The 70,022-nt window shown below is 50.6% G+C and overlaps 2 protein-coding genes across 10 annotated transcripts in view; both read right to left on the bottom strand.

Annotated features, from left to right (window-relative positions):
* Positions 1-11,083: 11,083 nt before the first annotated feature.
* On the bottom strand, positions 11,084-52,573 carry RPS6KA1 (ribosomal protein S6 kinase A1). 9 transcript variants are annotated; one of them, XM_055704701.1, is made up of 23 exons: positions 52,437-52,573; positions 46,352-46,396; positions 29,409-29,462; positions 24,571-24,687; positions 23,396-23,477; positions 23,020-23,100; positions 22,130-22,209; positions 21,406-21,512; positions 20,788-20,825; positions 20,519-20,661; positions 19,944-20,014; positions 19,604-19,692; positions 19,324-19,388; positions 18,217-18,319; positions 17,787-17,914; positions 17,175-17,300; positions 16,624-16,713; positions 16,223-16,381; positions 15,841-16,002; positions 15,132-15,208; positions 14,844-14,961; positions 14,284-14,421; positions 11,084-13,948 (listed from the first exon to the last, which is right to left on the bottom strand). In XM_055704701.1, the coding sequence occupies exons 1-23, from the start codon at positions 52,497-52,499 to the stop codon at positions 13,826-13,828; spliced, it is 2,259 nt and encodes a 752-aa protein (XP_055560676.1). In that variant the 5' UTR covers positions 52,500-52,573; the 3' UTR covers positions 11,084-13,825. The 9 variants fall into 9 exon arrangements, 8 of the variants coding, with proteins under 8 accessions (XP_055560676.1, XP_055560677.1, XP_055560682.1 ...); XR_008731335.1 differs by lacking the exons at positions 29,409-29,462; positions 46,352-46,396; positions 52,437-52,573 and adding an exon at positions 27,380-27,680 and having other exon boundaries at positions 11,084-12,460; positions 13,274-13,948; XM_055704702.1 differs by lacking the exon at positions 46,352-46,396 and having other exon boundaries at positions 52,437-52,514.
* A 16,758-nt stretch (positions 52,574-69,331) lies between these two features.
* HMGN2 (high mobility group nucleosomal binding domain 2) overlaps positions 69,332-70,022 on the bottom strand; it is a 3,649-nt gene continuing 2,958 nt past the window's right edge. Inside the window, exon 6 of the mRNA XM_055704712.1 lies at positions 69,332-70,022. This exon is cut by the window's right edge and continues 208 nt beyond it. The gene's annotated coding sequence lies outside the window, so the exon portion shown is untranslated.

Genomic DNA, 70,022 nt, shown 5'->3' on the forward strand with positions numbered 1-70,022 from the left:
ACACAAGACCCCCTTCCTCTGCTGAATCCACGAGTTTCGAGGGATGATGGGACTACTCAGGAAAAGCAGGCAACATGTAATGAAATTATGTGGAAGAGAAAGATCCATTATAGCAAGTAGATACCCGTAAATCCTGTTAGCAACCAAGAATTTCCATAGAAATTTCCTGATTCTAGATGCCCAGCACTTTTCATATGCTTCCACTTCCTTAACACCATTCCTAAATCTCCGCGTGCCTTCATTTACAAACCTAAAATCCAAATGTAAATTGAGGGTGAAGGTTGGCCTTGGCCTCCTGATCTCTTTGAAGTTGCTGTCTCGTTCATCAGTTTTAGCTCTAAATTATGTAGTTCAGGGTCTACTGGAAAGAGCAGCCTCCAGCTCTTGAGGACTAAGAGCGAAATGTCTCTCAGCTTTACACTTCTCCAGCACCGGTCAATTAAAGATGATCTGTTTTGTGGTTTAGGCGTCAGCTCCCTTTTAATATCTTTTAATTAGTTGCTTTCTTTGTTGCACTTTTATTATTTTGGTCTCTGTACTCCAATAGGTACAGAATGTCTTGTAAATATATGTATTTATTCTGTCAGCCTTGCGCCACTTCCCTTTTACCATCAAAATATTAAAACACAAAAGCTCATCAATTACTCATCAGCAGATCTGTGAATTTACACACAGACAGCTTTCTTGGGAGCAAGTCAGCAAATTAAAAACAACTCCTTCTAAAAACTTTGGCTGAGAATGGATTGTTTCCAGATCCTTTTTTTTTTTTTTCCCCTCAATAAAAAAGGCAGGTCCTGGGGAAAGCTAATAAACAGCCGCTATTGAAAAGCCGATAGCACACCACATTCTGATGCTAGTTGTTTCGGAGTAATTGCAATCTTGTGTTTAGATAGCAGGAGATAGGAAAATGTCACTTTGTCTACATGTCCCGTAAGAATAAATCATCCTGGATACTTCAAGGGGATAAAGTGTCTACCAAGAGCTGATTCAATAGTCGCACTGAGAAGCTTTACATTGCCTGGTAGGTAGTTTAAATTATCATGGGAGGATTATCAAAAGCCTAAAAAAAAAACCCCAATCCCAACACATTAAAATGAAGAACTCAAATTCTTCTTGTCCAATTGCAGGAAATTCGAGTGTTGAAGAGAAAAAGAAAAGCAGCCCACTGCTCTCCCTGATTTCACAAACTTTTAATTGAGGAAAAGTGGTTTATTCCTAAATGTCCTTTTAGTGTGCTCTTGTCTGAGCAAGTTATTGTTTGTGCTCTTGTTTTTATGGCAACCACTCCAGTATTGACCACTTTAATATTAACCACTTGAGTGTTTTTAGTGATTCCTGAGAACTGTGTGAGTGATAACGTGCCTCCCACACCCGCAGCCCGACGCAGGGATCCTCAGCACGACTGTCAAAGATACACCTTGAAAGGTTTCAGGTTCTGTGATTAAGTATAAATCAATTATTCTGGCTGAATTTTGTTCAATTAATGATGTTAATTGCCTGGCTGGCAGACAAGTTAGAATCTGAAACCGTTTCATAACTGATACTTAAAGATTTTGCAGTTGGAAGTGATTTAACAGTATTGTTGATAACAGATCCGATACAAATCCCTCTCCTGCTGTTTTGTTAGCTCTCCAGCTCCAGGTAGAAGGGCAGTCCTGCTTGGTTAGGGGAAAAAAAAAAAAAAGAAGGATAATCTGGTTGAGAATTGTGCTTTGTTTTAAATAATTACCAGATCTGGTGTAGTATTTTCACCTGTATTTTTAATGTTCCAGCTGACAATGTGGTATTTTGGTGGGGTTTTTTTGAAGTTACTCAAGTGAGCAGTGATCACTCTGAACCCAGACTAGCAGAATCTAGTAAAAAAGGTGTTACTTTTCTATTGCTGCTGTTCAAGTGCTAAGTGCATATTAAACAGGGAAAGCTGTGGTTATCAGACCGGAGTACTTGATACTCAGTACTCCCACATGGTATGTCTGAAGTGATGTTACTGAAATATACTGCAAGAGACTCTGCTCTTCATCTCCTGAGCCTCCCGCTAGGCCTCTGGCGGAGGATGAGGGAAGTTTACAGGAACTTCCCAAATGGGAAAGGGGGGAAAAAAGTCAGTTAAATTATGTATTTGTGAATCAGCAGCTGAAGAAACATTGTCATGTGAAGGGAATCCCACTACTAATGAAAGAAACGTTTCCACGCCTGCCTGCTTAAGTGAAAGCCTGTGCGACGCTGCAGTCCAGCCACAGCTCCCAAACCACGCGGACCCACGTCGTGTCCGTGCTCTGAGCGCAGGCAGCAGAAGCACGGGGGAGCACAGAGTGGGTGGCATTGGGGGAGCACAGAGTGGGTGGCATTGTCCCAGCGAGCCATGGTCCAGGGTCCCCGTGTTCACCTTCCCCACCTTCCCACCAGAGCCTGCGCTGCAGGTTGCAGGACCTGTACCTGTAGCCACGAGAGTGAAGAGAGGTGGAGATCATGGAGCCAAAGCAAACACGTTAGAGAAGTCAGGCAAGTACTTTTGGAGGAGGAAGCTCTGAGCACGCTTTTCAACCCATTGCACGACCTGTTTGGGATCTGGCAAGGCTGTGTTAGTCCTAAGGCCAAAGAAGTAAAATGCAGGTAGAAGACACCAGTGTCTCGTCTCTGTGGCTGCTAAGGAGAGGTAGTGAGAAGACAGCACAAGACAGAACAAAAATTGCCACGACAGCATGCTCATTTTTGAGAAAACACCCATTAGTCAAATTGTTTTCTTTGCTCAAATTTGACAGATCAGTTCAAGCCCACACACATCCTGCAGGATACACACACTCGTGTATCTAGCCTTATTTCCCAAACGGCTCCATCACCACACTAGCAATCACCTACCAAAGGCACCTCATTGCAAGCTGTAGGCCCTCAAGATGAAATAATTCGATATACTTACACCCTTTTTTTTAAATGAATGGAAGATGCTCTTATGTATAGGCTGAAGACACAGTAAGCAGCAGCAGAAGTGGCTAGACTTGTTTTACACTTTCTGGTGATGTCGAGTTGCCCTCTTACAAATCTTTTTGCTGTTCTTCTGGCCTCGACACATTCGGAATGATATTTCAAAGACCACTGATCATACCGTTCAGTAGCTGGAAAGAGAAAGCAGCCATGAATGGAGGTAGGAAGAGAGATAAAAGCAGTCTGTGCCCCAGCCCCAACATTTTCACAGTGCACATGGGCTGGTCGTGCAAACTAGATGCAGAGAGCTACAGAGCTGTTACGATGCAGTCCCACAACCCTAAATCCTGCACATTTAAGGTTGTATCTGATTATGCATTTCTGTATTTTCTGAGTATGTAATTATCTAGCACAGTACGTGCAGGTTACGGAGTAAACCCAGTTGGGAGTGGTGCACCAAGGAGGGGAGGAAAGGTCTGCATGTGGGGGGGTGGGTTTGTCTGTGTTGGGGATTGCAACAGTCGGCGAGTGCAGTGTGGAGGAAAGTCTTACCTGGGAAGAAAGTGAGATAAAATCGTGGCTTTGTGCTGCAAGGGGGTTATTGCCTCCTTGTAGACTACGAGGATCCAGAGCACCTGCTCAGGCATAGTTCCAAGCAGGTTACAGCTGAGGAAACAAAAGTTTCAGGCTTCTCCAAGTTGAGGAGTTAAAGAAATCTAAGTGTCCTTGCTGTAAATGCAAGGTAAATTATTCATTCTCTCCCTCCATCCCCCCCCTTCCCTCCCCCTAGTTCAGTTTTTCTTTTCATGCTTTAATCGTTTTGACACCAAGCTGTACAAAAGTAATTTAAAATTAACATGACTGACACTTGGTAGATAGCAGGACCTAGCGCAGGGCTCCACCTTCTACTGAGGACTGCGGAGAGGGGCTCTGGATTGGCTGCAGGTCCTCAGGCAGCTGATGGGGACCAAGGAAAAACACGGCAAACAATTAATTTGCTAATTTAGTTTTCTGTTTAATTTGAAACCAGAAAATTGTCAAGGCACTCATCAGCCCACGAGCAAGGCTGAGTGGACTTAGGGCAGTGCTGCACTCTTGACAGCAAAGAGGGGACACATTTGATTAGCCAGCAAAGCAATTTCTTCTGCCGGTACCAATGGCACTTAATAGGTTTGATGGAGTGTTTTAGCACTAAAGTTCTGCGGCACTGGGTTTTGTGTCACCTCTCCTCAATCCAGTACATTTTATGCATGTGATAACAGCCTCATGCACCGGGAAAGAGGTAACGAGCACACGGGCATCACAAAACAGCTGTGGAAAGTTGCCACCTTAAGCGCAGAATGTGCCGTAGCCCATCATTAACCCAGTACTGCCAAAGGATGCCTCAGTCAACCGGGATTCTTACAGGGGTAACGCCTGCGTGTGATAAATGATGGAGGGGCATAACAAGCCTGTATCGGGACTAGTATCCTTTGATGGAGAAATAAATACTCTAATTTGATTTCCTCCCTTCAGCTATGAAGGAGAGTATGTAATTTCAGATCTGTGAAGAGCAGGCCCTTTACACTCTGTTTTGGGCCTATTTTTGATGTAGTAAATTGAATTGTATCTATTTATTTCATGCACCCAATTCAGGATTTCACTAGTGGCTCACCAGAGCGAAAAGGTGCGAGTTTATGAGGACTGAGAAATCACCACAGCCCCGAACTTCATCTCAGGCATTTGCAAGGATTTGCTGTCGTGCGTGCGAGTGGGTGTACGAGAAGTTGTGAACACATTAAATCAATTAGTTTGTTACCAGCAGAGGGAGCGTGGGTCAGGGCTGGGTTCAGCGGGGAGTCAGTAGGCTAAAAATGGGACTGTCTCCCAAGGAAGCGTGACAGCACAGCTCTCTAAAAGAACGACTGTTGCAGCATCAGCACAATTTGTTTCCTAAATCCAAATGAACCGAGGGATAGGATCTCCTTTGCAAATCTGGGACCTTGCTTGGCCTTCTTAATTCACAGATTTCCTCTTCCCCTTCTAAATGATGCTCTCTGTAAGTCAAAGTCACTAGATGGTACTGTTGCTGTTTAATATTGACGCCTCTGTGGGCCAGCTATTTGGGAAACTCACATTTCTGCTGAGAGCTGAAGAAGGGCTGTGTAATTTGTCAGGGAGACGCAAGTGGGGAGCCAGGGAGAAGAAGTAGGTCAGATCTGGTTCCTGGGATTCAGCTGTCGGAGGGGAAGCGGAGGGTTGGCAAAGATTTCATCTGAGCAGGTTTGCTTCCAGGTTTGCTGCCCAAAGGGAGAACGGGGTCAGGCCCTCCCGTAAACACTGTGAAACCCAGCTCTTGGTCAGCCTTGCTTGCAGGCAGGTGCTGCTGGAGGTGGCTTGGGCTCAAGAGGAAGGACAAGCCCTCTGCAGCTGCCGTAGGTGGAAGTTGTGCTGCTTACTGACCTCCGTGCACGTGGAGCCAGCCTCCTGGCAGGAGGAAACTACAAGCCAACCTGAGGTAAGCAACTGGTTGCACAAATGCCTTAACTGCTCAGAAATACCCCCAAGCTTTCAAATGACATCATTGCCTGGGTGCCATCCCCGCTAGGAGGTCACCAGCCTCTCCATTGCGGATGGTAACAAACAGGTTATTGTGCTCTGCTCCACAAACAAGCCCCAGCCCTCCCAACCGCCAAAGAGACTCCTTCCCCGGTCAGGCAGCCCACGGAGAGCTGCCTGCCCTGCCTTCACTCGGGTTTCTATTAGAGGGGAAAGTCAGGCCAATTAAATCAGGCAGCATTGAATCTCTAATTGACATAAATGAGACAGACAGACAGCTGGGAAGGCTGGGGGGGGGGGGGGAGGGAGGGAGGGGGGGGGGGAGGGAGGGAGGGAGGGAGGGAGGGAGGGAGGGAGGGAGGGAGGGAGGGGGGGGGGGGAGGGAGGGGGGGAGGGAGTGAAGGGGGAGCAGGTGCCCTGGATGAGAAAGAGATGGAAATGCAACCTAATAGTACTGCAGCTTTTCTTATTCTGTATGTTTATATTAGCTAGCAACATCTTGAAAAGTGTCTGAGCTCCTGCTGGAGATAAATCAGTGAAATAAATACAAGTTACAACCATTGTGTAGCTGATCAGGATGTTCCCCAAAACCTCCAAACAAACCCAAAGCAAAAAACAACCCTCAAAAGGACTTATTTGTGTAGTTAAAAAAAAAAAATAATCTGTTTTTTCCCCATGCAGTTTGAACACAAGGCCTCACAGCTGAACAATTACAAAATAATTTTAAATCATATTTGTTTAGTTTTCTACATCTGAGAAACACTTGCCTAGGTGTTTCCCCCTCTCTTTTTCCTTGAACAGACCCTTCAAATAGCAACTTACACAGAAATAAGTTATTTAAATTCATACATTTCAGAAGAATGAGGTAGGAAGGGGAATAACTTACCAAAGTGCCATACGGCCGCAGTGGCACTGCGGATGGAACCAGAATTACCAGCCCTTCAGTGGGCGTCCGCCCTGGGAGAGCGTGCTGCCTCACCCAGGGTGGTGTCCTTACGGAAACACAAACTGTTGGCCATTTTCTTGAAACACACTTCTCATGTGGTACAGGGGAACAGAGGGAACCTTGCAGGGTACAAAAGCAAGGGCAAAAAATCCATCCTGAGTGGATGTAGGTAACAAGGAAGGGGGAAAATTCAGTTTTGTTGTGCTGGTAAATCCCCCAGCAGCACAAGAAGTCAGAAACTCTGGATTAGCTCTTGCAAACCAGAATGAAAACAACCTGTATCTTAGTTTTAAAATAATGAAGATTTGCATACTGGGGTGCAAGAACACCAGAAATGTTTTTCACTTACATTTCCAGAAACTTTTGTTTCTCTTCCTGAATATTTCAATGCATTTTCCTTCACCATTTTCCCAGCTGGGATAATTTTTGCCAGTACAGACAATTCTTCATGGTATCCATGGGAATTGCCTCCATAATTAGATGTGCACCCAGTACACAGATCAGAGCGTTCAAACCCAGCAGCTGGAACTAGGAGGCGGGTCTGATTAAATCTGCTCTGCCACAAGGAGAAAAGCCAGCTTTAATGAAACATCAGAAGAGCTCCCTACCCCTTCTTTAAACAGAACAGGAAAAGGGACTCCTGTTTTACTTCGTGAGTCGCTGCTCATCATATGCTCACAACTCACTGAACAGAGGGGGTGTGTAGCAGCAAGTGATCTGGGGCCTTGAAATTGGGGATCTGTCTCATTAAAAAGCATCTAATTGCCACCAATGGCATTTATTGCAGCAGGCTCACAGTATGCCTTCAGAATTACAGTAAAGACTGGAAACATTAGCAGTTGCAGACCGTGGTTTTTTTCCTGGATAGTTTAGAATAACCCTTCCTCAAGCCAGTGAGATCAGGGTCAACTCATACGTGCCTCGTAGAGGAAAAACTTCTCCTCTGGGCTTCCTGCCCTGACCAGAAGCGATCATTTGCGTGCATCCACGAAAACACGCGCACAGCCAGCCAGCAACTCTTTCTTTGTTTTCATGGAAAGTAAATTATCTCTGTTACTGCACACTCAGTCTGCATTTAACAGCCTGCTGTACAGAAAAGGGAGCTGGTGAAAGAAGCAGGTGGGTGGACAGAAATTATTAATCCGATATAAGCTTTTTTACCTTTAATTGTTTTTTCCACTTGGCGTCACAAACCCCATGATGACCGGGGGCTTCCCCGCAGGCTGAGGCACTGAGCTGGCCAAGGAAGGCAGGCGGTGGGTATGTCGATGGCACAGCAGAAAAATCATGCTGTAGGCCTGCAGTTCTCTACCTTTTTAAAAAGAAAAAAACGAGCTGGGAGTTGGGGTGGAGAAGACATGTTCAAATTACAAGTAGTTTGGTGGGTGGGAAAAAAAGCGACTTTTAACAAATAATGATTTTCCTACTGCTTATGGCAGCAGAGGACACCGTGGGGATGGGGGATCAAACACGGCTCTAGTCTAGACACAGCTGCAATCCCGCCTGCCTTAGAAGTTCATACAGCACAGGCAGAGGAGAATTTAGCATATCGTTTCCCTAACATGATTAAAATGCAGCTCCCTGTCCTGGGGTACTGACAAATCCTCAAATCTATAGGCATTCAAAAACACGTTACCGTTTCCACTGCCGAAGAAGTAATTCACTTTGCAAATGTGGCAGTGGAGACAAGCGATGCTCACAGATCCCGACTGATGGAGGTTTCTTTAACTGAAGTTTGAACTCAGCCCTCCTTGTAATTCTGTAATTTGAATATCATTTTCACAAACCTTGCAAGAAGCAGATGAATGAGAGGTTCCTGGCTTCGAGTCAAATGCTGCAGTAATTAAATGTTTATAAAACACTTTAAGCATGCAAAGTGCTATTATCATAGACAAGAAACCAATAGACTATGGCAGATTGGAGCCGGATTTTGAGGCGCACCAGCAAACACAGCTCATTTCTCCCACTACATCTCGCTTTTAGAGTTGCTAACAGAGGATTATGGAGACCATTACCAGGTTCCTTTTATTATAACCAGAATTGCTTTCTTTCATATGAACACGGGTGATTCAAAAGTTTTTCCTTCTGTAATAACTATCCCAGTAGAGGGCCAGCTTACTGTTTATCTTGTGAAGAAACTACCCCTAGGGAAATGAGAAATTGCTGCGATTTCTGCTATCTCGCATAAAACTGAAGAGGATCCACCTGTTACAGGTTTCTAACACCATCTGCTGTTTAAAAATAAGACAGCATTTGAGCTACGCAGCACACAGGAGTTTATACTCGTTTGATAAACCAGAAGTGACACCAGCTAATCTAGAAGGTTTCTGTAATTGGCACATTTCACTTCTGTTCTTTCAAGCCCTGAACATATTTCGACTTGATCTTAATTATAAAGTGAATTACTTCTTCCCTAGAAGACCCAGAAACCTCACGAGCAGCAGGTGAAAACCCAGTCCGCACCATAAAACTTAAAACTTGATCCACAGTCACAGGATCCCATATTTTGAGTATTGAAGCAGGTTTTGAATCAGTGTCATTCCCCTCCAAAGCCTGGCCCAAAGAACCTACGTAACACACAGAAACTGAAACACAAGAAATTTCATCTGAATATGAGGAAAAACATTTTCTTAGGAGACAGCCATAGCCCCCATAGGGTATGAGGAACTCCAAGAAAATCATTCTATTAAAAATAAAAATATTTACCTTTTGCTGTCTCACGCTGCTGCCTGTATGACAGAATAAATACTCTAACCGAGGATTCTTTTACTCCTTCCTATTGAAAGTGATGCAAACTTTTGTCCCAGGAAAAATAATAGAGCCCTGGAGTTCACTGCACATCTAAACCGAAGGCTCAGCACCGATGCTCCTAGGTTTTTTTGCATGTGTTACAAAGCAAGGAGTTAATCATAACAGCAACACGTTTTCTAAAAAAAGATTTTCTCCAGATGGGTCCCTAAGGAGCTCAGCCATTCACTCCGAGACAATGCAGAAGTTTTATCACTGCAAGTTTAGACAAAAATCACCCCAAATTGTAAAGTCTTAACAGCAAAGAGAGGATGCAGCTATGCAACCCTTCTCTAGTCGTATCACGTCAGCCCATTTACAGCATCACCCTCCATATTTAACATTTATAACCCCCTCCACACACATCATTTGAAGAGTCGGTGGCTCCTTTTGTAAGCGATCAGCTTCTTACCCCAGCACTTTACATGCACTTCTTGACAAAAGAGACCTTTTACATGTCAATTTATTTTCAGACAAGCATATCTGAAAGGGAGTTTCTCTCCAGAGTAGAATTAGTATTAATGGCAGGTGTTCCAATGTAACACAAAAGGAGGAAGGCAGCAAGTTAGCTGAGCTTAAGTAGTAAGACAGCTTGATGTTTTAATAACCAGAGGCAAGAAAATGGAGCAGCAGCGGACCTCCAGCTTTCATAGCATGAATGAAGGTTTTATTCAGAGCCCCCTATGTACTTGCCAAAGAAGACCTTGAAATATTTCAAATGTTTTCTTTGCGGTAAAAGAGGGATTAAATTGTTGAATATTACATGAAAGCGCAGTGTCTGCCCCACATACCGTCAAACACACTTGTAGTCACCGAGTACTTCCGAAGCCTCCCACGTTCTTGGGAAGGCAGCAGGGGCTACCACGAGGAGGTGGTAGCACCCAGGAGGCCACCAGCTGCGCAATTCACTGTCCACAAATGCCTAAAGACGCAGGAGAAAGAATTACATGAACTAATTCGAAGGTGGGGACTTGAAGAGGGTATTTGCATTAACTGGATAGAAAGTTAAAAAACAGATTGGTTGCTCAGTGAAGTTTCACTAAGGGGAAAAAAAAAAAAAAAAAGACCATTGCTGAGGAAATTACTGGCCTTTAGTTTTAAAGGCAGCCTAAAGAATCATGATGGGAATATTTATCAGGCCAAAATACATTTATTTATGCTCCAGTTAATTTGACAGAGGTCAGTACCACATCATTAAGAGGAAGGCACGACTACTTTACACAGTGGGAAGATGGAAAACAGCCTCTCAGCTGGGTCAACCTCTTTTACAACAGAAGAGTTACTTATTTATACCCTCAAATAGGAAAGTTTAACCTTTCCGATACAGAAGCTGTATTATTATAGAGCTGTTCAATATTATTTTCAGGCTCCTTGTCTATGGATTAACATGCTATTTCCGCACAGGTTAATTCTAGGTAGACTCAGCTATTTGAGGCTGGATTCCGGGATTTCTGCTCTCTTGAGCTTTCATACAGACACACAGGACAAAATCTTAAAGGTCAAGTTGACTATTAAACACCTGAAGTACCACAAGTAGTTTTCCTTGTAAAGATTTCCTTATGTATGAAAGTCAGATGCAGTTTTGTCCCTTTTCAAATCAAGACAAAGCTGTACATCCTCTTTGTCCCAAGTTAAAGCTGAACGACCTCAAACTCTTATGAGAGCAGACTGTTTGGTCTTCTCTAAGACACCAGCTCCCCCCAACAGGCATGAGAGACCCAGCCTGCCACAGGCCCAAGTCTCACCTCAAATAATGCAATTTCAGTTAAGATGACAGCAGCTGGTCCCAGCTGTATTTTGGCAAAGGTTTAATACTGCCAGGACAAAATCAGAAAGTGACCAAGAAGGCCCACCCGACCCATTAACAAACACCTACGGTTCTCATACACAGAAAGATCAACAAGTCCATGTTTATTGAGCACTAGAATTAAAAAAGTAACAGCACTTTGTTGATTTGGAACTAAAAATCAAGACTTATTTTTACTTTTGGAAGGATCACTCAAAACAACTTGGTTAAAAGCACCCCAGAAAGCAAGGTGTAGCCCTTCTTGTTCACCATGTTCTCCAAAGTGATGGAGGTCCCAGAGCCTACAGCTGCACTAAACACAAAGTTCCTCTGACTGAAGACCCCAGCAAGGTGGAGGGGTTTGACACCCCAGGTACTGGGGTTTGATGCTCTGGCTATCATCTCCTGGCCAAGCAGAGCCTGTAGCAACTGTGGGCTGCTTGCCCTGTGCCCACAGCGCCTTGCACCTGCTTGTCCTACGCGTCTTGGAGTGGTCACCAGTTGGCCTCACACCAGCACCGTTACAGGGAGGATTGTTTTTCCTGACTGCTATTGGAAAACATTTACAATTTCATACGAACAAGCTAGCTACCATCCAAGCAGGGCAAATGTTTGGTTTAAGACCCATCCTGACAGTCTGTACTGTTGAGAGGTTCACAGTGAGTGGTGATCACCGCCAGCACGTCCAACCCAATCCACTTGTTTGAGGTTTCAGACCTCACCCTTGAAGTGCACCATAGGAAATATTCTGAAAAATTGTTGAGGTGTCTGCTTCAATCCCAACAGCACCCAAAGGGACTGACTCCAGCTCCAGAAAGAAGCTGTTTAAAATTACTGTATTTGTTTCAGGTACCTAAACCTTGCAAACCTTTTCGCTGGCAGGAGAGTTAACTGCGCAGTTGTAGGAAACATAAGTCAGGTTCATCGACACCAACGCAAACACTGTGCCAGAGAAAGCAAAAATTTTTAAGGGAGGTATTTTGCGTGGTGGAGCGTCCCCCTCCCCAGCTATCAGCAAAACATTAAATCCAGCTCTGCTGGGGGTTGGTGGCAATACCAGTGAGAAGACCCAGTGTGCACTGGTGCTGGCCACCTCCTCTCAGCGGCACTGGACACCAGGACAGCACTTGGAATAAATACAGGGAAAAAAAATGTGACTATTTCAGCTTCTCACCGGCTGCTCCAGGGATTGAAACAGGACCTGCCTGGATAAGGGTAGAGGAAGAGAGAGCTGTACATCTCAGAGAAAGTTTTTTATGGAATTCTCCATTTTAGAGTCAACTGGGACTAAGGAAAAGGGAAAAGCAAAAAAGGAGGTCTCCCTTCTCGTTATACGATCAGCCCAAGGTAGCAGAAATTCACATGAGAACCTTTGCTGACTTCAGTTGCGTCCTTGAGCACGTCAGCATTTGCAGTCCTTGTAGCTCTCCTGCTCCTCCCAAGAAACAGCCACCAGTGAACGAGGGAGCTCCAGCAATGCCCTGCAAGTCAGAATAGGTCAGGAATTTATTTCTAGCAGTTTGCCTCCAAGGGTTGGTTTCTATTTGCACTAAAATGTCCTGAGAGTAAGAAATTCCCCTCTGCAGCCCACGTCTTGCCACCTTTCCTGTTGATTACTGCCTTATTCTATAACTGGTTCTAATTACTTCCCACTGCAAGGTGAGGTATTGCACCTGAGAGAAGGTGGCATAATATGCAGCCCTACTCCACTACTGCTGGTTTTCCCATCGCAGGGCCAGATGAAAAAGCTTTGCAGATCTCCCAAAAGGCAGGCAAGAATCATTATCCCCATGTGATGTCGGGAAATGACTGGGGTTGCTTATTCTGCAGCTCAAAGTCAGTCAGTAAAATAACGTCAACTGAATGACACGTTTATTGTACAATCCAGAAAGAAACCCTGAGTTACCAGCTGTAGAACAAAGTTAAATAATTAAAAAAAAAAAAAAGGGATGGTTTGTTTCATAGGTTCCTGCTGAAGGAAATGAAAACCAAGAATGGTAAAAGCAGCAGCCAGAGCCAGCCTAAAGCCTCAGCTTTGCCAAGGAGAACATTCCTTTGCCATCGCCACCTGCACAGGTGACACTGCCCAGGGAGCGACAGGGAGGACATGACGATGGGAGGGCAGAGGGGAGGAATGAGCCAAGCCTAGCAGGTACGCTGGACAGCTGATCACCTAAGGGAGTGTTTGGAAAAGCCGTGGTTTATTTTGTTCAGAAAACTGCCGGCCGGGCTGGGGAGCGTAGGAGAGAGGAAGAAACGGGGTCTGAAGAATCACCCTGACGCTCTGCACACACCCGCACAAGAAGTGAAAGGAAGGGCTGGGACGTCCTTGATAAACACGAGCGCTGCTGGCTAGGAGTCTGCAGGGCTGCCTTCGTGCAGGGCATCCAGCGGTTCAAGGGAGGAAAAACCCCAAAGCCTAAACCCCAAACGTGATGCAGTCTTCCAGCTGCAGTGGTGTTGGAGAGGATTGATTCCAAGCAATGATGTAGCTGCAACAAATGTCTGGCCCTACACGGGAAAGGGTGAATCAGAGCTGCTTTTTAGTGCCACTTGACATCAGCTATACATTCTAGTTCTCATATACACAGATGGATGTCTTTAAAAATCGACAGTTTACACTTCAAAAAAAGTGTTACAGTGAAGTTCTCTCAGCAAAGATCAGTCCACACGATGAGGAGACAGTCTTTCAGAAACAGGGAGGCACGTGGCCTTTTGGGAACAAGTCCTCGAAGGAGCTCCTGTGCCAGCGCTGCCCGCCCGCTCTCCCGCTCCTCGCCTTCTGCAGGCGTGCAAAGCCCGGTGTGTGCTCGCCCCGTGCCGCACGGCTGCCAACCACCCCAGCCTCACAGCGTGGTGGAAGGAAGCTTCTTCACCCGCCTCTGCGCCAGAATGGAGGATTCAATGGGCTTCAGCTGGGGGCTCGGCTTGGAGCTGTGCAGTGCAGAGTATGTGGCAGCCATCGCCCCCTTGGAAAGAAGGTAGGAGAGAAGTTATTTAGGTGTAGAAGAGGTATTTCAGACTCATGGCTTTACAAGATGAGGGGCCAGAGTAGCCAGACCCACAAACAAAGCCAGAAGCATCTTTCTTTTTTTGTTCAATCTCCCTCCCGTTCTGTTAAAGAACCTCCCTAGGTTTTCCTGCCAAAAAAACCCCCAACTTGTCTAGTATTGCCTCCCCTGGCCCACACCTCTCCAACGTGCCACACTGCTTTGCCCACACCACATCACCCACCCGACCGCTGCTTTCCGAAGAGCCCAAGGTACGTGAGGAACCAGCTGAAGGCTCAGCTCAGACTCTGTACCTTTACAAGCTGAACGTCCTGGTGATTCAGCTGGCTCTGGGGTAAGCTGTCCTTCTGGGTTATCCATGGGTGCTGCAGGACCTGCTTGGCTGTTAGACGCTGGTGAGGATCTACATGAAGCATCTTTGATACCAGATCCTAAGAGCATCATTTGGAAAATGAGCCTTTAGAAGATTTCATACTTTAAATGCAAAAATACCACCTTTCCGCCCCCAAATCAGGATTTAAATTCAGAAGCCAAGTTTAAAGATTTATAGAGATTTATACAATCTCCTTTTGTATTAAATATGCTTTCAGCTGGGGAGGTATAACACAACAGCAAACCTCTCATGGGTCAAGCATGAGGTTGGTGTTCCATGCAAATATTCACAGCCAGAGCTAAAATGAAGTGGGGAGAGGCACACTCTGCAGGAGATATGCACGGAGTAGAAACTACACTGCTGGTTTTCTCCTTTCTCTTCTGTCCTCCCTCCCCAAGCTGCTTTAAACTTGCCTCACAGCAACTGGCCCGTGCTCGATCCCAACCCTTTATTGTAACGCAAAAGACTATCAAACTGTACCTTGGCCATGTCAGAAATAGTGTCCCAGTTGCCTCCACTGATGGAGAACTTGCCGCCACCTATCCGGGTCAGGATCTCTTCTGGAGTGTCGCTGGGACCGTTTGCAAAGGGAGTGCAGCTACGGAGAGAAGAAAGAGCATTTGATGGACTGTCCTGTGACCCAGCCAGAGAGCATGCCCAGGCAGCAGCGACTGAGGTGATGGCCAACTGCCACCGCAGAGCATGTCTCAGAGCAAGGTGGTCATAGCCCTCCTGGCTGTTGCCTTCCAGTGAGACAGAGGTGCTTACCCAGCGAGCATCGTATACAGGAGAACTCCCAGGCTCCAGATGTCGCAACCCTCATCATAGCCTTGGCGTTTTAGTACCTGAAGAGAATAAGCAAAGGAAAAAAAATATAGTGTGTTTGGTTCTCACTTCAGCTTGTGAGGAGCAGCCTGACACCTGCGTGCAGTCCATATGCAAAGCTTCTACAGCCCTACTGAACAGCATGGCTTGGACTAAAAGATCAGGATTCAAATCAGATTTGGGTTTTGTGGAACAGAGGAACCCCTCAGGCACATCAAAACAACAAGTGAGAAAGGAGCCATGTTCCAGCGTGGTGACTCTGCATGCATGCTCTGTGGCGTGCTGGCTCTTTTTCTTTCTTCTGCACCAAGGTAACTGAGTGGAAAATCATCCCACCTCACCTCTTGTAACAGGTGAGTTAATTGTGAAGGGAAGCAGTCTAGAAAATCACTGGGCTTGTAAAGCCTCACTACCCTAAGCAGACCCCCTCATAAGGACAGCGCAAGTTGAAGGACTGCATTGTAACTGCACTTGAGATCCCCTATTTATTCGTTACTATGAGCAGTATTTCTGTTGTTATCTCCTCCAGGACCGAGTACGCCAGAGCAGGCTGGAGTCAGGAAGGGGACAGACCCCCTGTGCTGAGTGAGAGCACAGGCTAGGGCAGGGACCTAAGAGCTACCGAAGGGTCTCAGGTCAGTAAGGTGCTTACCTCGGGTGCCACGAAGTTTGCCGTGTAACAAGGAGTCATGAGAAGGCCATTCTCAGCCCTCAGCTGCTTGGCAAAGCCAAAGTCGCAAATGCGAATGCTTTCGGGGTTTCCCGACTCGTCCACGTAAAGGATATTGCTGGGTTTCAAGTCCCTGTGAACCACCTGTGGAGCAAAGAAAGTGCCGGTCTCACCCCCCAGGAAGATAAAGGTCTGAAACTGCATCGGGACACTCAGCCCCTGCCCTGCCCCCACATCTGGCTTGCCCACACAGCAACACCAGCAAGAAATAATAATCCTGACAGGCAAAGTGACTCCCCAAAGGAGAGGGAGCATCGTGCCATGCCAGACAGCTTCCCAGGAAAACAGACGCAGCCATACTCACCCCTTGGGAATGCAGATACTCCACTGTTTTACAGATCGTGTGCAGGACCGAACTGGCTTCCCTCTCTGAGAAAAATTTCTGTCTGAGGATTTTATCCAGCAGCTCCCCTCCCCTCATCAGCTCGGTCACCAGGTACACATACTTCCCATCATCATACACCTGCCAAAGCAAACACAGGGGGTTAACCAAACGGTGTTTCCAGAGCTTTCCTTCTCTGCTCCTGCCACCAAGAAGCAGACAGAAATCAGCAGTGCAGGGTCTGGGGATGCTTCCCCGCCGCAGAGCGATACCTTCGGCAGGGCCATTGGGCTGCCTGTGCTGGAGCTACCTTCTGCCCCCCCCCCCGACCAGCCTGCCCTTCCTAAACCAAAATACCGGGATGTGATTCAAGTCACACTCACATCTTTCAAGGTGATGATGTTTGGGTGCTGCCCGTATCGCAGGAGGATTTCTATTTCCTCAGAAGGGTCTCGCTTGCTCTTGTCAATAACCTGCAAGAGTGTGGATGAGCATTAGCCATGACGGGGTGGGCAAGGGGCCAGGACCAAGCACACAAGCTGCATGTTTGGAGCCCCGCAGGTCCTGTACTGTATCCATTCCCTGTCCCCTGCTCTCTTTAGCCAACAAGCTCTAGAAATCTCCTTGTTGCTTCATCAGTCCTGTGTCCCCAAACACCAAAGTTTTATGTCTGGCTTGTTTGTTAAGGCCTGACGTAGCCACAGCAAGCCTTGCACAGGTAGGTGAGACACTGTCCTCCTGCAGAGAGGAGAACGCTGCTTCCCCACCATTCCCAGGTAAGGAAGCTTGTGCAGGTAGATGCACAGCAGCACAGAAACTGTCCGTCTATGGCCCTACACAAGCAGGGAAAGTGATTTCATTCCTGGATGTTATTTTGGTCATTGCGGAGATGAACAGAAATCTAACAGGGGAGTTCAGATGGTAAATCTCAGACCTTGACTGCATATTCCATGTTGGTTGCTTTATGAATGCAGCGTTTACACACTGAGTAGGAGCCGACGCCAATTGCCTCCTTCACCACATAGCCGTCACTGAACTGGACATTCTTGCCGTGCAGCTGCTGCAAGAGGAGAGTGGAGAGCAGATGAGCTGGGAGGGTTCAGGGAAGGGTTTGTGCAATGTGATGAGTTAACTGCAACACAGGGCGAGCTGACAGACTGCTGTCTGCTACTTCCCACAGCTTCTCCTCCTGGCTAGGGAGAGGGAGGAGAAGAGAACAAGGCAGATATAGGTCAGTGGGCTAACACTGGCTGCATCTAGCATGGTGCATTTCAGTGGCACCTTTCAACCCACGGGCATTTATGCAGACCTCCCACTAGCATGGGTCTACTTGGGGAGAGAAAAGCAATCAGACTCGCATTGCCCTGCCAACCTTTGCACACGACAATCAACAAAACCGAAAGAACAGGATGCAAAAATTCAAAGCAGCATGACATTGCTTCAGGCTTCCCGTTAGCTCTGCTCCAGATGGTACAGAGGTCCCACGGACCCACTCTGGAGTATTACAACAGCTTCGAACAGTTGTTCCTCTGTCCCCACTTCTTACCTGTACAACCGAATGTAGAGGTGACTGGGCAGCTTTCACCTTGCCGTCCTCCATCAACCCAGTCGCCACGAAACTGAAGCCTCGGAAGAGCTGATGGGCTCCTGCACTAGGGGGGATGCCTGGGGAATCTGCAACAGGAGTTGAGAGGCAACGTGAAGAGGGATGACTAGTCCTGCGGAAGCAGAAGCCTTCCCCTTGCTACCAGGACCTGCAGCTCCTCCTTAGTTTATTTGAGACAAGAGCCACACCACGCAGCACCGAGCTTACCCCTAACACCCCAATATCTAGTGCACGGCCACCTCCCCAGCGCTGCAACCATCTGGAGCTGGCAGAGGGCAACCCTTGCCCCGCTGGCACCGGCAAACCGGTATGAAGCTGTACGGTACCATTTCACATAGGAAACTTTGGCTTCGCGTGAATTATTACAAACCTTTTGGCGTACGGGATGTAAATTCTGTGTCAAAATAAAAGGTGTCATCTGGCTGGCCGACTGCAGGCTTGAAGGGCGGTTTGATTTCCCTGCGGTACAGCTTCTGCAAAACAAAGGCAGCTCAGAAGTGCTCCGGCAGGTCAGCGCTCCCGTAGGCGCTCAGAAGGGTGCAAAGGCTTCCCAGGAATCGGAGGCCAAGAAGAGATTTTGCAAAACTAGAAACAGCTCTGTGGCTTGGCATTTAACTACAGATCAGCAGTCTGAGGGAAGGCTTCTTGGCCGGTGGAGTGCTTCTGAATCAGTTTGTGGAGAAATACTGCAAGCTCTACCATATATTAAACCAAGGGGGGAAAAAAGTGTTCTACATGTAACTTGACCCCACTCCAAAACCAGTATCCATAAAGTATTTACCTTGCCAAGCTCTTCCACCTCTCCTAACTCCTGGGAGGGCTTTGCTGACTCATGCCTCCCCGGGGACAGCCAGAGGAGATGCCCTAGGAGGACACTGGTATCCCAGCTCTCCTGTAAATAGCCTTTTAAAATTGCTTCTTGAAGCAAAAATTTGAAAGAAGCTTCACTAGCACTGCTCGAGGTTCGGTCTAGCAGCTTGCTGGGTGCCTCAAAAGCATTAGAAAACTGATCTTCAAAATCCCTTACCGAGTGAGGGAAAACAGGGAAGAATCAAAATTATATGGTAAAGTAGGGAGGTGGCCAGAAGCAACTGGGAAATGCCAGTTCAGTTATCGCCCTGCTTCTCTGTACAAAACAAGGTATTTCCTTGCCAGAAATGTTTCCCCAGTTCCTTCCCACTTTGTGCAAGACAATCCTGGTTGTGCCAAACCCCAGTTAAAACCTGCACCTTACTGCTGACAGATGAGTAAATTCAGACTTAGGCAAGATCACAGGCAACTCAAGTATGAAACAGTTATTCGCATGACAAATAAGAGTTTCAGTTTTGGGAAGGATTATCGGAACAGATGGAAACAGGGATTGGTAACTCTCCCATAGCTGGTCAAGCATCATGACTGTGCTATTACTGCAGTCAGCAGAACTGTGTTACTGGTGCTGAGCAGTGAAGACGCTTGCTTTTATGTTTCTGACACTCACATTCCAGTCGATGGTGGAGTAGAAAGGATGGCGCTTGATCTCTTCTGCCCCATCTGGTCCAGAACCTGAAAGATGCACCCATGGAGCGCATTGCATTAAACCACCGACAAAGCGAAGGCTACTACCACACACGCCACAGCGCCAGGTATTACGGGAAACCTGGCTGTAATTAAATCAGCCCATTAACCGAGCACAAGTGTGAACATGCCGCTGACCCACGAGGATGTGAGAAGCCCCGATGCAGCATCAGGTGTATTGAGAAACCAAAAAAATGTCTTACCTAATCTGTTGGCTGGATTCCTTTTGAAAAGGGCTCGCAGGAGGCTCTGTGCTTCAGAGCTCAGGAACTGCGGCATGCCCAGCTTTGCTCTGGAGAGGAAGTTAAGCAATGAGTTGCAGGTTTAAAGAAGTCAACCCACAAGCTGACTGCAGCACCTCCACCCCCCCGAAAGTACAATCATCTGTTTGGCATTTACACTGCACCCTTCAAACTAACTGTTGATACAACACCACTTGCCAAACAATGCCATTAAGTTGCGAGAACCCCTGAATTGCAACACACTCGGAGAAAGAGCAGAAGTTTGCCTCCTATACATACATGAAAGAGAAACTCCTCTTACTTGAGGATGAGGGTCATCGTCTCCTTACGATCCTTCCCCTGGAAGGGCAGCGAGCCGGTGAGCATTTCAAACTGGGAGGGAAAGAGAAGATGGGGAGGTCACATCTGAGCAAGTCTGAGGGTTACCCAGATCCCACTGCACCTTCATCTGGGAGCGCGCCAAAGCTAGTGAAAAGCTTGCAAGGGATCAAAAGCCTTGCTCTAAAAAAGATCGCAGACATCATATTTTTACCAGGTTTGCAGCAGGAACACGTTCAAGCCAGCGCCTGCTCCTGCGGGAGCCCTCGGATTCAGCAGCTGCCAGATGGTGGCACCAGATCTGCACAGACACCCCCACCCCAGCGCTGGGGTGGCCGCGGACACCCCCATGCACCCCTCCCCGCACACCCCAGTGCTGACCGGGACAAAAGCCCCAGGAGCTCTGCTTCCTCAAGAAACACGCGCTGCTGGCTGCCTGCCTGGACAGCCTGCTGCAGAGCACCCCCCGGCCACACACCTGCTGGACATGCAGCATCACGCAGGGGTGCTGGAGCAGCTGCTCTGCCGGCTCCCCAGACACGCTGCCTGGCTACGTACCATTAACACCCCGTAGGACCACCAGTCAGCACTGTGCGAGTGGCCCTGGCGATTCACAACTTCTGGCGCCATATATTCCACCGTCCCACAGAAGGAATAGGCTTTCTTCTCGTGGTCTATAGCCTCCTTACTCAAGCCAAAATCTACATAAAAGAAAAACTGTCAGCAGGCACCCACGTGCCCCGAGCAATCACAGTCACGCAGAGCAGAGAGGACTAAGAGAAGCTCCGTATTTCAAGGACCAACCTTGCTTTTGTGGAGCCCCTTACCTGTGAGTTTGATGTGCCCTTCTTCATCCAAGAGGATGCTACAGCATGAATGAAAAAAGCAAGTTTTTACTGCCTGAAATAAGGGCTGGTGAGAACAAGCAGATGCAGCAGAGGCCAAGATGCTCCCAGAATCCAGAGGGGAAAGTTATCTGCCCCTTCCCCCAGTGCTTTAAGCTCCATCACCAAGCCATGAGTGGCACCAGGAGCAGCTCCCTTCTCTCCATGCCCTCAACTTCGCATCGAACATGACCCACGCAGGTTACACCACCATTGATCGCCCACATAACCCAGGTAAGAATAACCAAATCATGCAGCTGCTCCGTGTCTCTGCAGAGGCCCAGAGCCCCTGAAGGCTCTCAATCGCTTAGAGCCTGAGCCCAGAGGCTGCCAAGGACCACTGCTCAGACACGTGGTGCACACATACTGCCTCCGCAGCGCTCCTGGCCGTAACTGCTGACCAGAGGCACCGGAGCCTCATGGACTGGCACCACCACCTTCCATCTGGCTGGCCCCAGGGCAGCATCCAGCTCTGCTTTGTGGCAGAAGGCTGCAGCGTTTGCTGCCTGCAGGCTTGGGACTGAAGGGCTCGGTTCCCCGCCTCGGCTGTGCCACACGTACTTCTCCGGTTTGAGATCCCTGTATATGATTCCCAGGCTGTGCAAATGGTCGAGCCCCAGCGCCAGCTCTGCCAGGTAGAACTTCACATCCTCCTCGGTGAACATGACCTGCAGGAAGGGAGAGGAGGCAGACAGGCGTGGGGGTTACACCACCGGCAGCGGGACCACCTCTGCTGCACCCATACAAGACCTTTCACATCCACGTTGCTCCCTCCTGCCCTTTCACACCTAAGACTCCCAGGCTTCGCCAGCCGTCCTAAAGTATCAATTAAGCAGCAACACTGAAAAAACAAACCAGGTTGCTAAGCAGCAGGCAGGTTTTCAAAAAACTCTTTGTTTATGTTCACTGGGTTATGTTCCCAGTTGTCTTCACCTGGCATAACTTCTCGTTACCCCTCCCACTCCCTGCCCTTGCCCCATCCCAGCGAGGCAACACAACCAGCTGACACCGCAGCAGAACACGGTTCTCGCCTCTTTTCATTCTTAATGTGATGCTCAGCAGAAGCTGCTGTGGAGGCGAGACCTGCCTCCCACGCTGCTGCTGCTCTGCCAGAGCAGAGGGCTCCTGAGCCATCCTCTCCTGTGGCCAGCTCTGGGCTAGCAGCAGCATGGAGGTTGTTTCCACCCCTCTCAAAGACTTTGCAAGGGTCAATCCCTTCTCCAGGCAATTAAGCACAGATGAACTGAGAGCCTCAGCAACCACCGAGATGCCAGAGCGTACCCACCTCTTTGGAAAGCCGAGTGAAAAGGTCACCTCCTCGGAGGAAATCCAAGATGAGATACAGCTTCCCCTCTGTCTGGAATGCTGAAACACAAGCCGGAGCAGGAATCAGAGCCCTCCGCTGAGGGAAGGCTCCATGGTGTTACATTAATCACTTAAATCCCAATGGCTCCAGTTGTGCAGATGCCCTGCATGGTTACTAGGTTAAATGCAGGTAGGGCTAATTATGTGGGGTAAATGAGATAGCCTGTGCCTGATGTTGAAACGGGAGTTCAGCAGCAGCACTCTGGCACTGCAGAAAATCCTCATTTTAAAGCGGGGGGGGGGCTGGTTCCCTTTCAGTCAGTGATGCCCTACTGAAAGGGCTCTTTTCCTGAGAGGCACTGGTCACTTTACAGGGAAAGAAGCTGTCCTTGCCTTCCTCAGAGTCAGAGCATCAATCCTGCCAAACTCTGGCTTGACTAGTTAACTCTGCTTTCTCAGTTCCTCCTGATTTAATGTTTTAATCGCAAGGATTTGATGTTTAAACCTCTTCTCCCAGCCTATGCTCTGTCCCCCCCATTCAATAGCTAGAGCAGGCATGGGACCAAAGACCATTGCAGGAAAGGATTTGTGTTAAGGGGACTGTGAAAGCTCCAGAGCAGCACGACCATTGAGGGATGCGGACTGGTCCAGGCCTCTTCTCCATTTCAGAAGTATCTCCGGAAGTCTGTTAGGGACCATGAGAGACTCTCAGCATCCTCTAAGCAGCTTCTGCTGGATGCCTCATGCTCATCTACCTGCTTACGGCAGACATGCCTGCAGTAGCATCTTTCTTTATTGTGCTTAGAAGCAGTCAGTGCCTGTTCGAGCCTGCAGCCCCTCTCCCAGTGTCCCAGCTAGCTCCATACTCACCATAGTGGAGTTTCACCACAAAGGGATGGTTTACATCAGCCAGGATGTCCCTTTCTATCTTTGTCCTTACTCGATCACGCACTGTGGGGAGAGAGGGGAACAGCTCAGACACAGCAAAAGGCACACAGTACCCCGGTGTCAGCCTTGCCAGCCTCAAGCCCTTTAGTACCAGGCAGCTCGAGCCAGATCTTTTCCCACCTCCATCACTGCAACAAGGGGTTTTTACAGGTGGAGAGAAAAGGAAGCTGTTAGGCTGAGATAAGGATACACCCCTCACACCCCCACCCCACCCCCGATCACCCTGGGGCCAGCAGTGACTACTGCGAGTGCTCTTTAAGACAGGGAGGATAAAAGCATCGCAGTACAAGTCTCCTACCTTTCAAGGTTGCCTTCTTGAGCACTTTCATGGCATAGAGGTGGTTGCTGTCTGGCGGTGTTATTTTTCTCACCAAGAAAACCTGAGGCAGAAGAACACCACATTTGCCAAGCACTAAACATTAGCAGCAGGAGTCGGATGCCGCTCAAAGTGGCAAACCTCACGGTAACGCTGCGAAGCAGCTGGCCATGGGACTGGTGAGAAGCACTCCACGTGAAACCCCATGAGGTTTTCAGGAAAGTGCTGTGTGTAGACTCCTCTCACCCCCTATCTCCAGCCACTGCAGCACCTGGGCCTTCATACTGCACTTTCCTCCCCTCCTGTCTTCCACACCTCTTGCTCGCTCCTGCAGTTCCTGTGGGGCTGGGGCTGATGCCTGGGAGCTGTGATTTGAAGCGCTGATGCTTCAATGTACTGCAAAGCCTCCTGGTGACTTGCTGGTTTGACAGCCAGATCAACTCCTCATTATTCAGGTCCCGCATCCTCTTTGGATTTTTACCTCCTTCCCTTCCCTGATGTCCCATTCTACCTGGTTTGAGGCAGCCTCAGAGAGACACGACCTTTCTTCTGCCTAAAGCCACTGCTACATTTGCCCAGAACAGCACGGAGCCCTGTACAAGCCCCCACTGTTAGCACTGATAACTGATTGACATGAAGCTGATTTAATGTGCGAGCAGATGGTCTGTAAGAGACCTGATTATTTACACATTGAAATAGGTAAGAGTTACAGGCTACTTCCTTCCCCCTTCACAGAAGGGAAACCGGACCATAACGGGGGCCAAAACCAGTCCCTGGCACACAGCATCATTTCTGAGAAGAGAGGAACATGCCTGAGTCCTCCGAGTCCTCAATTCAACTGCCAGCCTGGCAGCCAGCTAGAACGCTGCAGGAGGAGGTCCTTCTGCTCTGTGGGACACCGACACTTACGAGCAGGATCCCACTCCTACCCTCCTGATCATCGGGAAAAAGGATTACAGGGAGCTCTGGACATACAGGCTGGCCCTTAGCAGAAGGCATCACTATGGTTGCCTTTCAGGTTAGAAGCAACCATTTGCTAAGTGGGCTCATCAGTCAGATTCTCACAATCTGGAGGGAACAAGGAAAGCGGTTTCGTTGGGGACAGTCCCTTTTGTCACCATTTATCTGGCATGACACATAGGAAGAAGTGAACTCACCTTGCCGAAGGAGCCCTGTCCCAGCACCTTCAGGAGCTCAAACTGTGAAGGATCTGCCTTCTCGGAGCCTTCCTTCACATGGTGCGTGATGTTGATTTCTTTCACAACACCTTCGCCCTGAAAAAGAGGGGACACGGCTGACTGGGAATACACTCCTGAGCAAGAGAAAGCAAACCTTATTGGATTAAGGAACCAGGATTGCAGTTAAAGCCTCACAGGAACCACATCTGAGAGAAGCATAAAAGTTGGTGCTTGTCACAGGTATCTCCTGGCTTCAACATCTGGAATAAATAAGACATCGACAGCTCACAGCAGGCAGCCTTGGTGCAGATCCTGCGCTCTCCCCAAAGGCTCCGCTCCTTGCACCACAGGTGTTGCACTTCTTTGAACTGCATTTCAGAAGAGCGCTTGAAAAGCACCTTCCTTTTTAAGGCACTCGTAGCAAAAACAGGAGTGTTTATGCCACTAAAAATCCCACAACACAAAAATACAGCACTGTTGTCAAAACACGGCCAGGGCTCGCAAAAATCAGACATGTTGGAGCCCATCTGCTCAGCAATCTGAGCAACTCTGCAACATAAGTCTTAGTGCATCTTCAGCACATACAGATGATGCTTTAACAGACTTGAGCCTTCAAGAAGATTGAGGGGAAGCCAAGGTCTCTGGCACATGTTTTGTTTAAAACACATTCTTTTATTTAAAAAAAAAAATCAAGAAGAAAAAGAGATTTAATCAGCAGTATCTACAATAAATTGAGCAACGAAGCTAGGCCAGTGTACGAGAACAGCCACAGACCCTGGGGTGATGCTGAAACACCTCCTTTCCCCAGCAAACCCTGTCCATGCCCAGGGCTTAGCCCAACAGAAACCCCTTGTGCTGCTTTCTGTTTGCATCCCCAAAATAAAGACTTTTTATACTGCTCGTCTTCCAGCTGTGCCTTTCCCTCTACTTCTCGTCATCATACCTAGGCAGTACATCAGCACTCAGGTTTCCTCCGAGACTGAGCTGCTGGCGCCCCTCTCCCACCCGACCATAGGGAGAGCCCACAGGGCAGGCTGGATCGACTGCCCACTTCTACAGACACGGATCTTACTCCGGCCAGAACCCCCTCGCAGCTGCACGCCTTGTCAGGACAAGTCCAGGCTTCTTGGCACTTCAGTCTCACGCTATCCAGTGTTAGAGGCAGTCTGCTTGCTATTTGGACCTGCAGGCCAGCAATTAAGTTCCAAGGGGCATTAAATTCTGTTGCTCTCTGACCCTAGGGCAGATGTGGCCATCAGAAAACTGGAACTGCTATTTCATTTCTCCCCTTGCAGAGCCGGGGCGGGGTGGGGGGTGGGGGGAGGGAAAGCTACGCTTTGTTTTCTGAAACTACTCAGATACTTGGTCTGGAACTCACCTAATCGAAGTAGCTTTTAAAAACAACAGGAACCAGGTTTGAGGCTCTGCCTCCACTCTGCACCCCAGCCCACTCCCCACCCTCCCAGCACCTTCTTGGGGAGGGCAGCCTGGCCAAGTGCCCGCGGATGTGGTTGCCTACCTGCAGCGAGCAGCCTGCCCTCCCCGCTCTCACGCTCGGCTTTTCTCTAGATTAGGAGGGAGCTTTGTTTCCATGTCAGTAGCTTTGCTCTCTCCAGATCCTCCATCACGCAGACACAGCCCTAGCAGGGAAGCCCACGCTTGCAGCACGCACAGCCCCAGCACGGGGAGAGGGCAGGGGGGCAGGAGCTCCCTGTGTTATCCTGCCTTTTGCTGGTCTCGGTGATCACAGACAAGAAAGATCTTATAATCCCCGTATCAAAAAGTTTTCATGTTCCACATGATCTCCCAGCTTAAATCAGCCACCTTACACTTCTGGTTTCGTTGGGAGCTTAGCCTGTGGCGCACAGCTGTGGGTTAGGAACAGCCTCCCTCTTCTAGCCAAGAGCCTGAGCAGGAGTCAGCCAAGAGGTCTCCTCCTGATAGTCCTTCCACCTTGTCCAGCTCTCCAGGGAGTAACCCCACAGCAGGGAGCGACCTGGGGATGGGACCAGTGGAAGTTGTATGTTCTTTCCCTCCCCCGCATCTTCATGAAAACACGAGAAAGAAATTGGGTCTACACAGCATCAGCACTTGTACAACCACGCACGTTTCACCCTGTAGCATCACACACCTATGCAGAGAAGGACATTTAAAATGAACTCCTGTATCCACCTCCAAGGCACCTGGACCCAGTCTCCTACCACAGCAATTCAGGAGCTGCGGAGCGATGTGTGTTCACAGCTGTGGGAATTCTATGCCTTAGCCAACAGCAAGACACAGTGTGTGTTTAACTGCAAGTCGTTTCAGCAGCCCAAGCGGCATCTGAAGGCAGGCAGGGATTCGCATGCGCCGCCTGCCAGCCAGCCTGCATCGCAAACACTCATACACACCAGCTAGACCAAAAGTGGCATCAGCAGAGACACTGTTGACAGCTTTCTGAGAAAAGCTTTGAGATGCCATTTGGTGTCTTGCTGACACAAGGGAGCTTTCCTCCCATGGACTCATCCAGTAACTTGCAATTCAACCATGAGGACTCTGGCGAGCAGCTCCTACAGCCTGTTGAGCAGCACACCAGAACACATCTCCAGCACAAAGCACCTGCGTGCTGCCCAGCTGCAGCACAAAGCAGCTTTGCTTGCATCAAGATACGTTTCTTCCAATAGCACCATTAAGCAAACTAACTCAGAAGGCAGAAAAAGCAAAGCAAACCAGACTGCTCCGAATATCCATCTAAAGCATCTAGATGAGCAACCAGTGAGACCAAGAGAGGCAAAGCGGCAGTACTGACCGGGCTGGAGAGCTGGCTGGGGGCAGGCAGCTGCAGGCTGCAGGGCTTGGCTCGATGCTTCCTCTGCAGCCAGAGTGCAAGGAACGCACAGATGCGAGGAAGTTTAGGGTCCCTCTCCATTCTCCCATCCCGATCAACATCGCACAGCCCCTGTAATCGCCACCCCTGTGAGCTGCCGGGGGAGCTCGGCCAGCTCCTGGGGATCAGGGAGGCTCCCGCAGCGCTGCATGGACACCCCACGCTCGAGGTTGCAGGATGGAGGAGATACAGGTGGTTACAGCCCAGCTGCATATGCGCAGTGGAGACAAGCGACTCGGTCACACGGAGCAGGTTCACGCTCCCACTCCCCAGCAACAGCGCTTGTGGTTGGGCCTTTTTTTTTTTTTCAGTTTTGCTTTAAAAAAAAAAAAAAACAAACACAACAAAAAACCCCCTCACAGCTCATCGTTCCCATTTTCACATTTGGATTCCCCAGTTCAGACAAGATGCTGGCAGAGAACATACATGGTCTAGTTAAAGTGATTTCCATCAAATACTGCATGAATCTCATGTCAGGCCGTGAGCTTTGGGGGCGTTTCCACAATGAGGGAATATTTTGGAAGCCACTTACTAAAAAGGAAGAGAAAAACTCATGAGCCCCCATACAGAAGTCTGACAGCACCTCGGAAAACTGCACATCTCTTTGCTCTCACACTGGCACAGGGATGATGGCTCACCCATGATGGCATTCAGGGTGCATCGATCCCATGGGCAAATTCTCTGGCATCACGAGGATTTGCATCTAGTCTGTTGCTTGCTTTATGCTGCACAAGAGCCCTTGTCCTGCACACTGGAGCTACCTATGAGCCACCCTGAGAAGTTCCATGCGAGGTATTTTTATGGGCATTTCTGATGCAGACAGTTTCTGGACCCACTGCTGCCTGGATTTATGGGCAGGACAGAGAAAAGGTATTTTGAGCGCTTGTTCTGCCTTCTTCCCCTGCCAAGCCTGCCCCCCTTGACCCTTCCTTTGGGTCAGGACAGATGTGTTCTCTGCAGCAAGACCCCAGAGAGTGCAGGTAAGAAAGAAACCCCTTGAAATGAGTAAAAAGACACCCACGCACCTTTGCAATTAGAACTAACCCCGTCTCAGTGCTGATTTCTGAATTTCTCCCGAGAGTGCAGAGCATGAAAAGAGAATCTTGGTTTGGACCCAGAGAGGCTACTTATGACTATCTTGTCTCCTCCACCCCCATAATGTGCTCTTTGAGAACCAATAACGAAAGAAACAAATGACTTAATATCAGCGAGACAGCTGGTCCCAGCTCCGCAGAGGGAACCTCAATAGCTGATGAGGTCCAGAGCTGGAGCAGCACGGAACGGCACCGTGCAGCCACTGGGCACAAGTCTCCGGGAAAGTCGGCTCATACTGACACCTCCTTCATTCTGCCACAGTCCCCGTGAAACAGAAACCCTGTCCGCAATGTGCCGCCCAAAGATGAGCATCACTGCTTCCAAGGAAGCGTTGCCTTGCTCAGTGAAGCCGTGCAGGAGATGCAGCCAGCCAGCTCTCTGTGCGTGGGCCCGGCAAGATCTGATAAATCTTGTCCAGACCGACACAATTTTGCATGTTGTGTTATCAGGCACTCGGCGCGGGGAGAGGAGCCTCAGAAAAGCAATCAAAAACCCCCACGGTATGTCCACGCACCTAAAACGCTGGAGCGCCCGCCCCAGCAAGCTGACAAGATCAGAAAGCCACAGCAGACATAAATGACAGCACGGAAAGGGGTTTGGTGTGGGGAGGAAGGAGGAGGAGGATGAAGTCAAGTCCAGGATGTCATGTGAACAAGTGAGTAATAGCTGCTTTCTGCATTAGCAGTCCCACCTAGCTGAGCCAGGCTGCCGGGGCGTGCTGCGAGGAAGGGTTTGCTTCTCAGAGAGGTCCCTGCGGGCTCTGCTCACACCCTCGCATACGTGGGACGACCTGTCGTGGGACAAAGTGTAACTCAAATGCACGCGTCCCCCCCAGGTGCACATCTGCGTCTCTTACCTTGTCTGCTGAGTCCACGAGCTCTTTCTCTATCCAAGTGATGTCTGATTTGGCCTGTGGGACAATAAATAAGTGTCAGCACAGAGGGGCTGTTATACTCTGCTAAAGTTTTCCCAATGAACTTGTTTAGCAAGACCAGGAGAGCTGGTTACAGTCACTGGTGGTGCCCCCCCAGACATCTCTCCTCGGGACACGATTCTGAGCTGCGTTGGTGGCTCCAGCTGCTGTTAAAGGCTTTGATACACTCTGACGGGCGGTGGAGAGGGACACGGCGCCGGCACTCGGTGACGTGTATTCCCCAAGAATCACAGCACCACCACCAAGGAGAGAGAATTAATTTCTGGTAGGTTGATTAATGTTGAGATCAGATTTTACTCTCAGCTGGACAAAGTCCAAAAGCATCTGTTCCAGCAGCGGTGTGCTGGGTCTGCAGGGAAGTCAGGCACCCCCGGCAAGGAGAGGGCCTCTCTCCAGGGGCACGATCCCCGTTTCTAAAGCAACCAGGAGGAACATATTCAAATGCCAAAACTCACCACATCCCTCGAGGGCAGGGCAAGGCCAGCCCAGCTGCTCTGACAGGTCCCTGAGCAGCATTAGAAATGTCAGTTTACGCTGCCTCTGGGGCCAGATGCAATTCTGTGAACCCTTATATAGGGAGAGATGCAGAAGCATTTAAAGGGAGCTCAGAAAAGTGCTGCTCAGCTAGGATACAGCTCCTTCTCCCCCAGAACCTCAGGCTTAAGGGAAGAAGTAAGTTTTTGCAAGGTCAGCAAGTTTTTCCAAGGTCAGCCCCCAAGCCTGCTATATGTCAGTGAACGTACACAGATTTGCTATCACATCTAGGTACTCTTCCACCTGTGTTTTAGATAATGACCTAAGTTTGAATAGAAAAATCACACCCCCCCTCCCCCAAAATAAAAAATCAAATCAGATTTGAAACATTTCCTCCGAGAGGTTCAAATCTTTGGCTGTGACAAAACTCATGCGACTGTAGACAGAAGGGATCTCAAGAGAGACTCAGGCTGTGACTTCTCTGGTGTCTTTTCAAGCAGTTTATCAGCACGACGGAGCCTGTGGCACTGGCAGGGCTCTTCGGTGCCAGCAATGTCGACGAGGTGGGAACAGCATGAGGCAGAGCGACCTGAAAACGGGACGGGAGCTCCGGGGAGGTAAGAGAAGAAAAAGCAAGCCTTGAGGGAAAGGAGGAGTTGCATAAAGCCAGCGAGATCAGAGTTAAGAACTAACTGATTTTTAGCTCCGGAAGGACTGAATCAGATCGGAGGGGGCCCGTGCAGTCACCTCTTCCCCTTCCTCCCCCCCGTCGCTTTGTCCCTGCAGAGCAGCCAAGGTCTCTTTGGGTCTGGGAGAAGGTGGCTGTCCCGCCGCCGCCGTGGGAAGCGATGCCTGGGGCAGCTGGCTGGCACACCCACCAAAGCTACAACTAAACCCCTTCCCCAGCACCCAAAAGTGATGATGGAAACCTCAGCGGTCGCCCCCCTACCCGCCCCGCTGGGGATCACACCCACCCGCAGGGAAAGCAGCTTCCTCATGGCTCCTCCACTGCACCAAGCCCTGCCTTGGATGGGGACGGACTGAATTTGCTCCCACAAGCACGGGTCTCTCTGCCGGTCCACCCTCCCAGCACAAGACACTGCTCCTGTGAGCTACCAGCCATCTTCTGGCACCCACAGCCTCACGGGAGGCCATTTTACACCGGTTCCTGCACCGCTGGGAAATTATATTTGCTGTTCCTGGAAAATAAAAGGTCAGGTCTGAGCCCAGGAGGTCCCTCAAGTCAGAGGAGGAGAGAACTTCAGAACTTCCCAGTTGCCTGAGACCTGCACAGATGGCTTAGTCATCCTAGGTCAGGGGCTGGGGACATACATACAGGGTGGGTTTTTTTCCAACATGAAGTTCAAAATACAAGTCCTCCTGCATACTTTCCCCCTTTTTGAGGAAGGATTTTACAAGCCAGAAGCCAAGAGACAGGTTTGTTTTTGCTCGCGTTTTGTCACTTTGCTGGTTGAGACCGTCACATCTAAATGCAAGGGGGAAAAAAAAAACCCTGCAAGAGCTTGAAACAGATTACGCTTTTGGCATTTCGCTTCCTATTCATCAACAACTAACCAGAAGCTGTTTTAATTTCTGTTGCTTCAACACATGCTCTGGTCCCAAAACACTCCCAAATTCTGGCAGCACCTAGGAAAGACACTTCTTAGAAAGCAGTTTTACCATCAGAAATGCCTTTTCCAAAAGAGAAGTCATTAATTAAAACTGGCTAAGGTCTGGCTCTCTAAGGTCAGGCGATGCACCAGCTTCTTGCGTCCTGCAGAAGAGACAGAGCACAGCGCTGTATGCAGAGCAGATATTTTATCAGCTAGACACTTGCCTCCTGGATCCTTGGCTTGCTGCGAAAGAGGAGCCTCAGCATCTCCAAAGCTTTGGGCTGCTATTCTCCCATACTTTGCAAGCTGGCTTCTGAACTTAGAGCTCTCTGCAGCACCCAGACCAGCACGAGAACCCCAAGTGTAGTAGTTACGTCACCGGGATGTATTTTGGGAGTTTTCGCTGAAAGGAAACTGCGGTTTTGTATGTGGAAATTGCATTGTGTGGCGATGGCTGCACAATACCAGCAGCCAAATGAAAACACTGGATGGCTTTACGGGTGCTTAGGCATGGCTCTTTCCATCAGCAAATCTCAGCAGGCTTTTCAAGAGGATCAGTATAGTCCCCCATGTCACAGAAAGAGCAATTTCAGTCACTACACGCGGCAGCAACCAGCAATTGAGAGTCTGCGCCGCTTTCTTCTCCAAAGTTACACCGCCCTTGCTCTGAGCAGCACAAATGCTGTCCCTGTAGGATCAGCTGGATTGCAGCTCCCCAGGGAAGGGGCCGGGAGGAGGCAGCTTCTGCATCCTTCCCTGCTTTGTCCCTGCCCCACACCAGTCACCGCTTGGTCATCTGCTGCATCAGGTCTTTGGGGTGCTGCTGCCGGGCCCCACGCGAGGGCTGCACCCTGACATCTCACGGGAGGGTTGCACAACACTGCCCGCTGGCTCCAGCTCAGCTCCTGCACTGTGACGCTGCCCCGTGCCCTGCTCCTACGCACCAAGGGATGCCTTAACGGGGCCGGGCTGGGAAGGAGATGGGAACCGGCCAAGTCAGGCAGTGCAGCCACAGGGAGCGGAGCAGAAAGAAGGACGTGAGCCCTATGGTTCTGAATCAGTTCTCTCCCAGTTTCTGTGTTTGCAAGGAGAAGAGAGCCATGTGCTTACTTCCCAGTTCCCCTCAAGAGGCCATCTGCGTTTCATCTATGCAAAACAGATGCCCTAGATGGTTTCAAAAGTTACCGGCTGTTTCACCAGTGTCGCTGCAAGGTCATTTGCTGTTCTGCAGAATCCCTTTAGCTGCCCCTACTCTGTATCTTCAAAGAGTCACAGTTCCTGCCAAACTTCTTGCCAGACCAATGCAACTTCTGCCACTGTTAAGCTGCTTAGTGCTGCCCTGGACCGCAGCATTCGCACTGTGCCAGGCTGCAGCTGTGTCGACACAGAGCATCCCCATTGCTCTTTCCCACTCCTAGAGCCCATTTGCCGGCAGGGATCGCTCCCCCCTCAGTGGTAGGAGGCACGAGGCAGCTCGAAACAGTTCTGCGCAGAGAAACACAGAAGCTGGAGCTTGTGCTTGGGCAGCTACAGCTCGTGCAAGGAAAGCAGCTGCAGGAGGCAGGCATGCTTCGGCATGAGACGGCATGATGCAGTGCCCCGGTCTGTGGTCTGACCACTTTTCTGAGAAGTTTTCTGACCTGTGTGTTAACATGGACACCCAGAATTGCATCCTCACCCTGTCTCGCCTTGCCGGGGGCCTGGCTCAGCCTACCTGCCCCTTTTGACCCCTAGAAACACTGCTTTGAATTCCTGAGGCTCTTCCCAAGGAAAACAGCCACCCTGAAGCCCCTCTGCTAAACCCAGAGACCACAAACCAGCCTTGGGCAGAAGCAGAAGCCATCAGCTCTTTGCTTTCAGATGCAGTTAATGGCCACAGAGGCAAAGGCTGCTGCAAGAGTGCAAACCCTTTTTTGCTTTGCTGTCTCTGCTCCCTAGAAAAGTGACTGGAACCAACCAAGCGGGTGACAATCCCAATATAAGGTGATAAATCTAAAGCAAGAAGCACAAGTCAAAGGGAACTGCGCTGCAGGCAGCTGCGTGTCAATAGGCTGGTTCTGAGTCTAAGGGCTGAGGCGAGGGAAGAGCCTTCCTCCATCATGCTTCCAAATCATCCCAGGTGAGTTTGATGCTTTTAGGGCAGAATTAAGTCACTACTAGGCATTATTCCGTATTTTTGAAAAGCAAAAGGATGGTGACAACAGTGGGTTTGCCAGTTCTGTTCTTCCGTTCCTATACCCCTGGGTCCTGGAGAAGTGAGATGATGCTGTCTGAGCAGCAGTGGGCCAGATGCTGGCACTGAAGTGCCAAGACCCGTTTGTAAACTCTGCGTGAACCTGCTGTCATTGGCACATCAGTCCTAGGAAAGATGATTCCCAAATCCATCAGTGCCAGACACAACCGGTTCCCTGTGCAGGGGTTAAAGATGCTGTAATCCAATTCTGTGCCAGCAGGCAGGACTGTTGGGACTAAGCTCCAGCAAGCCCCAAGGTCAGCTCCACAAAACAGGACATTTGCCAGCCCTATAGATTTAAACCAGAATAGCTAGGGAGTGCCTCTGCCTCCTGCTGGGATCCAGTTACATCCCACGGAGCACTGGAACAGCACCCGGGAGGGAAGGATCAGGGTTTCATAAACAGGAAGGCGATGGTGTGAAGAACTGCTGCCTGAAGAGAGACAGCTGCTGGCACGTCAACACGCTCCAGCAGTGGGACCGGTGCCCCCACGCTGCCCAAAGGGCTGTCCCCACAGATGTACAGCTGCTGGCCAGAAAACACTGGATGGAGAAGACCTCTGACCGCACGGCTCGTGCAGATCCTCCCAGTGCAGACCGCTCCTGGGTACCAGCCTCAGGAGCTTCACACTCCTGAACTTTTGCATGAAGTTATTTTATGCAACTCACTCCAGGGCAGTAACAGCCCTGCAGAGCAGCAACTCCCGCTCCGGAGGGAGCTTGACATAAATGGGAAGCAAGAAATGCTGCAGCTTTGCAGAGGAAGCGAGTCTGGAGTCTGATTTTTGCTTAGAGCAGAGCGGCAAAGGCTGCTCTGTCTGGAACTTTTTTTTTTTTTTTTTTTTTAGAGTGGTGGTTCTCAAAAAGGGGAACAAACAAAGCGCAGAAACCTCGGCAGCCACTGCCTCCCCTCCTGCAAGGGCCTTATTTGGGCAAGCCTGGTGGCTGGTCTCATTTGCAACCAAAGAATTGACCAGAACCACGCGTACTTTTGCCTGCACTGCTTTGGTGGACCACCTCCAGTGCTCCCGGGAGCCCCCCGTCCTAGCCCCAGCCTGAGGAGTCCTGTGGGATGCTCGTCCCTGAGTGGCACCGCTCTGCCCCGAGCAGAGACATCTCACAGCCCTGCAAAGTGAAGGGCTTCGGCTTGTGGTACCTGGGTCTGAATGGAGCCACTGGCCAGCACGGAGGATGGGCTGGACCAGTTCAGAGAGGTGGGATGGAGAGAGGGGAGCTGTGCCGCCAGGCAGAGCCATTTTGACATGAGAGGAAGTGCTGCCCACAGCAACGAGATGGTCGTATCAGCAGCTGCAGATGTTAACTCGGTTTTTTGCCATCCACCGACTTCCAGGAAAGCAAGGCGACACAAACTACCCCCACAGGAAACCTGCCCTCTAAGCAATGCCTCTCAAGAAGCCTGCAACTGCTCCGGGACCTCTCAGGAGCTGAGCAATGTCACCACAGACCTGTGCCGCACACACACCCTACACGTGGCACAGTCACCGCGCCAGCCCACCGCCACTGCTGGGGCTTTACTGGGAGGGGAGAGCAAGAGCTAGGTCAGTCAGGTACTGACCTACAGGTGCTGCTACTCCCTGTTTACTCAGGAAAGGAGTTGTTTCCTGGCCTGCAACTCACTACTGCCCAGAAGAGAAGTTGAAAACAGAAGTCCAGCCAAGCAGAACATTTGGCGAGATCATACCAATTTCATTCAATTGCCGAAGTTCAAAAAACACACGTGGGAGAATGTAAGAGTTTCACTTTATCTAATTCAGCAGGCACTGCAGTATCAAGGTTGGATTCAACAACTAAGCACCAAAGCAACCTCTCTCGTGCTTACACATACCACACACACAATTAAGAAAAAAATACTAATTTGAAACCTCAAGCAGATTTAAAAATCTCTCCACCCAAGAGGAGTTCTCCCACACACGTTCCATCGGGTTTAATCCCAGCCCGTGCTCCCTGGGCCATCCAGCTCCCATAGCCCCACCGCCGCTCTCCCTCCCAGGGATGAAACCTTGTGGGCTCTGCTTTTCCCACTCCAGCATCATCCCAAACATCACCAATCCAGCACCACTGCAGGGATGCCTGCTCAAATCAAGGTCTGACCACCATTCCATTGCATTCCATACCACAGGGTTACTTTTGCTTAGTAGGTGCATGCCCCCATCTGCCAAAAGCCAGGGAGAAAAGATGTGAGACCTCTCACTTGAGCTCCTCAGCCACTTCCAACCACACTCAGAGCAGGAAAAGCTGCGGAAGAATTCAGTCCTGGGGGTTTTATAAAAACAGGCAGCAGACAGAGGGAAGAGGTGTGCCTATGCCTCTATGAGACATCAGAGAATCAGCAACAGCTTTTGCAGGAGGAGGGAGAAACAGGACAGCGTAAATGCTCGGGGCCACAGACAGCGCTTGAAAGAAGAGGGAGATTCCTAGAGCAATCCAAGAGGATCTGCAGGGAAAGAGACGGCTTCGTTAGTCCTTTAAACTAAACTCACGCTGAACAAGGGCATTTGCTGTTTTGACAGACAAAAGCCTGGGGAGGCAGCCGACGGGGGGGGGGGGGGGGGGGGGGGGGGGGGGGGGGGGGGGGGGAGGGGAGGAGCAGGGCCCACCGTGGGGTGCCTTTGAAGATGGAAGTCTTGGACAAAGTCACTTTTACAGCTAAGGAGCACCGGAGGACTTTGGCAACTGGAACTTAGCAATTAGATAAGGACGGGGGCGGATTCCTGGCAGGAGCTTTGCTGCCAGAGGTCTGCACGAAGGGATTACTGAGAGGGAACAGTGCTGCCGTGGGGGAGAGGCATGTTTCACCCCACGCCATCTCCAAGGACTGTTTTATTGGTCTCTTAAAAAAATGGAACAAACCAAAAAAACGAGGGATGGAGAAGAAACTCAGGTCACGTAGGCAGAGCTCTGCACAGCAAAGGTGCTGGTAATGCCAGCGTCGAGAAATCCTGTTCACCGCCACCTTCATGCACAAATTCTGACAGAGCCAAGGCAGCTGGGAGAAGTGAATGTCCAACTCCATCATGGCATGGGTAACACCGGGAACCTCCCCACAATGGGCTTAAAACAAAAGCCTTTGAACCTGAGCACCCTAGAAGCACTGGGACATCTTTCTCCGGGTGATTCCTCTCCACTCAGAGAGGCAGCCAAATGCTCAGTGTAAAATGAATTTGGTGACCCTTGGGAAGGGCTCTGCTGCCGCTCCGAGCAGTCATCTGGGCTCCTCACAACAGGGGTTACAAGCAAATCCCTAAAAAGGGACAATTCAGACCAAGACAGTGCAGATTTACCCTGTTTGATGTTTAGATAGAGCAGTTCCACCCTTATTTCTTTTCATGGGCCCCTTCCCTCACCGGCAAGTTCACGTCTCTTGTATGGCACAAGGTGACGCACATCGTCCTCCGTGGAGGTGGACGGAGCTGTCACAGGGAGGATGCAAAATCCCGGGGGCCACAAATGGACACAGCACGCTCTGGCAGCGAGGAGGGGAGCAGCAGCAACAGAGCACAGGGCTTCCCAGCAGAGCGTGGGGGGGACAGCGGTGACAGGGACCGGTGTCCTGCAGCCGTAGGACAGGCTGTGTCACCCCAAAGGGCTGAGCCCAGGGCCCCCCTGCCAGGCTGGCTGCCCGGCCACCGCTCCCCCTTGAGCGCACTCCAGCAGGTGGCACTCGGAGCATCTTCAACGTCCAAAACGTGTTTCTGTTCTGAAACAGGAGGGTGAGGGCCAAAAGGACCCATTTCATAAACACCCATTGTATAAACTCCTCTGTGGGCAGAGTCTCTAGGAGCTGATGAAGGGCTGAGATGTTTTCACAGAAAAAGCCTGAGGCTGAAGAAGAGAGAAGGCAGAAATGGCCTCACACAGCAGAGCTCCCATGGCAAGGCAAGTCCTTCTGCTTCACAACATCGTTTTTGATCTGCTCCGTTGTTAACAGACTCATTTGACCCGGAGCACCAAAATATCTGCTTTATGCCAGAGAGCTCAGGTCCCTTTTGGGATGCAGAGAGCTGAGAGGTGAAGGCACAGGCATCCCCTTGCACTCCCCAGTCTCCTCCCTGCTCCTGGCTCTCTCCAGGGGCATTTTGGCACCAGATCCTGAAAGTTTCTTTAAAAAAAAAAAAAAAAAAAAAAAGTAAAATCTCCCCACCCTTTCCAGGCACTACAAGCCACAGCGGGCCAGGATCAGCTGACAATGAGCAATTTGGGCTAAAGATACAAGCTCAGACAAAAGATATTCCCAAACCCCACTGAGGCTTTGGTAGCTCTCCTGCCCTGCTGCAGCCTGCCGTGGAGCTGCGAGAGAAGCGTGCACAGCCAGCAGGACTTTGCACCCACTGAAATGAGATGCTGGAGAAGAAAAGACCTTTAACTGCCAGGAGATAAGGAACTAAATTATGCAGCTTCTACAGAACAAATTAGTCTCCATTTAGAAAGTGCAAAGGATACAGCCTCCCCTTCCCGCAGCCCTGCACACGTTTCCCAGCAAGGAGGAAAGGTCTGCTCTCAGAAAATCCAGATCAGCTCATGCTTTGATGATGGTAAAAACCAGGAGACCCCATCCCAGGCTTTTCTAAATGAAGACTATTACTTTTAGGAACCAGCACTAAAGCACTATCCTCCATCCAGGCACGACACAGCTTTGCTGCTTTCAGTACAGAATTCAAAAACTTTTTTTTAAAAAAGAATTCTTTTCCAACTGAATTATAAAATCTAACACTGCTTTCACAACGAGAAATAAGACTTGTTTGCTGCCCCTGGAGTTATCGTGGGACGTGGGAACTATTCTCTATCGCAGGAACGCAGGAATTCCATACTCCTCCCACAGCACACATGCTGCCGGCAGTTTTCTTGTTGCAAGACACACAAAAAGTGGTCTCAGGACTCGGTAAAGCCTTTGTTTGGTACCTGCCAGGTTTTGATTCACGTGTGCTGGGCGAAGCCAGCCCTCTCCTACTCCCTGGGAAGGCCACACGTGTGAGCCACGCTGACAGACAAGCCATCGGCACATTTTCAGGGTGGCTTTGAACTACAGCAAGGTGAAAAGGAAAAAAACCACATCCAAAGCATGGCCTGAGCTGTGCGTTACCAACACTCCAGTGAGTGCACCCAGGACAAGCCCCTGCTGTAGCAAAGCACAATTTTTTCACTTAATACTTGTAACTACTGATGCAGGCAGTGGCTGCCCCCTCCAGAGCTCAGCCATGACACAGGCACACGCCTGCGCTGGCCCCACTGGGGACAGGCCCCTAACACGATGCTCATCATCCATCCCCTTCCCAAACGTCACAGTACGGGAATTAGTCACCCTGAACACTGGGAATACCATGTTTTGTCCTGTTCCCCTAAGATACAAAAAAAAAAAAAAAAGCTATTTTAAGGAGCTTTTTTCCCCTGCTCTGTCCATGCAGAGACCCTAGGGCTCCACTCCCCATGCTACTGCATGGAAGGAGTGACCCCTGAAGACCACCGCTGGCCCCAGTCCCGGTGCTCCCTGGCTGGCCGGTGACGATGCAGAGCCATCGCCTCCCCCTCCGTAAGCAAACGCTGCATGTTCCTGACCTGCAACCGGGCCACCCAGATAAATACACCTCTCGGGTGGTGAGGAAATCAATACCGCCACACTCAAAATGCTTACGGGAGCACAAAAAGGTTGTGTTCGCAGCCCCTTCAGTATTCCCAGAGCCATGCCAGAAGCTCTGCTGAGACCGAGGTTTCAAGTCCAAACAAGTGATAAACACCCTCGTTTTCCACCTCCGAAGGGGTGCCACATCCCAGCTGCGTGCTCTGGGACGGGCAAGGGCAGGACCTGGATTTTATGCAGCGGTTCGGAAAACCTTTGTGCCTCAGAGCATCGCTGCAGTGAGATCAGCTGGAGTTTCAGGGAGGCAATGCCTCTGCCTCCATCGCTGCATCCCATGGAATTATTCAGCGGCTTTCCCTAAAGGTGAAGGAGAAGGGCTCCAGGTAAGGCAGGAGTCTCCACCGGACAGCTGGGACCATCCTCCCGCATGGTCCCCAGCCTCCCCCAGCCCCACGGCAGCTCCTGGCAGGCAGCACAGTGCAACCGGGGGGAAAAAAAGTTATTGCAGCTTCACCGGGAACTATGGAAGGAATTTACTGCTTGTGTCAAAACTAGGCTTTGGCTTCCAAACAAAGCTGAGACTTGTAAAGCTGCAGGAGCTTCAGCAGGACTGCTTGTGTGTGCAGGGAGGGTCTCAGATTGGCATCCCAGCCAGCTGTGGAGCCAGGGACCCCCCCAACCAACCCAGCCAAGGGGACTCAAAGCGCCCCGTTGCTGGGCTGGCATGCTCCAGAGACCCAAGCCCAATCTGACCCCTTTAAAAATCAAATGTAAGTTCGTTGGTGCCAGCCCTCTGCTGCTGTCCCTGGCGCAGAGGGAGCTGCCACCACCCCATCCCGAGGAGCCCGTGACTCCCCCATCCCTCCAGGGAAGCGCCGGCAGAGCTCTGGCCTTGCTGACACTTCCTCCTGGGTCCACAAAGAACTTGACTTCGGCAACCCCGTGCCCCCTGGCTCAGACAGCCGGGAGAAGCGCGGCCGAGGAGGGGCTGGCAGGAGCACCCCTCGCTTTCCTGCAGGCTCCGGAACTCCTTTCACTCTGACGGGGAGATGGATGACATGCATTTCCTCCAAGGTACAGCGCACAGTAAAATATTTTTTTTTCTTTCCCCTTCAATAAAAAAGGCTTTCTGGAGACAGAGCTTGAGGCGGTTTCTATTAACCCACGAAGGAGATGGAAATGGAAGAGAAGAAAGCATAGCAGTTTTGGTGGGTCGGCATGCCACGCATGAGGGCTGGCTGAGCACCACTCACTGGCTCTGCAGACTGCTGCATTCCTCGTGTGCAAGTCCTGTAAACTGACCCCTCTTCAATTATTCATTAGTCTGCAGCTCATCAGAGACTCTGCTCCTCAAACAGGCATTTATTTGTTGTTGTTTGGTTTGTTTTTTTCTTTTAAGAGCTCAGAAGCTTGCTGTTACCCATAGCCCAGCCTTGCCAAGGACGAAGAGCAACCGCTCTGGCAGGAACAAGCCAGGCAGCTGTCAGGCATTGCTTTAACAACAAACCCACTTGATTACTTCAGCTGACAAGATGGAGCAGCCAGTTTAAATGAAGAGCTTTACCACTGACAGGCTGAAAAAGCCCAATGTTAAAGAGTGGCAATAGCTGCAGCCCAGTCCCTGCGGTGCAGAGCGGGAGGCAGATCCCAGGCAGCACCATGCCATGCTCGAGATGTTCTGCTCCCAGCAGGTTATCCCAGGTCCTGTGCGGTCCTGGGGGACCAGGCTGGCCGGAGCACTCTTGGCTGGAAGCAACAAAGAAGGGGCAGTGGGCAGAGAAGGGATTTGCTCAGATACCTGCTTCTTCCCACATTTGATAGCTTTCCAGTTCTTGGAGAAAACAGCAGCAGCTGTGCAAACACGCTGGGCCGTTTCAAAGCAGAGCACTTCACTTGTTTGTTTTAAAACCCTTCATGTTAAGAGGCCGTGATTAGAGCGGTGTCCAATACTGATGAGGATCACACCACTGGACATGTCTTCTGTCCTGCACTCCACCTGGAGCTGGAGCTGACGTGCAATGCTGGCAGCATGCAGCCTATGCAACAGAGAGCCCTCCATCACCTGGACACTAGGTGGGCGCACAGGGCTTGCCCCTTGGTGGTCAGCAGGTCTTGGATGCCTCTTTCTTCCTCCCCCACTGCAAAGAGAAGGTGCTTCAAGTTTCCCCTCTACCACCCACTCGGTGATGCAGGTCCAGAGCAGATGGGACAACTGTCAGTGGATGTTCTGGCAGGCAGCGATGCCTGCAGCAAGGCACAGGGCAACGTCTGGGCGAAGGAGAGAGGGGCACTGCTGGAAAGCAGAGCTGTGAGCCAGCACTGGTGCGGTATGCCATGAGCACAGAATCACGGAAGGGTTTGGATTGGAAGGGACTTTAAAGCCCACCCAGTTGCGGTCCCCTGCCCTGGGCAGGGACACCCCCCACCAGCCCAGGGTGCTCCAAGCCCCGTCCAACCTGGCCTTGGGCACTGCCAGCATGAGGGAGCAGCACAAAGCCTTCCTCTCTTACATCCCGCTGGAGAAGCATGAAGAATTCCCAGTTCACAACTGGAGGTCAAAAGTCCAGGAGCAAAGTCCAGCCTGAAGGAAAGCTGCCCCAGTTCTGCCCAGTTTGCAGGTGGGAGTGAGAAGTGCTGGGCTCAAGTCCCTCCGCAGGTGCAGGTGTGTAGCAAACCCAAGAACCAGCCTTATTTCTAGCAGCATTCACCTGCTATCGAACCACACGGGGGCTGGCACAGAGCTACCCTAGGTAGATGGTACAACCTGTTTCCTCCAGCTCATCCCAAAGAATTACAATTTGGAGCTGTGACTGCGACTCCACTTTGTCATCACTCGAGCATTACAGCAGCGTGTTTCATCCAGAACAACACACACTAATGTTCACGCTGGTGATGCAGGTTATTTCTCAGGCCAAAAGTGTCCATGTCCAGGGCTCCTGCCTATCCCTTGCTGCAGGGGAGGACCTTTCTGCAAGCGTTACCCATCAGGACACGAGAACAGATCAGCAGGAGCTATACAGATCTGGGAAAGAGCCGTGCCCTCCCCTTCACTGCATTCCCACTACGGTTTGTTGCCTAACAGCCACCGAGCAGGCAGGGCACCTCACGCCAGGTGCCTGCAGCAGAGCAAAGCCCTCGCTCTGCTCTCAAGGGTCTCTGTTACGGTGCAAAGCGGAGCTGCAAGAGGTTACTTAATTCCCTTCCCCAGCTCTCACCGCGCGCTGTGATTATCACCCAAGAACAAGCTGATCAGCACTCCCAGCCTGCACCAGCGTTACCTCCAGAGAGGGAGTGGGCACACTCAGCACTGCAAACCCACTCCTCTGCTCTTCATTATGAAGTGATTTCACTAATTGGGTGTTGTACTTTCATGCATAATTCCTCACACTTGGCACTTTCAGGGACCACAAGCTCACCTCACAGCCAAGCTGGCTGTAAAACCCCAATTACGAGAGGTTCCTTTTTTCTGTTGAATCCAAGCCCTCTGTCGCCGTTCCCCAGCTGAACAAGGACCAATCTTCAGCCTACCTGACAATTAAAACCTAAAGAACATGAGAGGATGAGTGTCGGTACCTAGGGACCAACGCACCGCACTGCGGTGAGCCCCTGGGGCAGAGCAGCTCCTGCGAGCAAGGCGAGAGACCTCCCTGCTCCCCACCTGCACAGAGACGCAGCTGAGGTTACCCCCAGGCTGTCGCAGGAGATGCACTCGCGGCGTCAGCCCAGGCTGTGTTAAAGGAAGCGGAACAAGAAGAAAACTGACCCTGAGCTCTCTGCACTGCGGAGATGCTGCTCCACGAGCATCCACCCTGCTCCTCTACCACCAATACGAATGTGGAAGAGGAGCTTTTCTGTCCTGCAGCCTGCAGGCGCTGCGCTGAAACCTTGCACCAGCTGGGCTGCTGCTATCCTGAAGCCAACATCTAATTTAGGCAGGGCCAAACACCACGACCAAAGAGGAGAGGGAAATAAGAAAGCAAAAAGCCATCCTTGTACTTTATCTTTGCCAAATGTTCAATGCAGCATTGGATCCGCAATCTGATTTTAGGGATGTGGCTAGAATTGCCGGGCAGATTGCAGACTTTTACAGTAGGGACACGCTGGGAACATCCAGATAGGCAAGGATTTCAGTACATGTGAGCAATCTAGGTTTGTGCTCGCTGTCAGGAGAGGGTTTGGCTTGGAATTCCTTATGGCCACAGAGCTGGAATGCTGTTCAGATGGCCCTGACTGCACACCCAGGCTCCTTTCCCTGCGACTGTGCAAAGGGAGGCAGATGCTCCAGACAGCTCTCTGCCCGACCTGCAAGATCTTGCAGGCATTTCCAAGATACTCAGATAAACACACTGAGGTAGGATGCTTGCAGGGACTTGTGTACCACAATTGTTCTTGAAAGGTGGGAATCCACAAGAAGTTGTGAAATGCACCAGCTGTCCTTGGTAGGAAGCTGCGCTGGAGCTACAGAGGCTGCTAGAAAGTACCAGAATGCAGCCAGCCTGGCCCGAAACATCCCCTCGCCACCTCTGCGGTGACCATGCCATCGCGTTTCATGCCCAAAGACCCCCATGTGCCACCACAGCAGGTGAGGTGGCAACAGAGGCATTAGACTGCATCGGTCTCGTGCTCCCAGCTGCGGAGTTCCCAACTCTTTTGAGGAACTGTTGGATTCCCTCCTTCGTGAAGTGTCTTTGGTTATTGCCCAGGCAAATAACGCTTGTACTTCTGGCAGCATCCTACTTACAGGGACAGGGGAGGGATGGCACTTCTGCGTGGGTGTTGAGTAATCGCCACCCTTGCTGCCTCAGGCTATTTTTAGAAGAGATCGCAGAATTAGCCGCAAAAGGATAGCAAGTACAAACCCAGAATAGAGGTGCCTCGTCCCCTTACAGCTCCCTACACGCAGCTAGAACAGAGGGGTACGGGAGGGATCCTGAACAACCTTCAGCTTGGCAACAGCCAACCTCCAACATCTACTGCCGCTTACTCCTCCTTCCTCAGCCCTTGCTGTAGGCAGCACCGGTGCCAGAAGCTGCTGCTGCTGCCCACCCCCAAAATGAACAGGAAAATACGCAGATGCTCAGCGCGCTGCCCACCTCGCCCCACCGCCGCATCGCAGCTGGCTCAGGTCTGCCCTGAGGTTGGAGGTGTGTGTTCGTAGCAGGGATTTCATTTGACAGTGCTAGTCACAAAAGTACCTTGTACAAACTTGGAAAACGCAACCAAGGTTATTTCAGGATGTAGCCAGGCTCCGTGTGATCAAGGGTTACCGAAAATGGGATTGTCGGACACCGCTCACAGGCATTTTGTCCACGGTGCCTTGGAAAAGTGGAAATCAGGACACCTGCACGTAGCACAAGGCTCTTGTGCCTTCCCTGCGCGGCTCCAGCTCCCCAGCTGTGATGGGGACTTCACGCCCGTGTCCCCCAGAGGGACAGACACGGAGCAGCAGAGAGAACCTCAAGCGCTTTCTTGGCCTCTATCGCATGACCTTTCTGTGGGGCTGCATCTACGGATGGAATCAGCCAGGGTTTGCCCCAGCGATGTCCTTCAAAGAAAAAAAAAAAAATCTTTGATTGTTTTTAAAGCAACATACTTCAGCTGCCTTTACAGGAGGGCAGTTGAGCCAAGTGTTTGAAGATGAAAGAGGCAAAGTCTCAAGTCTTAGAAATCCAGCTGGAATCCAACCAGAAAAGAGAGATATTTTCTTTCGGTTTTCCATGCCAGAGATGCAGGCACAGTGAAGAACTGTAAAACCACTGTTCTCAGGGGAGGGAAGTGCACAGTCTCATTGACCTGAGTTCATCTGACCCACGCCAGATTTCTCCGCAGGCCACTGGAAAAGTGCCAGCCCAGCAACGGGGACAGAAATGCAGAGCAGGTAGGTGAGACGCAAGGGCAATGCTAGGAGTCCAGCATAAGATCCAAAAAAAACCCAACTGGCTGAAAGGTAGGCAACTGATTTTTAGGTTTAAATTTCTTTTACTAAAAATATGACAGTAACCAACCAGAAAAGCAATGCCATAAGCCCCCCTGGCCTTTAGCAGGGACGATGATTCAGAGAGAGAAACTGCTACAGGGCACTCGCTGAGGGTAAGGCACAGGACGGACTCCTGACAACCCGTTCGGCAAGGTCTGCCCGGCCAAATCCAACATGTTGTGTCATTCCTCACGGGTACAGTATGTACGGATCAGAAAAGGAAATCCTAAAAGGCTCACGATTTCAAGGTACTGAGACGGCTCTTTGACGCTGCAGTGTCTCGCAGGACAGAGAGCTACGGGCACAGTTAGGAAATGCCCACACGAACAGCATCGCTCCGCAGTCGCGTGCTTGAAGAGGGCTTGCAACAGAGAAATCAAGTTGATGTGTGGAGCTGGAAGGGCTTTAGATATCTGAAGAAGGTCTGGCAGGTTAAGACCCTTGCCCAAACGCGGACAACAGCAGCTCAGTTCCCCCCACCATTCCCAGCTGATGCCACTGGGGACGCAGAGGGCAAATCTGACAGAAGCAGAGCTTCTCCCAGCCCCACCAAGGCAAGAGAATAAACAGCTACCAGGTGCTCAGCGAGGGCAGCCGTGCCAAAACCATCAAATACTCTTGTATTTCTCATCCTGCCTGGCAAGATCACAACACGAAAGGTGCAAGCACAGCACTGGAAAACCCCAGAGATGCTCGCTCCTCGCCCTCTAGGCCACCTCCCGCGTGCTGGACCGAGGTGGCCCCTTGGGAAACTTTCCACATATGTTTGGATGACCACAGAGGCAGGAACAAAGAGGGTTTATCTTTTCCCCTACTCCAATCCCTCACCTTCCCACATGTGCTCATCCAGATCACAAAGCAGCAGCTTACAGGATCTAGAACCAGCCGTCCCCAAGCCTTCACCAAGTCAGTTCGCGCCCCCCACGCAGCTCAGAGGGATACCTTGAAGATGTAACCCCAGAGCATTTTTACCTTGGATGGAGGATTCCCACCTTCTTCTGGAGCAGCCTGCCCATTCTGCAAAGGAAAAGAACCTGCCATTAGCACATGCCGGGCACGGGACCGCTCCTTACACCCCCTTACAAAGGCTGTTGGCTCCGAGGGCCCTTCGTGCAGGACAAAAAGGGGGGGACACCACTTTCAGACATGGTACAAGTCCCCACATACCTAGGGGACACTATCTGCCAAGGATTGAGAAAAAAAAAATAAAACAAAAAAAGGCTCTTGTCCAGAGAATCTCTCCACACCCCCAAATGAAATCATTAGGGCTGCTCACACACTGACCATCGCTCGTGGGGTGAACGGCACCCCTGCACTCCTCAGGCGTGGGTCCCTGGGGCAGTGGGTACAGGAATCCCATCCTCGGGACTAGAGGAACTGCTCCAGAGACCCAGCTGAGTGGTCGCACCATCTCACCCCCCCTGCACCCATGCTGTGGCTGCCCCCCTCCCAGGGAGAAGCAAGGAGGGGAGATCAGGCGCAGACAGCAAAGCAGTGCTGGAGTGCAGTTATCAGCCATTTTGCCATGACGTTGGCTTTCGTATGAACAGTTATCAGTTATTTATTACCCTATCGCAGCTGATACCGCTGCAGGAAATGTGCACCACCTGCTTGGCTCTGGGCCACCTGGGGCTGGCAAGTCCAGCTTCTGCTGCTGGAGCTCTGTACAAAGTCACAGCGGGTGACCTGAACCGCCGGGAGGAGCATCAGCCGGTCACACCACGCGCTGAGCCGAAGGCGTATCGGGTTTGGCACAGCACTGCGCCTGGAGGAACCAGCGGGAGCAAAAGTGGGTGGGATTTAATTAGACATCGATACTCAGAATAAGCACGTACAAAAGGTTTTCTGCAGACTGTGGAGAAAAACAAGGGCAAGAAGATTTTGCTTTGACATCTAATTTGCACTATAGTCTCAGGCTCCAAAAAATCGTGGGATTCCTCTCTTTCTTTGAAAGAGCACAGCAAATATATTCGCTCCTCTTCAGATGTTATGGTCCAAGAGAAGAGTTGCAATGCAATTGCATTTCAGCCTCAGATGACTGTATCTTAGAGCCTTGCAGGAATCTAACAGGAGCAAAGCTAACTCCTTCCCTGGAGAACTGAGGGGACACCAGCCTGACATCTGCCTTAGGACTACACTATCCCCTTCTCCCCCTTGGGCTAAATTTAACTTACTTCCGTTTAATTCTAAGCAAAACTTGCAGTTGTGGGTCTTGAAAGCGCTTTTGGGCCACTGAGAGAACCTCCCTCTGATGCTGCACTCACCCTCTACAACATTCACCAGGTGCTTCCAAGCTCACACTCTTGTGAGTGCAATAATCTCCATCCATCTTCATTTTCAGGTGTCTCCACTCCCCCAGAACAACTCAGTCCTACCAGGACGCCGAGTACCACCCCACTGGCCGGGGAGACCACCGCCTGCCCCTTGGCCTGACACTGGCCCTGCAGTATTTACATTTATACGGCTCCACTCCAAGCTCCATCACTCACCTTAGGACCAACTTAAACTGGGCTTAAGCTCCTCAGTATTTTCAGCCAATGACTGAAAAAAGCAATTATTTTTTAAAAAAAAAAAAAAAAAAAAAAAAGCAAGCACACCGAGTTCTGCCAGAGGAGCGTTGCCCTGATGTTTACATGCAGCTCTTGGTGCCGTTAGCATGAAGAATACCTCCGACGTGAAGTAAGCCTTTGTGTTTACGCACAGCCTCCACAGAGAGCAGGGAGACGCTGCGCTCAAGATAACCAGACTTGGAAACAAGCTCGTGTTTACCGGCTCAGCCGGCACTGATCCCCAATTCCTAACTGGCTGCTAACCCAAACCGTAGCTCAGGGAGGGCTCTTTATCTCTAAACCAGCCTGAGAAGAAGAATGTCCATGTTGGACAGAGGGAAGCAGTGCCTTGCTCATGGGCTGGAGAGCAGAGCTGCAAGGCGCAGTCAGGAGAGGGGTGAGCTGACGCATGGGACAAGCTCTTTCATTCCCCAGGGGACACCAGCACACAGCGAATGAACACAGGGTCTGTCCAACCCCCCAGCTCCAAGGATAAGTCAGGAGGCACCGGGTGCTCCTCCGGGCCCACCAGACCTGGGTCTGCGTTTGATCAGCTCCTGACCCCGAGAGACACTTGTCCTACATGCTGCTGTTGACAGAAATCCATCCTACCTGGGGAGGGAGGGGATGTGGAAAGAAAGAGAGCAGTGTCCGTGCCAGGGAGGTTTCCTGGGCATGTAGGCCCATGGTTTTAGAGGGATGAAGCTCCTGATGGAACAGTCACTTTCTCAAGCGAACATAAGGCAGATGGGTGAGGAGAGAACTGCAGTATTTAGAGCCAAGCGCCTTCCTTCTACCCCAGAGTAAACCCAGTCCTTATTCCCTCATATGGAATTGAAGAGCCATTTGTAAGCATCCAAGATGTAAACACACTCACAGATCCGGGCTCATCACCTCCCGAGATAAAATACAGCCACTCACTGCATGGTAAGTAGAGCTGAGATGGTTTGCGGGTTTCTTGGTTTGACATTTGTCTCTTTAAAATGTTTTATGTCTGCACTCCCCTGCATGCCACGCACAGCGAGTTAGCGAGCACGTGTGTGTTTGCCTCCCTGCCAGACACCCTCTTCCAGCACATTGTTCCTGGCGTTGGAGAGGAGCCTCCTGACCGTCCTGCCTCGAGAGCCACCCCAAAGATCTCCCTGCTGGCACAAGCAGACAATACCTGCTGCAGGAGGGAGGCACAGCTCCGTCCCTGGGGTACCCGCACCATAATGAGCTTGGGCTACCATGAAGGCAGCAGCATGAGCCTCAGCGGGGGCCAGCAGCCTGTCCCTGCGGCTTGCCGGCCAGCCCCGCACTGGGGCGAGCAGAAACAGGGATTAGGAGCTAATCTGATGGGCACGTGGAGCGGCAGCCGCAGCGAGGGCACCACTGGGCAGTGCCAGCTAGAACTGCCCGGCAGGTACCAAAGCCCTTCCGCGCACATGCTGCCCCGAGGAGCTTCCTCCGTAGCACGCAGGGAAGTGTCCTGGAGAACAAACACCTTCCGTTACGCAACTGCCAGCCGGGCTGAACTTGGGAGGTATTTATCTTCGGACATCTTGCATTTTAAATCCCTTTAATTCCACATAATCCGCAGCACAGGGAACAATTTAGAGAACAGGTCAGTGCCGCTCTGATCTGAAACCCCGACGAGTTGCACCCCAGCAAGACCGTGTGAGACGGTGCCCACTCCTGCCACCAGCGAGGGCTGCACCCTGTAGTTAGTGCCATCCGCACAAGCCACCCTGGATTATCAACAGCTCTGTTAGAAAAGCTGCCTGCTGCTATTTCTGGACCTCCGGGGTTTGACTAGTCACTTTGGAGACGCCCAAATACAACATGACAAGGGCACCAGGTACCCAGAGATGCTCTTTCACCCAGCTGGCTGAACTGGGAAGCACTGGAGCAGGACGGAGAGGGGGAAGAAACCCCTCGCCCCAGAGCTTCTCCTAGTCTGACACAAGAACAAGGCATTTTATTTTTATCATTATCATTATTATTATTATTAAAGTGGAATTTATGGATTTCGCCTGTTGCAGCTCAGAGAAAGGAAATAATCCTACAAAAATAAAGGTCTCCACAAGAACTCAGTAGCCCAAACAGACCGAGCAGTTCACGCATGAGGCACAGCAGAGACAACAGTTGCTCGGCTTCCTCTCCTATCTTTTGATTGTCATTTTATGCACCGTTCAGCTAAGATGCTTGAAAAAGATAGTTATTCATTAACAGCTCCTACTCAGTAAAGGACGATGCACATATACAGGCAAAAATAATTAGTGTGAAGTAGTTGGGTTTGGTGTAATCCCCTGTCAGTTGTGTTGCTCGTTTGTGTAACAAGAGTTTAAAGCAAAGCACAGCGCGATGACAGTATCCATCGCTATGGTGATGAAGTCATTCCACTCTACTATTGCTTGTACTCTGCCCCAGCCAGGTTTTTCTACTACATAAGCAATATTCTGAATAAAATAAGCAGCCGAGAGAACGACAGGGAGCTGGGGGAAGGAAGAAGTGTTTTGCAGCTAGCTCAGTGCCCAGGACACAGGGACTTGCCTCCTGCAGGGGATCAGCGCAAGCTCCCACTGCCACACGTTTCCCCAGCACAGCTCTGGGCTGGATTCCGGCAGGCTGGGACAAGGGGCACCAGCTGGGATCTGTCCCCAGCAGAGATGGAAAACGCTTCTGGAGCACAGTGGAAAAACCCCAACCCCCTTCACAATAGGACCCAGTGGAAAAACCCCAAACCCCTTCACAATAGGACCGATGCCTCCGCCAGCGCGGTGACAGCACCTCTGCTCCGTGACTCAGAAAGCAAAGGTTGGAGGAAGCCAGTTCCTAACCTGGATGGCAGCGATCCCAGGGTGACTGACGTAACTGGCATTCCAGAAGAGTCTCCTCGGTTCCCCAGCGGTGCCACCTTGCCCAGGAGTGGTGAAAACTTTCTCCTTGGGCCCCTACCCTTGATGATTTTAGCCTCAAGGTGCAAAACTGCCCCAAGCCCTTAGTCCCCTTCTGCTGCTGGATCTCAGGGAACCTGGAATGTCCAGCCCAGGTGGTGGCAGCCACCTTGAGCAGTGACTAACGTCTGTGTTACTTTCCTCACTGAACGAACACATCGAATGCACGTACTTGCCAACCTAAAAATAAAGGCAGGTAAGTTGCTAGCGTCCCACTTGCAATGTGGAAAGACTGACCCGCAGCAATATCACCTGCAAGCGGCTCCTGACCCTGACCCCCGGCCGAGGTGGGGGAAGGGGACAGCACAGAGGCCAGGGCCAGACCCTCCCAGTTCCATTCACAATTAACACACCCGTTACCAATGCAATGGGGAAAACAGCCCTCATGGCTGCCACCATCACCTTCACCGCTGACCTGAGCCAAGAGCTACACCGGATCCCCCCGGCCGCGAGATCCCGTGATGCTGACACAGCGCCTGCCCAGCACCTGGGAGACCTGGGATTAAGCAGTAAATCAATCTCACCCATGGCATTCGCCGCCCAGGGCACTGGCGTTCGCTGCCTCCCGTGACCAGTTGCATTTCCTGGCTTCCCAGGCTCTATTCCCACTTGGGAATGGAGAAATCCCAAATAAAGAGCCCTCCCTAGCAGCGATATCTACACCCAGCGCTGAGCACACGACGTGGTCCCAGGAATCGCGATCAAGTCACCGCAGGAATTCCCTCCTCTCCCACCTTCGAGCCCAAACCCACCCCCGTGCCCCAAGCACAGCCCACCACACCCTCGCGCCAGCACCCACGGCCCCTCGGCACAGCACCCTGCCCGCACCGGGGGTCTCTGGGAGATGCCACGCTGTACCTGGCTGATAGAAACTGGGTGGCCGATGGAAACTGGGCAACCTCGCCCCGATGGCTGCAGACCCCCCTGCTGCCCGGTGCCACGCTGCCACCACCCGAAGCACAGATCCGAGATCGCCCAAGAGGCGACTTCAAATAGGAACCAGCAAATGTGACCAATTAACCACCGCGACATCCCTAGGCGTGCCGGAGGAGCGGGGCAGCACCGAACCCGGCCAAAGCCATGGGAAAGCACCGAAGTCTGAGCAAACCCCCGCGGGGCCGTGGCACTCGCCTGCAGACGCGGACGGGCGCTGGGCACCATCCTGCACACCCGGCTGGGACGGCGCAGAGCTGGGGGGGGGCAGCGCAGAGGCTGCCAAGTGCCGCAGGAGCGGGCTCGGAGTTTGAGCCACAGGCCTGGGCGAGCAGCTGAGGAGCGGGGGCGACCCCAGACCGCGGGCCATTTGCTCCTTCCCGGTTGCCCCCGCCGGAGCGCGCGTGCCGGCAGGCTGCCGCCGCCGAGCCCGGCCCGCACGGCCCGACCCCCCCCTCCCCGAGCCCCCAGCCTCCCCCAGCCGCCCCCCGGGGTTGGGGTCCCGGCAGCCCCGCCGGGGAAGCCAGGCCGGCCGCTCCTTTGTTCGGCGGAGCCCCCTGGGATGCTGCGGGGGGGTGCGCGCGGCCCGGAGCCCCCCCCCCCCCCTCGGCCGGGGGGAACCGGTGTCCCGCTCACCTCCGTGTCCAGATGCACCAGCTCCATGGCGGGCCAGGGCTCGGGCAGCTGGGCGAGCGGCATGCTGCCGCCGGTGCCCCGCGGGGCTGGCGGGCGCGGCGCTGGCCACCGGCTCCCCGGGCCGGGCCGGGAGCGGCGGGGCGGGGCGGCTCCGCCCCCGAGCGGGGGGGGCGGGGCGGGGCGGTGGGACCCCGCCCTAAGGCGCCCCCCGGGCAGGGGGTGGCGGTGCCGAGCGGGGCGCCATGGCACACGCGTCCTTCCGCGGGCAGCGAGGGGGGGGGGGGTCCCTTGAGGAGGGGGGTCCCTTTAAGGGGGAGTCCCTCCAGGGGGGTGTCCCTTCAAGGGGGTGTGTGGTCCCTCCGTGGGGGTGTACCTTCAAGAGGAGGTCCCTTTGGGGGGTGGTCCCTTCAAGGGGGAGTTCCCTCCGGGGGGTGTCCCCTTAAGAGGGGGTCCCTTTGGGGGTGCGTGTGTCACTCCCTCCCCCTGCTGCACGGTGCAATATCTGGGATGCCAACAGCTTGTGAAGCTGGGGGGCTGCTGCCCACTCCCTGCAAAGCGAGAGGAGCAGCCGCTACACTGGTGTCCACCAAGGGAACCCCCCAAGGCTCCAGGAACCGGGATGTCTCCTTGAAAACAGCTGGCACCGAGCGTCCGGCTCTTCTGGGCCTTGGGAAGAGGATCTGGTTCTCCCTGCTGGGATGCCCAGCTCTGTGCAGCATCACCAGCAGCAGAGGTGGCCGGGATAAACTCGGTGACACAGTTCAGATCTCTGCTTCAAGCAGGAAACTGCTCTGGGAAATCCGGATTCCAAGTTTGAGATGTGCAATGAGTCACCGCTCATCACCGCCTGCAGTTTAACACCCCCCCCTCCCCCCCCAAAAAAAAACACAAACAACCCAACCAGGGATAAAAACCATACCCACCTTTCCAGGGTGCTCAGAGAGCCTCCGAGGAAAGATGCCTTAAGCACCAGTGTCGGTAATTCACGCCCTCCTCACCCACCAGGGTTTCCCCTATTAGAAAATGATTTTTTTTTTCTACTCACATTCTACCCAAAGCACTGTGTTTTTATGTTTCGTTATAAAATCGTTAAAGAGAAAAAAAAAATCATTTTGAAAGGATGCATGGCTAAGGGCTGACTTCATCAAGGTGTGGCTGGAAATGTTTAATGAGCCCGAGTGAAAGCACACGCCGCTGGGGTCGCATCCCCAGGGCAGCAGCCCGGTGCAGCCCTCAGCCTGCTTGGAGAGGGCAGCCAGCGCCAAAAAAGCTGAATTAGAGCTCAGGTCTTGGAAAAATTGCAGATAATCTTCACAGCACTTGAAGCTAATCTGTAAATCATCATCAGGACCTGTTCGTGATTCAGGCGGGGGCCGTCACCTTTTTGGCATGTGGGGGGAATCGAGCAAGGAAAGTTCCCACAGTGATGGTGTTTGAGCCAAGCCTGGGAACTGCTGCCTCCAGGTCCTGCGCGCGGAGCCCCCCTCTGTGCCGTAAGTGTTGGAGCCCCAGATGAAGGCATTAAATAACACGCATCCACCCGACTGGTACTAAGTGAGGTCCTGTTATAGCCAATTAAACTCATGTCACTTAGCGTTGGAGCAAGCTGAAGCAGCTCTTGTGGAGAGTCATTCATTCGGCTCCAAAGCTACCCATAATTTCTCCTTATTGCCGGGCACGCGGCGTGCCGTCTGCTTACATCCATCCTCCAGCTGCTGCAACCTGCTTCGAACGGCATCGATAATGCCACGATGGCAATACCGGCATCCCATCTACCTTCTTCGTCTGTTTGCAGAACGCATCTCCCTTTCCTCCTGCCCTGCACGCGTCAGGCAGGTCTGGAGTGGGAATGGGGGGGAGGGGAGCGTGGGACAGTGCTCCTGCCTCCTTTCTGGAAGGAGAATAAACCCAGACACTGCTCGGTGACCTGCCACGCTTTAATGCCAGGCCCCATGAATCCCACCTTTGGGCATCGCATCCCAGTGCACCTGGAGCTTCCCACTGGGGTGACAAGCCCGCGGGCGATATTGAAGCCGTTACGCCAGGCACAAAGGCCATTTCCCATCAGGAAAATTATTTCGTGCCAGCCACAAAGGCCATTTCCCACCAGGAACCCACCAAACACCTCCCAGCTCCCAAGGCGGGTTATGCAGGGCAGGATCAGGTGCTGAGCAGGCTCAGCCAGGCTGGTCATTAACTTCTGGGAAACTGCTGACTCCAAGGTCAGGACTGTTATTATAAACAGTTAAAAAAAAAAAAAAAAGTTACAGATTAATTACTTTTGAGATGTTGAAAAGTTATAGGGTGGTACAGGGACTGACAGAAAGGCAAGGGCACGGCCAAGGTCACAGGGAAAGGCTGCAGCGATGCCCGGAGGAGCCCAGAAAAGGCGGAGCGGGACCTGCCGCAGTTTGGAGAGGGGAGATGGGAACTGCTGCTGCGTCCACCCCCTGGCAGGTCCATTGAGATGCAGCAAGTCCTTCATATTTCACAGCAGAAAGACAGGCAGGCTGACCGTGAACTTGATCAAAGACAGGAATTACGAAGCTTTATGGAGCAATGGCTTCTTTAGGCTGGAAGGAAAAGGTGGCTCCAAACCCGGGGGTGCCACTGCACCTAAATAAAATGACCAAATTATCCCGCCCGCTTCTTTTAAGAAAACAGCAAATGAAAGATATTGGGGAGACCACCAACTATTTGTGCATGATTATTCCATGCATCACTGCAGCTACTTTTATTAAATATAGGAGAGGATTTTGCTGAGGTAGCTCTGCAGCATCCTCAGTATTATACTGACACCCCCTGAAAAAGCCTAGTGAACACCTCAGTAAGGCAGCAGCCGCGCCGGGCAGACAAGCTGAGGTCTCTCAGAGAGCGAGAGAAGCTGCTGGCAGAAGCTACCTGTTGTCAGACCGACCTTCCCTCGGCTCCTGCACCAGATAACGCTGAATTAATTAACAGAATGTGAAATGTGCTACGCAAGATTGCTGGGGAGCCTGGGGCGGGACGTTTGGGTAAGAGAAATGAGGCAGTGGTCTCCCCCCAGGGTTTATTATTTCCTAGTCAAAGAACAGCTACAAAACGCAACCCCTATCCTGAACGCAGGGTACAAACGGCGTTCTTCGGAGCTGAGCCGCGGAGTCTGCTGTTTGGGTGACTGTCACGGCTAAATACAGTGATTAGAACGTATTTTTTCTGAGACAGTTGCAGGCTGGGGAGAGCTGCTGCTGTGGTAAACAGATCAGCCGGGCGGCCCTTTTGTCACTATTGCATTTGCTGAAAATTCAAAATGCTGCAGTTTTTAAAACAGCAAATCCTCCTCAAATACGACTGTAGATATTTTTGCCTCTGCAGCTGGCTGGCTTTTGGTGGGTAACGTTTTCCTTTCCAGCAGGGCTGACACGCTCATTAGGCCAGTTACCCCCAAAGAAGCACTTCCAAAGCAGGCAGTACCGACACCGGTTCTTACCCACATCACCAGATCCAACTTTTGCTTATGATTCCAAAAGCTGCCCAGGCAATTCTCCACCTAACCAGACAGTGACCCGGCGCTCCCACGGCTCGCCATATTCCTTCTTCTTACAGAAGCCAGGGAGCATCTCCCGTTCGCTGCCTGCCCTGGGCTACGCTGCTTTTACACATACAAGGAAATGCAAAAAGCTCACAGGCACGAGAACACGCGAGGCTGAGTCCCAAACGCCTGCGACAATTTACAGACTTGTGTAATCCGTTTTGTGTTTACGCTAAAACAGACGTTTAATCAGAGCTCGCAGCAACCCTCTTTGTATTTTGAAGTTTGACTAATCGGTTCTGTAGCTCAATGTTATTCCCGCTGTACTAATGGGGAAACCGAGTCATGTTTTCAATATGTTGCCAGGGCAGAACTTGAACTCCACGTCCTGTCTCCTAAGCCCCAGCACTCAACTCACAATCTTATTTCCTTGCCTCTTCTGCTTTGTTTTGCCACTAGGAAGAACGAGAGGATAGATCACATTGTTTTGATCCCAGAGACACATTTTTCCTTAGCGTGGCACAAACACCACACCGAAGATATAAAGCAGGGGCCCTGGAAACGAGAAGCTCGGGCTGCGTGTAACAGCAGGATGGCTTTTTGCTTTTCCAACAAATTTCTTTCTGTCCCTTAGTGCCGCGTGCGATTGCAGCTGCCTCAGATGCCAGCGTTTTCCCAGGCAGGTCCAGGCAGGGTCGGAAGGCAGCAGCCACAGCGAGCAGGCAGCGGGATGAGAGCAGTGCGGGGTGCCGGGCTTTCTGCGGGCTGAAGGCTCATTCACGCAGCAAACGCCTTCACCCTCTGCCGATGCTTCCCGCAGGGGTGAGCATCACGCTGCCCTGCTCCGCTCCCTTGCATTTCTGAAGGCATCCAGCACATCTGAAACTCCTTCTTTTGCAGAGCACGCTGCATTCTGCCTGCTGGTTCTGCAAACTCTCAGTCTGCTAAGCCCACCTTCCTGCTGCCTGGTGCTGCTGTAAACCACGCCGGCCCCCCACGGCCCCCATCTTCTGAAACAGCTCCCGGGGGGGAAGTACACCCAGCTCAAGCCAGGGAGAGTTTTGCCAGCAGATGTGGTGAAACTGTTGGCTCCGGGAAAGATGCTCGGTTTGTGATTTTTGCACCTCTCTGAGGAACACTGACTTGAGAAGAGGGGCTGTTGGAGCTGGGCTGGCCCTGGGAAGGCAGAGGGGGTGATGGGGAAGGAGCTGCCAGGCAGCGAGGCCGTATCTGCTGGTTGTCATGGATACAATCGCTGTCGGTCTCCTGTATCAGTTACCTTCCCTTTCCTGGATGCAAAGAAACAAGTGGTGGTCTGCTCCTGCTCCCGTGCAGAACACAACCCTTCACACCCAAGCCAGAGGAGAAAAATCATCTGTTTCATCATCTCTTCCCAACATCATCTGGGGGGAGGGTGGGAGCTGACTGGCCTTGCTGGTATTTGAGCTATGCAAGCCTGACGATGCTCTGCCCAAATGCATCTGGTCCTCCCCTAACCTTTGCCTATGCCCAGGGACCACAGAGGGGCTGCGTTCACAGCCCGTTCAGCTTTGCTCTCCCCGAGCCTTTTGGATTCAGGACAAGCCGTGACCCTCGGACTCCACCAGCCACACGCTCTTGCTGCTGCCTGAGCACCCCCAGAGCTCCGCCAGCTCCAGCCACTTCAGCTCTTGTGCCAAAACCCCAGAGGGTCAAGCCTGGCTCCAGCTACACTGGAAAAAGGCTTTTAAAAACCCCCATCTAAAACACAAGCGATTGCTTTGGGTTGGTTTTTTTGTTTGTTTGTTTGTTAATTTTTAAAGCAGATTTGCAGCCCAGGTGGTAAGTTATTTCCAGCGAGTCATCCAGAATTTTTTTTTTTTTTTTAATTAGCACACGGGTACGTTTGTAGTTTATTTCGGTGTAGCACTGTGCGAGGGAGTGATAACATGAAAGAGAAAACTATCAGAAAGTGTAAACAGAAGCGAAACTGGCGGGCCTGTGTTCACTGTCCCCTCGGCAGGGAGAAGCTGAGCAAACAGCAGCGCTAAGCACAGTCGGGTTTATGGTTCTTTTAGACTTAAGAACTTGTAAACAAGCGATGGGGCTTTTAAGTGGATACAAATAGATGCCCTCAGTTTTGTGCTACTTACAGAGCACACGGGTCCCAGTTTCTCCAGACAGGGTAGGGGAAAACAAAAGCACATTTCAACAGAAACCCAGCTCCAGCGAGAGGGAAATGTCATTCCAGCGTTCGCGGTCTCAAGCCTACATCATGCAGCTGAACAAGTCTGGTCCTGCTTAATAGAGGGCACACACAAATACCCGTTCCTAATTACCCCATTCCACAGCTTGGGATGCCATCTTTCAAAGTTTAAAAAAAAAAAAAAAAAAAAAAAAAAGATGAAGGAAAAGAAAAAATTTCAAAATTGGAAGTGCATTTCAGAAATCCTGATGAGAAGCCTAAAGACCCCCAATAGACTATTTTCCTTAGTGGAAAACCCAAACTTTATTTCTGATTTAAGACTGATACACCCATGACTGGCAGCATTTTACTTCTCAGCCCTCTTACGAAACAGAGCCTGTTGCAGACACCCAGTCTTGAAAAGCCACGTCCCCAAAAATAACCAGAGAAATAAACTTCCAAAAGATGAGAAATGATCCTGACTGGGACTATTTTGGCATAATAACCAATTGCACTAGGTAGGAAGCCAAAATACAAGCACGAGGTTCTTAGTTAGAGAGCTGTGGGAAAGAGATGCCTTCGTCATTTAGGGAGAGGGAAGCAGGTCTCCAGCTTCTAGTAATTCTTGTTTTCTGTCTTTTAGAAACTGATCCAGGCAGCGCAGCCGCACGGCTACGACTCAGCTGGCTTGCACGGTCCGGCAGCAGATACATCTACACGGTGCTCAATGGTTTTCTTGTTGGGGAGCGAACAAAAGGCACAACGGGTTCAGGGATGTCAGAAACCCAATTACTTGGCAAACAGGAACCTGTCTGGCCCTCATCAGCGTTACAACAACAAAAAACCCAAACAGGTTCTGCAGTTAGTGAGGCTCTTCGGTATTTTGCAGTTTTTGCATGTCTCACAGCATGCCGTAAAACGGTGCGGAAAGACATGTGGTTGGTAATTTGCTGCTTGACTATTCACATTGCTCTTTTCCTCCTCTCACCTTCACGATGAGCAAAAGAAAGGAGCTTGGAGACTGCTCTTTAGGCATTCTTCTCTCCAAGAGAGGCACTTGTGGTTTATATTAGAAAGGTGAGGACTGGGCCTTTTCTGGCTCTCTGAGGAGAGGCTTGGAGCATTTCTCGGTGCGTTTACCTGGAGTACTTACACCTCTGCTGATGAGGGAGGAACCACTTGATCCTTAACTAGAAAAATCCTCTTTCAGAATCACTCTCTAGCGCCCATACAGGCATTCAAAGCTCAGCCCAAAGGGTTTTCCATTAGCAAGCTAGAAATCCACCTGCCTGATTCTCGCGTGCTGCTCTCATTTCACTGTCGTATTCCAGAATTGCTCAGGAAAGATAATTTCTAAGATCAAAAGCACAAAGCTTACGTTTTCTGCCAAGAAACTTTGTGGGCACCGTGTGATCAAAAGCCATCTCTTTGTCATGCTGCGGCTGTGTCTTTCCTCTGTCGCTGCAAAGAGGGGAGGGTAGTGCCGCTCAGATGGTAAAGTGTTACTAAAAAAATATATATTTTTTAGAGAAATGTGTCCCAACATTCATACTCAAGAATTCATAAAATAAGCACATTAAAAAAAAATAAAATAATCAAAGACCGCTGAAGGCACAGGAAAACCTCCAGCACCCACGTGCTCAAGGGATGTGTCCCCACCATTGGTGGGACCTGCCATCTCGCTGGCCGCTGCTCTGCTCGCAGGGGCATCTCCATCCACAGAGGAATGGTGATTTACAAAGTAAAAACTTGATGCAACAGATACCTCGTCACCCGACAGTGACATAAATAAAAGCCTCGGTGCACGCTACGTTATATCACTAAAGGTTTTGCTTTGCCAGAGGCAGTCAGCATTTTGAAAGGTTCTGACTCTGGAAGCTGGTTTGAGTTTTGCTGCTGACTTCAGTGACAGCAAAAAAAAGAGACTTGCACGGCAGGTAGCGACTCCTTTTGCCCTTCTCCTGTGGGAAATCGGATATTTGCTCACAACCTCCTTTCGGAAAGCCCTGGCCAGACCTGCTGTCTTATTTTGCTATTTGCAGTCTGCCCAGAATCATTTTCCCCGCCTCAGCCTCAGAAGCACTAATATAATGTTGGAGATAAATGTCCTATGGAAGTGGTCCAGCGTGAGATACGGTGGGAGTAGGGTCAGCACGTTGGAAATGGATAATGAATAACAACTGATGAAACATTATTTAACTCAAAAGTCTTCTCTCGAATACAAGGACTCTGGGGTATGCTACAGTCCTTAAAATAGCGTAAGAAACGTAGTGCTATTATAGCTGTTAACACTCGGTAACACCACATACTTGTTGAAAGGTAATATTGATCAACAGAGACAGAAAGCGGTTTTTTGGCAGCTGTTTGCCAGCTCCTTGGAAATGAATATGGGAGCCCATCACCAACAGATAAACAACCCTTCTACAGGGTCACCAGCTCACTCCTGGCACGAGCTCATCCGCCAACAGAAGCGCTTCAGAAGAGGAAGAGACGGATGGATTTAAATATCATCGCTGTGGTCTTAGAAATTAATTGTTTAGTGCAGTGAAAGGGTTGTGTCAGAAAGCAAAGCAGCCTGCCCAGAGCAGCAGTGAGTTACTCCTGACGGTGCTGCAGTTCTCAGCACCCGTCATGGGGAAAACCAAGTTATTTGCCTCACCAGTGTAAGATGGGGACCATGTCTGAAATGCAAAAAATCTGCAGAACCCGAGTGGGCGAGCTGGCGATGCGGGAAGATTCCCTCTTGGGAGGGAAGCCCGGAATTGCACAGCCTTGCCCAAGGCAACCGCGCACGGGAGCTGCTGCCGCTTGGCTGCACCGAGGGCGATGGCACCGCTTGGCCCTCACCTCCGCCTGGCTGCGGGACGAGCCGCCCGCTCGGGCACTGCTGCTTCACAGTGGGCAGGAACCCACCACCTTGGCTCCCAGAAACGCATCGCTGCACTTCTTGCCGCCCTGGCACGCACCGGCACTGAAGACACATACCCAGCGCCAAGCACGGTGCGCGAGAAGGACCTTGGGATGACATTGGGGCACTTTATCTTAAACAATCTGTTTACTCATGTGGGCAAGCCATATATTTTTTTAATATATATATATATATATGGAATATAACCTAGCTGGGGCCAGTACACTTCAGCCCAGGCAGTTGCTGGCTCAGGCGGCCGTGGGGCTGCCAGTCCAACCAGCAATGTGAGCGTCAGGAGGAAAAGGTCTATCAGCATCCCCAGTTCTGGGCCGAGCTGTTGTTTTCCTCCCCAAAACCAAACCATAAACTCAACTTAAGGCTGGCTCATCCTTGCCTTGCTGACAGAAATTGTTTATTTACCGACTTAATCAACAAACCAAACTCACAAAGCATTCCCATGCAAATGGGTAAGAGCCCTGGTCTGCTCATTTTGCTAATCACCAAGTAATGACTGTAGGCTTGTTATCTAGGAACTAGCGGGGCATGGAGACACGTGAATGAAATCTACATCGTATTTTTCAGCACACTGCCCACTCAGATGTCCCTGAAACGTTTGGTTGCAATGTTTGCTACATCTTCGTGCCACAGCATTTATTTTTGTGACTGGAAATCTCTGCCTTTTCCCTGCAACGCTGGGTGGTGGTTTGCCCACTGCATCAAATAAACGCATAAATCCCTGCCCCAAGCAGGTAATGAGAACTGAAGGAATGAGTTTGGCTTACCAGGAGCTCATCTTTCCGTTTCGCATCCACTCCAAGGAAGTATCACGAGGGTGTCAAGTGCTTCACATGCAATCTTGCCAACTCTGGGAAGCAGCCGCTTCCTTTCCAACTTTACATACTGCTCCTTGGTAAAGGTAAACATGGAAAGCATCTGTTAGGAGGAGATAACCCAATGACTAAGGTATTTCATAACGTAAAAGGTGAAAGAAAAACAGCCCTCTGCAATTGATGGCATTGCTTCAGCCCAATACACGTTCTGGGACGGCATTCTGAGGTGTCACAAATGTAGCGCTGGTAAGAGCTGCTGGCTAGCAAGCTGGGCAGAGTTCCACGGCACCGGAAAAATCACGCTAGTCAGACTTTTAAAGAGCATTGTGAATTAGCACAAATACTACAATTCGCCTTCCTAAATTTAGCTTGTAGAGAAAAAGCATGTGCACTCAAAATACCGACATGCAAAACGAGACACGTCAAAAAAGTGCAGGAAGCCTTTCAAGAAAGCATGATTTCTTTGAACAATATGGTTTATTCTGTAATCTCAGGATGAAGATTCAGCAAGTCTGATATAAAGTAGTTTGTACTAGCAAGCCTAGAAGCGACCAGGCTTATCTGATACCTATTTAAATCTGGGTTTAGGATTAAGTATCCCTTCCCCAGTCGAGGACAGATGAGATGGATAGCGGCAGCTCTGGTTTAGGCTTAAACTTCCAGGACATGTGCCACAGCAGCTGCAATAACCGCCCCAGGAAGAAAAGGAACAGTCCGGTGATTCTTAAAATAGAATTTTGGAAGCCTGAGTTCAGAGTACAGGCTTGCTGTACTGGGAAGGGTTCCTGCGGGATGTTGGTGATGCAGTAAACTGGTGATGCAGTAAACTGGTGATGCACTGAGGACTCTGGATTTCAAGCAAAAACATCACCAAAAACTGGAAGCCGCCCACACTCCGTGCGTGCAGGGATCCACCAGAGCCTCGGAGGGGACTCGGCTGCTCAGCTGCTGTTGCCAGCCTGATGCCGATCCCTGGAAGGCGATGGAGGCTGCTGCAGGAACTTCTCCCGCTGCCTAAAGGCAATTAACACCCACCAGATTGGGATAAACCAGGCTCCAGCTTCCCAGCTCGCTAGCAGGCGGCTGGGGCCGCGTTTGGCCGCTGCCCGCCGTTTGTTGGCTTCCAGGCACCGATTCTGCGTTTCCTGGTACCACCGTGTGGCGAAGGGATGGAATAGGCTGTTAATCAGGGAGGCGTTAATGAGATAACAGCACTCCCCACATCCCGCAGTCCACCGGGCAGTGGCCAGGAGGCACCGCGAGGTTGCCAGATCCAGCCTTCCCCTGCCAACGCGCCCCAGGGCCAGCTTGCTTTTGACGCCACGGGTGGTGTTTTTTTTACAAAAGGAATTAATTCAGTATGAATGGAATTTTCCTCCCTTGATTTCTGCAGGGCTTGCCTGATTTGATGATGGTGCAGCGGGGAAACCTGGGCATCTCGACCCAGGCTGTGGTCCAACAAAACCTACTCACCAAACACCCACAACACAGTCACAATCTCTGGTGTTATCTCCCGTAAAAAGGAAATTGTGAGAAAACCTAATTTAATTGCCAAAGTTTACAGTCAGCCCTCAGGCTAGACTCAGAACACCTAACACAGGTACATTCAACTCTTACGTGGAGATAACACTTATTTCCATCAATAATAAGCACGGAGATACCACTTTATTAGAATAAAGACAAACAAAACCTTCTGTCTGGGCAATTCTAAAACAGTAATCGAGTGTAATGAGATTAATAGTAATCTAATAGCAACTCCTCTCTTGCCCCACAATTGCCCTACACACTCACCTCTGCACCAACACAGCAGTCAACACGCTCGAGAGCAGGGGAGAGCTGCTGCCCGGAGGGGTATTTGTTAAAAATCCAGAAGTAAACTCAGTGGGATAATTTGAGCAAGATAAAATGAAATCCACTATCAAATCTACTCAGAAGGGGAAACCTAGAAAGTCTGGGGTTTAAGTAGCAAAATGCGAAGTCTTGTAGGACCTGCAGGTGCTTTGGGAGGTGGAGCGGGGGGGTGTTGCACACCTTGGTCATTTGCAGCCACCATAGGGCCATTCCTCCTAAGTTCTCTCAGTGCTTTCTCCAAGCTGGTTTTATGCACTAAAGGCAATGAAATGTTCTTCTTCGGAGGCTTTAATGCATTTTCATAGACCTTGGAAGCTTTCCCTGATGTTTTCTGTTGCTGTTGCTTCTGCCACACTATAGATTTTCTGGCACCCTAAAACCGCCCTACACAAGGAGATGGTTAAAACCCAAAAAGATTGTCAAAATAGTTTAAAAAAAAAAAAAGCCCAGCCTTTCACATCAGAAGTCTTCCTAATGCCAGCTTACTAAAGATCTTTATTAGTCGGTATCTCGCTCTCATTACCCTCAATCAAATTTTACTCAGAATCAGCTCCCCCTGTGCCATCTCCTTCCCATCCCTTGCAAATGAGGATGGGCTCGCATTGTAAATTGTGAGTTTAACTATAGCTCCATTTCATCTCTACGAACTGCAGGATAAGGACCCATTTCTCAGGAATTATAGTCAGCAGTATTAGTCCCTGGGTATGGTATTACCATATCTGGGATGATTTAGGGACAATGAAATCCCTGGGCCATCAAGCTGGGTGATTCTTCTGACACAAATGATCCTGCAGCTCAATATTCACTGCTCACGCTCCCTGCAATTTGGTCCGTTTTCCTTCCTTGTTCCTTTTCATATCCACCCATGGCAGGACTCGGCTGACGGGAGGAGTACACTGTCACTTTTTCCAAATACAATTGAGCTCAGTGAATGCAAGATGAAAACTGCTGCAGGAGGAAATTACCCTGAAACTCAAAACTGTTAATCCAAGGGCATTGCACTGGGAGAAGCAGGGACAGGAGTTTGTCACTCTTGGGGAGTCCTCCCAACGCGATCTAGTTCACTTGTTCCCATGGGTTTTTAGCCCAACCTGTTTCCCCCCGAAAGAAAAAACACGGCTGGGGCAAAGGTGGGTCTGTAGGATCACGGTGAGTGACCCGCTGGCCTGCAACTAGCTCACAGTGACTTCTACTCAGTTTTCATCAGCACACCGTACACTGCCTTTGCGGAGTCCGCGGACTTTGCTCCATCATTTCTCAGTAATCCAACTGTCCTTAAGCCCCCAGCAAAAATCTGAAGTATCAGGAAAAGACGACTCACCCACAGGCTCCGCTGGAAACCCGCCAAAGGTTTCAGCATTGTTAAGAGCTCGGCCATTCTTTGCCATCTTACCTATTAAGAGGCAAATAAATGATAACAGCAGTTTAGGTCCATTTCCCAGACAATCTGTGCTGAAATTAATAAACTGAGAAACAATTTAGTGGCATAGCCAGTGATTTTTCATGGATTTAAACCACATACAGCTACACAACTGCTTCAGAAAGGCAAATGAGTAGTTTCAGCGTTCCTTATCAGGCCTTGAAATCATCAGCGGTGACTTTCTGGATCCTGGATGCGGCTGCTCCCCATTGCACACAAGCAGCTGCAACTCCAAGCAACAGATTCCCTCGGCATATTGCATCAGGCTTCTCATTTATTGTACATCCCTTGTGCAAGTCAGGCTTTTCGGTAAGAGGCTGGATAAAATGAAGGTGGGGAAGGTATCAGACAGCAGAACAAGAAAAATTATGTAAATTGACAGTGAATGTTCAGAACTGGGGTAATTAGCAGCAAGACAAAAAGCTTTCATATGTTATTTTAAGTACAGGACACATCCAATGTACCCAGCACAGCAGCGTGCCTAGCACAGCTTTCAAGGCGTACAGTAACCATCTAAAACGAAGTGACTGAGCTGTCCAAACATCACCAGGACCCCAGCTTACCCTTCCAGACTGTCACTGCTGGTCCTCAAGATATCGGCGTTTGAGGTATTGAGAGCGGCCCTGAGGAGGACTTGGGGGAGCTGGTGGATGAGAAGCTCAGCCTGGCCCGGCAGCGTGGGCTGGCAGCCCAGCAAGCCACCCGTGCCCTGGGCTGCTGCATCCCCAGCGGCGTGGCCGGCAGCTGGAGGGAGGGGATTCTGCCCCTCTGCCCCGCTCTGCTGAGACCCCCCTGCAGCGCTGGGTCCAGCTCTGGGCCCCAGCATAAGGACACGGAGCCGCTGGAGCAGGGCCAGAGGCCACGAGGATGCTCAGAGGGCTGGAGCATCGCTCCTGTGCGGGCGGGCTGGGAGTGGGGCTGTCCAGCCTGGGGCAGGGAAACCTCCGGGGAGACCCTCGAGCAGCTTCCAGTACCTAAAGCAGCCGACAAGAAAGCTGGAGAGGGGCTTTTTACAAGTGCCTGTAGCGACAGGATGAGGGGGGGTGGCTTTACACTGAAAGAGGGTAGATTTAGATGAGATACTAGGGATAAATTCTTCCCTGTGAGGGTGCTGAGGCGCTGGCCCAGGCTGCCCCGAGCAGCTGTGGGTGCCCCGTCCCTGGCAGTGCCCAAGGCCAGGCTGGACGGGGCTGGGAGCACCCTGGGCTGGTGGGGGGTGTCCCTGCCCGGGGCAGGGGGCTGCAACTGGGTGGGCTTGAAGGTCCTTTCCAACCCAAACCCTTCTGTGATTCTTTGGTGTAGAGAAACCAGAGGATCATGTCTTCTGCAACAGAGACACATTCCTAGACATTGGAACTTGAACAAAGCCCTGGAATGCAACCGAGCTCTGACGGCACTGCTTGTCCCTACACCTAGCGCTCGTATTTTCACCTGTCGTGCAATCCATGGTCTTTCCCAATCATCAGCTGCAAGCAGGAACTGTTGTTGTGCATGCCCAGGTTTTTTTAATGCTCAGATCCTCAGCTTCATTTAAAATAGCATGCTCTCTGTCTTTTAAGCTGGAAAATAATTGCACATCACTGCACAGCACCAGTACCTTTCAACAGGAGACCACCGGGTAGTTTTTCATGTTAGCTTTGCTTCCGTCAAACACCAGTGGTCTCTGGTTTTTGTAAACTCAAACAAATAGGGCAAAACACATACCAACGCAAAGGCCACCTGACAGGCCAGCTTTTTAAATGCACCCCGCAGCATCAATCACATTCCCAGGCAGATACACAGAGACAATTTTCTGTGTAAAATGATTACAGTTTAACAGAAAAACTTATTTTTAGCTGAAGGCGTTCTGGCAGCTGGAGATGCAGATTTGCGGCACTTCTAACCACTAAACATGCATGGATTGCAGCACAGGGTTGCCTGCTCTTTAGCTTTTAATTTACAGAACTAATTAGTTGGATTTACTGTCTTTAGCATCCCTACCATCTATTTGCTTAAGGAGAAATAGATGAGCCCTGCATGTCAAGTCAAGCCCAACAGGCCAATAACTCCAGCACAAGGGCACGTCTGGATGGGAAACACCTTCGATGTAGCAAGAGCTTCAAACCTTGCAGCACCGAATATACGCGTTGCTTTATGGAGAGAGGGGCAGAACCCTCACTGAGCCACAGCACGGATCGTCCGGGGGGTACAACCTCTCTAGCAACTTAAACACGTACAGAGGAGCGAGGACGTGCCGATCAGCAAGTAGATTCTAGACCAGGATAAAGGAAAATACAGGAGATCAGTAGTAAAAATTAAAGCGTCAATACTTTCCGAAGCGTGTTATGGTACCGGCGTGAAGCAACACGTGTGGCAAAGACATTAAGGCAGTCAATTCAGTACATCCAAGATGCGACGAGGTTTGGAAGTTCACTGGTTAGCAGGAAGATAGCACAGCTGAGTAACTACAGAGAAACTTACGTGGCAGTTGCCACATAAAATAATCATTTTCCTGCTCGGCTGGAAAAAATGTCCTGTACAGCAACACATGGGACAGCAACACACGGTTTAGGCTTCCAGGTATTGAAAAGATTAAGTAATAGTTAAGCACCAAGTTCTTCAACAAAAAGCAACCCTGCAATTAGCCTTTATTAGCGGTACTTTATTTAATGACTAGGGAATGAAAAACCTTCCAACCACAAAGATGTTCACGGAGAACAGCAAGCGCATTCCTGTTGGCAACCCGCTCAAACCCCGATGCGCCGGGAACTGCTCACTCCCTTTGCAGAAGCCTGACAACGGGAGGCTCTACAAAAGCAAGGAAGGCTATTTCAAAACCTCTGATTTTAAAACATTTAATTATTATTTTCATGCAATGGTAATTATGTTACTATTGGGTGAAATCTCAATTTCGCCACCCACAGAGCGCTTACAGTGTCACCCAGGTTGTGACCCAGCCTCGGCGCATTCCGCAGCCTCCAGGCTCACCTGGCTCAGGCACCGGGAGCTCAGACCTGCCACCAGCCCTCTCCTGCTCCTCCTCCTCCTCCTCCAGACCAACCTCTTCCACAGGACACGGCGGAGCAACCCAAAGTTCCGGGACCCCGACAGCCTAAATCCTTGACTCACCTTCTGCTTTGCCTCAACATCTCACCCCCACGCACGACACCTCCGGGCTTCTGGCAAGCCACATCCCTTGGAGAAAGCCCTGGATGGTCACCGGCCTCTTCTCCCTGTTCCCGCTGCTGGGAAGCCGCATCCCACCGCTCCGTCGCTCCAGCAGGCCGCCCGTGTTTTTGTTGGCTCTTTCTAAGCTGCTGCTTCTGGGTGGGGTAAAAAAAAAAATTATTTAATGTTATTTTTCTTACACTTGCTAGGGCAAACGCAGGACCTACCGGCCACAGTAACGCACTGATGGGGAAGTAGCTCATACGAGTGCATTTCAAACTGGCCGCTTCCCAGTATGCCCAGCCATTCCGGAATACTGCCAGCACTCCAGCCACCAGTCATGATGTGAAACTGCCCCGCTCGTTTTTGTTGGATTCCCTCCGAAAACAGCACAGGTTAGGAACAGACACAGAAACCCTGGGGAAGGCCAAGCAGAGATGGAAAAAATATCCCATCTGAAAAAGTTGCTGAAGGAGACATTTACACATCAGGGTTTTTGGTTTGGCTCCGCTCTGTAGCGTAAGGAGCAGTGATAAAAATGGCGCATTTTAACTCAACAAATCTTTCCTGCAGTCACTACCACAAGCGAAGTCTGTATTTGATTAGCAGAAGCTACAGTATTCAAGCTTAAGTGCAGAAATCTAACACACAATCAGTTTTATGGAGCTAGTTCTGGTTTTGCTACCCAGAAAAAGCTTACCAAAATTTATTTTTCTCTGCAGCAACTGCAAGATTGCCGTCTTCTTCCCCCGCTTTGTATCGTGGCTACTTTTTAGACAATAACGAAGACTAATTATCTCGGTAGATTCACTTACGGGTTCCATTTTGGACCTCCTAGTAAGCCAAGGGCTTCTAAACACCCTGCAGCCATCTAGCTTTTAGGCAAGGAAACCTCGCTTTTTGTTTGTGAATTAAGACCGAATTAATTACCTGAATTAAGATGCTTAAAACATTAGCAGAACGTTGCCTAAACACAAACGCATACATGCACACAGCCAGCCTTCTTCTGACATTACCCACATTAGAGACGAAATAAAGGCAAGAGAAATTAGAAAGGCATTAAGAACAGTCCAAGCCAAACCGTATCCAGCTTTATTAAAGGTACTTTTCATAAACAATCATGGTAATTTAGGCAGGACATGGGCTACAATCTGCAACATTTTACAACAACTGTTGAACTCCCCTCCCTTCATGGACTACCAAAACGTAAAAGTTGCTATAAAACTGAAGAATCTTCATCTCATACTTGTAGAGGGAAAAGTTTAGAGTGAGGGTGGACACTTTCACATTTCGCATGTTGTTTAACAACTCTCCATAAATCTACCCTGACTTTTAGAGGAAAAAAAAAAAAAAATACTTAAAAATGCAGGTTTCTCATCTGAAGATCCACAATATAAAAGAGGAAGCAGAGCTCCTTTTACAGCCATTACATCCCAAATTAGACACCAGAAGTTGGGATCACCTGACAACGCAGAGTTTTAAGTCCCGAAACGCTGGGTTTTGCCATACTTTGGAGTGACAGGCTCTGGGCAAGCGACGAGAACGCGAAAGGAAATACAGAGGGCATTGCAAACAGCGGTTCTGAAGTCGGCAACAGGCGTCTCGGGACCTTCGATATTCGCTCAGGATGCACTTCACAGAACTTAAAAGGAATCCCTTCCTCCTCTATTAGGCAAGAGCCCTTCTTCCAAAAACAGGGGGATTGGGAAAACTTTTCTTATTAAAATTCAGATTCCAAGAAATAGACTAAGTGAC

This window comes from Falco cherrug, chromosome 3 (assembly GCF_023634085.1).
Source record: "Falco cherrug isolate bFalChe1 chromosome 3, bFalChe1.pri, whole genome shotgun sequence".
Lineage (NCBI taxonomy): Eukaryota > Metazoa > Chordata > Aves > Falconiformes > Falconidae > Falco > Falco cherrug.

What these genes read in the sequence shown, in the direction of transcription:
- RPS6KA1 (XM_055704700.1), bottom strand. Translation starts at nt 27,670, where the DNA reads ATGCAGCTGGGCTGTAACCACCTGTATCTCCTCCATCCTGCAACCTCG. An exon ending in CAAGAAGGCAACCTTGAAAG is followed by an intron (nt 23,101 to 23,395) that starts GTAGGAGACTTG and finishes CTCTCCCCACAG; the next exon opens with TGCGTGATCGAGTAAGGACA. An exon ending in TACATCCCGTACGCCAAAAG is followed by an intron (nt 17,915 to 18,216) that starts GTTTGTAATAAT and finishes CTCCTGTTGCAG; the next exon opens with ATTCCCCAGGCATCCCCCCT.